Source organism: Saccopteryx leptura, chromosome 1, assembly GCF_036850995.1.
Source record: "Saccopteryx leptura isolate mSacLep1 chromosome 1, mSacLep1_pri_phased_curated, whole genome shotgun sequence".
Classification (NCBI taxonomy): domain Eukaryota; kingdom Metazoa; phylum Chordata; class Mammalia; order Chiroptera; family Emballonuridae; genus Saccopteryx; species Saccopteryx leptura.
The window spans coordinates 107,448,291-107,520,379 of record NC_089503.1 but is presented as its reverse complement, the minus strand read 5'-3'; positions in this window follow the sequence as shown (position 1 = coordinate 107,520,379).

Below are 72,089 nucleotides of genomic sequence, written 5' to 3'. Positions count from 1 at the left end.
AAGACAGAAAACAATACTGCTGGCTTGACATTTATCTTGCCCATTCTGTTATTTAATAGGAGAGAATGTTCTTCATCTTCCACTAACCAAGCCAATGGAGAACACACCCCAGAATATGTTTATTGCCTCATAGCACAAATATGGACTGTAAGAAAAAGAGAGCTAGCTATGCACTCTTACCATCTCAACTTTCCCCAAATTAAAGAGACAAAGTTGTTCTTTCCAGTTTATGCACATATTTATATATTATTTGAAAGCTTTGAGATTTTTATAAAGAGAGCATTTAGTAAAAATAGAGCATGGCTTATAGAGGGTGTTCCCCTAAAATAAAAAAGTTAAAGAAAAAATGTGTTTGATTTATTCATTTAACACATTTTTTTATGTGAGAGGAGGGGAAATAGTGAGATAGACTCCTGCCTATGCCCTGATCAGGATTCACCTAGAAACCCTGTCTGAGGCCAATGGTCAAGTATCAAGCTATTTTTAGCACCTGAGGCTGACTCACTTAGACCGAGTTATCCTCAGCGCCCGAGGCCACACTCAATCTATTCAAGTAATTGGCTACAAGAGGAGAAGAGAGAGAGAAAGAAGAGAAAAATGAGGAAGAGAAGCAGATGGTTGCTTTTCCTGTGTGCCTTGACTGAGAATCAAACCCAGGATATCCATACACTGGGCTGATGCTCTATCCACTGAGCCAGCCGGCCAGGGCCATTTAACACAGTCTTAATGAACTATGTTGACTATGACAGAATAAGCCTCTACCCTCATGAAGTTTATATTCTAGTGGGAAAAGAGAAACAATCAACAAGAAAACAAAAATAAGGTAGTGACATTTGGACAGTGATGTGGATATGGTGATATACAAAGGTCTAGGGAAAGAATCAATAGGAGTAGAAATATTAAGTTCAGACCACTTCCACAAACCAGGAAGATATTCAGGATGTGAATTGAGGAGAGAGAGGCAGTGTGGCTGAAAGAACAGGAGAGAGCAATGAATAATAAAGTCATCAAACAGACCTGAGCCAGGCCAAGTTGACCTTTCTGGGCTGAGGTATAGAGTTTGACTTATATTTTAGGTATATTTAGAAGTCATTGGAAGGCTTTAAGCAAAAGAGTGATATTATTTGGTTTATGTTTTTATATGATCATTCTGGCAGTTTTGATATTCTGATTGCTATGTCCTAAATGAAGAACAACCTCCACAAAACAGGTCAAGGACAAAACAGGAGAGGCTAGAACAAGGCATAAAACCTCAAGAGAAATGACTCTGAGCTAGACGACAATGTCAGTCTATGGTGACATTACAAGAACAGTCTGTCCCTAGAAGAGGATCTTCCCTTACTTACTCCTTTCTCCCCCTCTAAATTCTTTAGGTACCTACTGCCCTTATCTGTCCTCTAAATGTCCAAATGCCCTCACTACTCATGCTTAATGTGTCAAATTAAACAACAGTTCTTCTATCAATCCCATTAGAAAAGGTTTATTCCATACAATCAAGAGTTCAAATGCTATCGAAATGTTCACCTGAAATCTGTGTATTCTTATTGATCTATGTCACCCCACTAAGTTAAATTAAATTTTCTAAATTAAAAAAAAAGTTTATTCCCTCAATGAGGTTCAGTTTAACTATATGTTCAAAGGGAAGCAGTCTGATTCTACTAACACCAGGATGACAGTGTTCTAACAACTCCAAGTATATATGCGTTTTTAAAAATTTGTTTAATAACATAATAACAACTGAGAAGGTGTATATAACTGTAATAAATTTTAGACAATATGGAAGAATAGCAGGAGTAGTCAGGAGTGTGATAAGAAACACCCTTCTTATATAATTTACTTCTGTATATTATAATACCTAGCATAGTGCCTGATATATAGATATTTAGAAAAGTATGAATTAATACATTTTATAAAATGGAGTACACTTTTGCTCTTCTTTGAAAAATAAGATCACATGTTCTCTCTATAGTGTGATCGTTTCTAGGTATTTTTAAATTTACTTTTAGTCCCAGAAAACAGATAGCAGAAAAGTATAATTTTAAAAATTAACTGTTTTACCAAAAAAGAAAGCTATCAATGTCTGAGTAGCTCACCTAAGATCAAGTTAGTTCCACCAACACTACTCTATGTCATTAGTAGCTAAGCCTAGTGACTCAATAAATCATAAGATTAAAACGTGAAGCAAGTTTTAATGCTACTACTTTTTAAGATATAAACAGAAAAATAAGGAGAGGGTGTCTGATTGTAAAAATATTTACTTAAATCAGCACAGTGAACTCTAATGTGCAAGGAACTGTGGAGAAAGAAGAGGATACTCCGAATTCATTTGGAGATTAACTGTATATTTAGACAGCCCTGATCATCTTGCAATGACCTAACCAGGCAGCACTTACAGTCTGAGAGACACATGGATTCACATAACTATTTATCAGCCAATTCCTTTCATAATTATAGACTCAGACCAGACACTTGTTATCCCTACCAAGATGCTTTAAGGTATCACATGGTGCAAATCAATAGGGGACATTGCCTCACATTTGGAAGTGTTTCCAAATATAACCACTCTTCATTTTTCAGTATCATCTGGGAATAAGGGAAGTCATATAAACAAATTTTGACATACCTGAAACTCATGTTTAAATGCTAAAACATGTTTTATTTATTTTCTAAGATACTGAAACACTTGACTGCTCTCCAGCAAAGGATATGGCCCTAATTGGAGCTGTCTTGATTCAAGTCATGATTAAGAGTATCACTGATTTTATTGCAATATCCTAGTGATGAAGTAAGAATTGCTCTTGACTCATTATCCTAAGAGTACTTTTTCCCTTCATTTAACAGTTGCTGTAAGAATAGATCTTTCTTTTTGCCACCATATAATTTGTTGCTCCTAGTCACCAATAAACTAAGAAATCATGCTGTCATGGATCATTTTTATGAGAAAATTCATAATAAATTCATAGCAGTATTTCCAATTTGAATATATAACTACAGAAATTTTATTCTTTGATTTTACATCTTTATCTCTTTCTCATACTGAAATATTTATTAGTAATGACATTAACATATTTGTTTAGTAGTGTTTTCTACTATATATTACACACACACACACACACACACACACACACACACACACAATAGGTTGGTTTAAAATAACAGTACTGGATGTTAGCCTCATGGTAGTGAGAAGAACTCTTTGTTTTTCCCCTTAAATCTACAGCTAGCTTCACATCTGTAACACAACCAAGGGTCCTGTGCTTTCCACACTAGCAGGCCTGAGATCCACCTAGAGGTGGAAGCGGCAGAACAGGAGGGAAAGGGACAGGGCTCACAGCTGCATTATCCCAGCTGAGCTGGTGCATTGAAGCTCATGACCCCAGCTAACATGGTGGTGGTAGAATAGGGATGCAGTCTTCATATTATGGCCCAATGGAAGGTAAGAGGGGTGGAAGCAACATCAGCAATCAAGAATCAAACTCCTTCCCTCAAATGGGTTTTGGAGAAGCCCAGGAGCAGCAGCAGAAAGGTGTTTACAGCACCAGTGACCACAGGGATCCAGATACCAGTGCAGCAGGCTTGCAAATATTTCCACCTGCCACATCCCACCCCCACAGTTGGAGTGCCCAGAGAGTGAGGCAACTTGGAAACAGGTGAAACACCTACTACCCCTGGTCACTCAGGTGGTAATCCCCATGACCATAGCAAACCCTCATTCCTCACCAACACTCTGGAGGTGAAAGTATTGCAGATAAGAAAAAACAAATATTTGCATTATAGCACCATCTACTGGAAAGAAAAAGACCTCTGATTAACCTACTAAATTGTTAAATTCAAAACGGTGCCTAAATGAGAAAGATGTTCACTACTACTTCAAATGCACTGGACCAGGGATAAGCCATCAAGCACTATGAACCACCAGAATAACATGATAACAAAAAAGAAAATCATAATTAAAATAAAAAAGAAAACAACCTTCAAAGTTATAGAAGATTATGATCTAAAAGGTAAATAATTCAAAATAGCAGCTGTGAAGAAACACATGGAGATAAAAGACAACTCAGAAAGACAGTTCAATGAGCTCAAGCATAAAATTAAAGCACAGAAGGAGTACTTTAACAAATGAAACTACAAAAGAGAATGAAACTTCTAGAGCTAAAAACTCAAATGAGACCAAGACTACATTAGAAAGCATTGAAAATACAGTATACTAAATGGAAGAGAAAATTAGCAATCTCAAAGATAAAAATCTAAAGATTCAGATGGAAGCAGGGAGTACTGAGATTTTATTTTAAATAAGAACTATCTGACTTCATTAGAAAGGGCAACATATATTAAAGAAATGCAAATCAAAACTACAATGAGATACCACCTCACCCCTGTTAGATTAGCTATTATCAACAAGACGGGTAATAGAAAATGTTGGAGAGGCTGCGGAGAAAAGGGAACTCTCATCCACTGTTGGTGGGACTGTAAAGTAATATAACCATTATGGAGGAAAGTATGGTGGTTCCTCAAAAAACTGAAAATAGAACTACCTTATGACCCAGCAATCCCTCTACTGGGTATATACCCCAAAAACTCAGAAACATTGATATGTAAAGACACATGTAGTCCCATGTTCATTGCAGCACTGTTCACAGTGGCCAAGACATAGAAACAACCAAAAAGCCCTTCAGTAGAAGACTGGATAAAGAAGATGTGGCACATATACACTATGGAATACTACTCAGCCATAAGAAATGATGACATCAGATCATTTACAGCAAAATGGTGGGATCTTGATAACATTATACGGAGTGAAATAAGTAAATCAGAAAAAAACAAGAACTATATGATTCCATACATTGGTGGAACATAAAAACAAGACTAAGAGACATGGACAAGAGTGTGGTGGTTACCAGGGGTGGGGGGAGGGAGGATGCAGGAGGGAGGGAGGGAGAGAGTTAGGGGGAGGGGGAGGGGCACCGAGAAAACTAGATAGAGGGTGACGGAGGACAATCTGACTCTGGCCGAGGGGTATGCAACATAATTTAATGACAAGATAACCTAGACATGTTTTCTTTGAATATATGTACCCTGATTTATTAATGTCATCCCATTAACATTAATAAAAATTTATTAAAAAAAGAAAGGGCAACATAAGGATAATTGGCATCCCAAAAGAAGAAGAGAGGGATAAAGAAACAGAGAGCCTATTCAGAGAAATACTGATGAGAACTTCCCAGGCCTAGGGAAAAAACTGGACTTCCAAGTACAAGAGGCTAATAGAACACCAAATTACCTCAATGTAAAAAGACCTTCTCTGACACTCATTACATTAAAATTGTCAGCATTTCATGATAGAGAATTCTCAAAACAGCCAGGTTAGAAAAGGCAATAAGCTATAAAAGAAACACTATCAGATTATCATCAGATTTCTCAGTCTAAATCCTACAGGTCAGGAGAGATGGACTAATATATTCAAAATATTATAAGATAGAAAACACCAACCAAGAATAAAATAACCAGCAAAGTTATCCTTTACATATGAAGGAGAAATAAAAGCTTTCCCAAACAAAAACTGAGGGAATTTATCATCCCAAGACTTCTATTACAAGAACTGATAGGAGCTCTTTACCGAAAACAAAAAGACAAAAGTTTGAGTAAGGTGACAAAAAGAAGCAGAAAAATTTTAACTCAAAATAAAATGTTAAACAATTATAACATAAAGGTTAAAGAGGGAAAATGTGTTAAGAATAATCAGAGTTACTGCAATTTGGTAATGAAAATACCACATTAAAAGGTACAAATTATAACAACAAAAGCATGAAAGTAGAAGAGAAAAAAGATAGAATTCATATAGGTACATATGAAGATGCTATCAGAAGAAAAAAGATGATTTCATTTATGAGACATTACATACAAACCTCATGGTAACCACAAAACAAAAGTTCAGAGCTGAGAGAGAAAACCTAAAAAAAATAAGAAACAGATAAAAATGTCATAGAAATCACCAAACTAAAATAGCAGACAGAAACACAAGGAAAACAATGAAGATACAGAGCAATTAGAAAACAAAAGATTAAATGGCTGCAGAAAGTCCTCATGTATCAATAATCACCCTTAATATAAATGAACTAAACTCACCAATCAAAGGCACAGAGTAACTGAATGGATTAAAAAATAAGACTGGCCTGACCAGGCAGTGGTGCAGTGGATAGAGCATCAGACTGGGATGCGGAGGACCCAGGTTTGAGACCCCGAGGTCGCCAGCTTGGGTGCGGGCTCATCTGGTTTGAGCAAAGCTCACCAGCTTGAGCCCAAGGTCACTGGCTCAAGCACGGGGTCACTCGGTCTGCTGAAGGCCTACAGTCAAGACACATATGAGAAAGCAATCAATGAACAACTAAGGTGTTGCAACAGAAAACTGATGATTGATGCTTCTCATCTCATTCCGTTCCTGTCTGTCTGTCCCTATCTATCCCTCTCTCTGACTCTCTCTCTGTCTCTGTAAAAATAATAATAATAATAATAATAATAAGACCTGACTATATGCTGCCTTTAAGGGACCCATCTCAATTCCAGAAACAAACAGGCTCAAATTGAAGGATGAAAAGTGATACTCCAAGCAAATAGAAAAAAGTGGGTGTAGCCATATATATATATATCAGACAAAGTTGATTTCAGGACAAAAAATGTTAAGATATAAAAATGATTTCATTCATTTTGTAAATGAAAAGGGATAATCCATCAAAAAGACATATTTATTAATATATATGTACCCAGCATAGGAGCCCCAGAATATATAAAGCAATTATTAACAGAGCTAAAGGGAGAAATAAACAGTAACACATTCGTAGTAGGAGACTTTAACACCTCATTTACATCAATGGATAGACCCTCCAGCAGAAAGTAAAAAGAAAATATTAGCCTTAAATTACATATTAGACCAGATGGACTTAATAGATGTTTGTAGAACTTTCCATCTCAAAGGTACTGAATATACATTTTTCTCAAGTGTACATGGAACAGTCTCAAAGATAATCAATATGTTGAGACACAAAACAAGTCTCAATAAATTTAAGAAGGTTAAAATCATATCAAGCATCTTCTCTGGTCACAATGATATGAAACAAAAATCAACTGCAAGAAGAAAGCTGGAAAAATCACAAATATGTAGAGATTAACAACAAGCTACTGAACAACTATTTGGTCCATGAAGAAATGAAAGAAGAAATCAAAAGATACATAGAGACAAATGAAAATGAGAAAACAACATACCATAATCTTTGGGATGCAATAGAAGTGGTAGGAAGAGACAAAGAAAACCAGATAGAAGGTGACAGAAGACAATTTAACTTTGGGGGAGGGGTATACAGCACAATCAAATGTCAAAACAATCTAGAGATGTTTTCTCTCAACATATGTACCCTGATTTATCAATGTCACTGCATTAAATTTAATAAATAAAAAATAAATAAATAAAAAATAAATTAAAAAAAAGAAGTGGTAGTAAGAGGAAAATTTATAGCAATATAGGCCTGCCTCAAGAAACAAGAAAAATCTCAAACAAGCTAACATTACAACTGAAGAAACTACAGAAAGAAAAACAAATAACCCCAAATCATCAGGAGAAAAGAAATAATAAAAATTAGAGTGGAAATAACTAAAATAGAGAACAAAAAGACAATAGAAAAAATAATAAAACAAAGAGCTGGTTCTTTAAAAATATAAACAAAATTGACAAACCTTTACCTAGATTCACTAAGGAAAAAAGATAGAGACACAAATAAAAATCATAAATGAAAGAGAAGTTACAACAAATACCACAGAAATACAAAGGACTATAAAAAGTATACTATGAAAGGCTATACACCACCAAATTGAACAACCTAGAAGAAATGGACAAATTCTTAGATACCTGTAACTTTCCTAGATGGAATAATGAAGAGATAGAAAACCTGAATGGACTGATCACTAGTAAGAAAATAGAAACAAATAAAAATACTCCCCTTCTCTCCCTTTACCTCAAAAAAAGTCCAGGACCAGAGAACTTCACTGGTAAATTCTCTCAAACATTTGAAAAAGGTTCAATGCCTATCCTTTTCAAATTTCTCCAAAAATTGAAGAGAAAGGAATGCTTCCTAACTCATTTTATGAAGCCATCATTATCATGATACCAAAACCAGGCAAGGACATCACACACGAGAAAGGAAATTACAGGCTAATATCTCTAATAAATATAGATGTAAAAATACTAGCAAATCAAATACGATAATACATTAGAAGGATCATACACCGTGATCAAGTGAGATTCACTTCAGGGAAGCAAGAATGGTTCAATATCTACAAATCAATCAATTAAAGTAATAAAATACATATAGAACAATAAGGTAGCTTTAAAGATATATCTCAGTAATCACTGCCATGTTTTAGTTGCATTGGTTACTAGGTTGTTCCTTACTGTTCTGTTAAGAGTAAGATTGTATATCTAGAGCTCAGAGATCCTAAATGGTGAAACTTGAAAAGCTTGCATTTATAAAAGACAGCAGTAATGCACAGTGAGTATTGGAATGCAGTAATGTGTTTAATCATGTGCACATCTGTTCTGGTTAGAGCTGATCCAGCACACATAGTCATATCTCAATTCACAGCTCATGTTCCAGAAGTGACTGCCTGATATGAACCTCTCACCTAAGCAATCCAGCTGGTGTAGCACTGGGTGGTAGAACACCAACTTTATCAAGAAATATCCACAATGTCCCCTTTAGACTAATACTGTTAATCCATTGGGCTTTAAGCACCAAAAAGAACTTATTTTGCAAAATCCCTCAGTCTTCCTTTTGCATTGCATACAACACTATTTGAGCAGCCAAAATGTTTGCATAATAGGTATTTTGCAGACAGCTTCATTTCATATTTGAATTTTTTGAAGTCCAATAGGTGCTTATCTTAAAAAAAAATCTTTTGTTCCAGGATGATTATGTACCCAAACTGATTATTTATTTTGACTTGACTAGTAGACAGAACTGGGCTTTTTTCCTCTTAGAGTTTTTTTTCTTCCTTATTGCAAGCAAAGCCTGTTTATTCTTTCTGGATCTCAACTTAGTTGTAAAATGCAAAAGTTGGCTTGTTCAGAAGATTGCTAAAATCCATGATTCAACAATCAACAAAGCACAGCTTGTAACTCTGTAGGTCTCTTCCCCCAATCTGTAGATGGAGTAAGGACAGAATCTTCTTAAATAAACACAACCTTCCTCATATAGTTTCAGTCCCTTGGGCAAGGCCTGTTCTCTGGGGTGCAAAGAGAGAACTCTGATGAAACTAGGGCAACTAAGACCCAAGGGATGATTACAATATAGTGATTCTATCCTCTGAGAAAGGATGGCTTTTGGTTTTCTCAAAGACTGGTTTATCAATGATGAATCTTCAATGAAAAGAACCATAGTGTTTCAAAGCAATGTAGCTACATTCCTTTTGATCTAAGAGTCACACCTTTTGGCCAAAGCTATCATGGAAGAAAAGAAGCACAACACATTCAGCATCAGCTGCAATTAAGTTCAAATTATTCAAGCAAATGTTAGAAGCGGTAGTGCCATCTAGCTGTTAGAATGGCAAGATGTTACTTATTTTATAAACTACTCTGAAAAAGCAGATATTGTGATCATTTTATGTAGGCAGTGAAAGGCATAATCTTTCTTATGTCATATCTCCACAGAAGCATTTTTTCCTAAAGTCAGTTAGATGATCACCAGCAGAGCTATGTTTAGAGCATGGTTCTTTTGATTCTTAGATCTTAGCTCTTTCCACAACCTCATCATTAATGAAAGAGAAGTCCCTAGACTTCAGAGAATGCTCCCCTTTCACTAGTTACCTTTATTCACACCAAATCATGACCAGATTAAAAAATTATTCTTCCCTCTTACACATGTGGGGAAATTGTCCACTAATCAACTCTCAGAGAATTTATTTCTATGAAGAGCCCACAGAAAAGAAGATCCCACAACTTTCAAAATGAGTGTCTATTAAGAAATATATCCCTGAAACCCAGTTCCAAACCACCAAAAGTCCTGTCTCTATCACACTGTTATTGAAGAGTTCCCTTTTCCTAATAATACTTGGGATGGTTATCTGCATGAAAGTGTGAGTAATCTTTACTTTTTTCTTCTAGTCATCGTAGTATTGCTGCCAACAATCAAAGCCATTGACAGAGGGAATGGAGGAAGATTTTGTTCATTGTCATAGTTCCTGAGGTCCTCTCCTTAGCCTCACATACATGAAGAAGCCATTCTTCTAGAATAGAGCAGAAATTCTAAGAGAGCCCCCCCCCCAACAAATAAACACATGAATTCATGTATAATTAGTGGACATTTTGTTCTGTTCAAAATATCTATTGAGACATTTGGTTCATGCCAAAAGATCCTTGAAATTTGGTCCTGTCAAGAATATCCATGAACATATTTGGACCAAACTAAATGGTCCTTGATATTTTGCCCTTTCAAAAATGTTTACTTTTAGAAAATATCTGTGGATTCAATAAGCCAGTCATGTTTATTTATCCTTTTGGTTTACAGGATCAATACACAAAAAATACTACCATGCTTTATTGGTCCAATAATTGTGTTGTGGCCTTGGTAGCCTAGCTAATAATGGCACATAGGGTTAGGTAGATGAATCAGGGCTTATATCTTGCAGAAAAGAAAATTTATATAATTATGTGTATCAAGGAAGAGTCCTACAGTTAGAGAAATGCTCAAAGGACAAGTCAAGGATGACATCATACTATGTGTGGTGCATTAACGTCACTGGGCATTTGGTTGGATTTGGCTGGGTCATTCAATAAAGGTAGACATTGAAAGGAGGAGTTTGGTCAACCTGACATGTTAAACAGGTGGCAAACATATCGACATAAATACTTTATAGTGCACCTAGCTTGTTTAGGAGGAGGCTGTCCCACACCTCTGTCAAGTATAATAAGCTACCACAAGGGCAATACTAGACATCTCATTAACCTCCTGTAACTATTCCATCACCCAGGATTAATGGCTGGTGTTTCCCTTGAATCCATGTCCTACAGAGGTATGATTGTGCTAGAACACAAGAAGCATCTTCTCCTACTTGGAGAAGTTCCAGTGATGTGACTCCCACACTTAACTGCCAATTGATGTGGATCACCATGCCCTTCATTGGTGCCTACCTTCTAGCTGATCCAGCCCAGCCAAACCAGGTGTTGAACCCATATAACATTAGTAAAGTTTCCCTTACCATAAACCAGCAACCATAGGTCTGATGATTACAAAAGAAAAAAAATTCCTTCTTCTGTTGCGTGGTAATATGGCATCTTTATTAGAAAATTCTCAGTGGAATATGGTGTGCACACACACACAAAGCTAATGCTATAGTATAATGGTTTTTGTTACCATTTCCATTGCTTTAACAGAGATAGGAATTAAAGGCACAGTGCCACGAAGAGAGGAGAATCTGCCACTTGAAGGAAGACATCCTGAAGTTTGCTGCCCAAAGGCTTAGGTATTGATAGTGAGGTGAGAGATGGGAAAACATGGTCCATATGGGCAATAGAGCAGAAAAGCTAACACTCATCTGCTTCCAAAATTTTTATTAGGATCACCCTAATGAAAATTTTGACTTTCAAAGTTAAAAATGACTGTTTTAATTAGTTTTATAATTCCGCAATAACAATTTTCCAAAGGAAATCTTCAGAACTCCCACATGCCTTCTTTACTCACAGTAAAAATCCTGCTCTTCTTGCTATGGTTAAATGTCTCTGAGCTTTACATAACAAACCTTTTTTTTTTTTTTTTTGCTAAACTCCAAAACTTAGAAAACATTTGCTTTGGGAAGAAAGTCTATAATAAAGGTCTTGGTCCAAAACCTCTGTCTAGTAGTTCTTCTAAATGAAATCCAATGAAAGTGTACTGGTGAGTTTCATAGTTTATCTTGCCCTCAGTTTTCAGGAAAATGGCATTCACATCCCTTAGTTGGTTCAACAAGTACTTCATTGTTTGGTAATATTTAGACTTCTTCAGACACCTGAAGTTGAAATCAATGTGCTTTAAACAAAATAGCATTTATTCAACTCATCAAGAGACAAGTAGCATTTTTCTCTAAAGAAAGGATCATCAATGGCCATTTTCCAAACTTTATGTTTAACATATTATAAACTGAAGCTCGTAGACCTTCTGACTAAATACCATAAAACGGAATTTTTAAATCAAGCCTTTATCAGGAGATTTCTCTGGGAATTTTTATAAATCAACAGCAAAGAAATTCCTACACCATCTCTATTTGTCATAAGAGAGTAAGAAATACATCTGATTTTCCTAATGAGAGGGCCACAGCCTGGAATTATAATAGGCGCTCACAGCAGCAGAATTTATGCAAACTATATGTCCCGTCCCAGGATCTTTTAATAAAATATTTATCTGAGCTCTAAATATGAGCCTACAAGTTTTAAATAGGATGTAACTCTCATCCCTACCCTGTGAGAGTGCACATGTACACACACATGCACACATACTGTGCGTGCATGTCTGGAAGAGCACTCATGAATGTTAAAATTCAATAATTAATGTTTTTGCCCTATTTATCATCTTTTATCAATAACTTGTTTAAAAACTTAGAAGGTATGTCAGTATCTATGGATGACAAGAGGGAAGGTTGATTAGAGAGTAAACATTTGGTGAACCATGAGCTACACCTCATAAGATAACTTGAAATATGGCTGAATGTAAAACCTAGATTTTCATCTAAAGAATCAACTGAAACTTCCAGTTTCTAGTTCTGTATGTAAGGAGTATGGAAGTTGACATTTTGTCCTAACAACAAGTAAAAAAACTGAACAGACTAAAAAATTAACAACTTTCCTTGGATCTATAAGCGAAAGGAGGACAAGGGGCGAACCATTGCCCCAAAGATTGAAGAGACCAACAGGTGAAAAGTCATGGTTCCCTGTGGTTGGTTCCCATAAGGGGAACCAGCACCAGGAAGACATGAATTATAATTGACAAATTGTTGGGGCTCAATGTGTACAACTCTGAGAATTTAAAACTCCACAAAACTTGATTCAAAATGGGTCACAGACCTAAATGCAAAATGAACAGCTATAAAACTCCTGGAAGGTAACACAGAAGAAAATCTAGATGACCTCTGTGTGATGATGCCCTTTTCAATACAATAACAAAGACAAGAGCCATGAAAAAAAGTAACTGATAACTTGGACTTCATTAAAAGCAAAAACTTCTCTGTGAAAGACAATATCAAGAGAATCAGAAGACAAGCCACAAACTGAGTGAAAACATTTTCAAGACACATTTGATAAAGGACTGTTATCCAAATATACAAAGAACTCTTAAAACTCAATAATAAGAAAGCAATCTGATTTTAAAATGGGCCAAAGACCTCAATAATTACTTCACCAAAGAAGATATACAGATGTCAAATAAATATATTTGCATTTTCTTGATGACATATGAAGTTCCACATCATACATATGTCATCAGGGAAATGCAAATTCAAGCACCACTAAGATACCATTACACACCTATTATAATACCCTAAATCCAAAACACTGACAACACCAAATGCTGGCAATGATGTGGAGCAATAGAAACTCTCATTGCTGGTGGGAATGCAAAGTGGTATGGCTACTTTGGAAGACAGTTTGGCAGTTTCTTACAAAACTAAATACATTCTTACCTAATTATGCTCCTTAGTATTTATCCAAAGAAGTTTTATATTCACTCAAAATCCTGCACAGGGATGTTTATAGTTTTATTTATAAACTTGGAAGCAACCAAGTTTTGGCAGTTATGAATACACTTTTCATTTTAGCCAAAAGGCTGAGAGAAAATCAGCAATTATGAATAGATGAATGAATAAAATATGGTACATCCAGATGATAAAATATTATTCAGCATAAAAAAATAATGAGTTATCAAACCATGAAAAGACATGGAGCAAACTTAAATGTCTATTACTATGTGAAAGAAGCCAATCTGAGAAGGCTACATACTGTATGATTTCAACTATATGACATTTTGGAAAAGCCAAAACTATGGAGACAATAAAAAGATCAGGTTTCTGGGGAGAGCTGGTGAGGGAAAGACTAACAGGCAGAGCTGAAAGGTTTTTTGGGCAGTGAAAATACTCCGATGATACCATAATGATTATACATTTGTCAATATTCAGAGAATATACAACACCAAGAGTGAATGCTAATGTGAACCATGGGTTTTGAGTGATTATTATATATTAATGTAGGTTCATTCTTGTGCTGATAAAAAGTGGATCATTCTGGTGAGTGATGTTGACAATGGAGGAGGCTACGAAGGGAGGGGGGCAAGAGTTATATGGAAAACCTCCATACCTCTCTCTCTTTTCCTGTGTACTTAAAGCTGCTCTAAACAAACAAAGAAACAAAAAGGTCTTTAAAATATCAACTGCAAATGTGGGGAAGAGGGGAGACCTGTTTAGTATAGTTCTTTTAAAAGAATCATGAAATTTGAAAATTTGAAACTCAGGACAACTTCTTGTGTTCATTCATATTCTCCTTCTTTCTCTTATTCTCACTCTCAGTGTCTTTTCTTTCTGCCCTTCTGTCTTCCTGTCTTTTTTCTTGTCTTTCCTTTCTTTTCTTTTCCTCTTTCTCCCTCCCTCTCCCTCTTCCTGCTTTCTTCCTTAAGACCCACTCTCCAAGTATCCCTGAATCACCACAGCCTAAATAGGCTCCTCAATTCTAGGTCTGCTTTACTTTCACTCAGTCTCCCTTTACCCGCTGCCGGGGTATCTGACTAAAAAGCAAGCGTTACTAAGTTGCTTCCCTGCTTAAAATACTTCAGTGACTATCTATAGTGCTCAGTATAAAGTTCCAATACCATTAAGCACATAAGGGTCTTTTGGGTCTGGGTCCTGTCTATAAACTACAGGCCCTTCTCTAGTCTGCTCTTCCATTATCCCACCAGGTACTGTTTTCTCTTTTCTTATATTTCATCTTAAAGTGTCACACTTTTATATTTCTATGCTTCTCCTATTGCTCAATGCAAATATCTCTTCTCCTTCAACCACCAAATTAGGTGATCCTTTAGAAAAACAAAAATCTTTAATGCATCCACTATGTATTCTACAACGTGTAGTATATACTTTTGTTTAGCGTTAATTGCACCAAACACTTTCTTCATTACACTATAAATTTTTTGAGTTTAGTGTCTGATTAGTACTTGCCTTTGCAAATTCAAAGGGTAACATAATACCAGCACAGAATAACTCCTCAAAAATTTTTGTGAATTGAAGAAGTAAATGAACAATGATCGTCCCGAAAACTATGTTGTATGAATTGACAAAGGATGTTTGTGCTGTAAGAAAGAAGGCTTTGTGAGCCATAGTAACCAATTTTGAATGTGCACAATAAAGAGACATTCCATTTGGTTACAAAGGACTGCATGGGATAAACGAGTAGAAACTACAGGAAGTGTATTTCTGCTCAGTGTATAATTAGAACTTTTACCAATGGGATGGTTCCCCTGAGGTAGGATGTTCACTTTCGATAGAACTGTTCAAGAAAATCTTGAATGTGTTTCTTCAGCAAATGGATGGTAGATAAAGAATTTGTAAGATTTCTTCCAACTCTGAGGTTTTTTAAATTTCAAAATGAACATTTAGTAGACAAATTATAAAACATTTGCTTTAATTGGAGGAACTATTGTCCAAGAGGAAAGAAGGCTTAGCCTTCTTTCATGGCCCACAAAGGAGTGGGCCATGAAAAAAAACACAGTTTATTATATATCTAGCATTAAGATAAGGGCACCAACGTACTTAGATAAAAGCTATTCTAAGCTGTTACTGAGGTTCCATAATATGGTACAATTCTGAGAGCAAGTGGTTCAGAAAAACAAGTAACTGCTATTTGCACAGATCTCCTATCCTAACCCTAAAAGTTTTATGCATTGACAATGACTAAGAGGTTTGAAATATAAAATCAAATACATTATATTCTAGTTCTTTTACTGTCCAAGAATAGCCAGGTCTTCCAATAAAGGAAAACTCAATAAATTACAGTTACAAAGAGCAACTGAATCACACAAGCAGCTCCTGGCTGCCACCAGAAAGATCAGAGGAAGTTACTATTAGAAACTTGGGAAAGACATATGAGAAACCACAGCAAAGACCTTGGGTATTTAAGAACTGAAATAGCTTCCATGTGGGTTTAAAGTCGTAGCCAAATTTGTCCAAATGTAGACTACACTGAACGCACAGAGTTAGACTGATGCAAAATTCGTAAATAAGAGATGCAGGGAAAAGGAAACCCTTAGAAAATACAGATGTAGGTACTGAGGAACTAAAGGAGGGGGCACAGAGGGCATTTTTGCCAGAGAAAACTGCACACTTCACTTTTCCTGAGCTATAATATAAGGTCTGCATTTCACACAAAATTAAAGAACTCTTCTAGCACATAAAGGTTACAGGAAAATGCTTTATTTCACCATAAATGTTTCTATTTTAAGACACACTCCAAACAACAAAAAGATTTTTAAGAAGCCAGGCTCGAATAATATCTGTGTTTAGCGTCTCCTTAAAATTCAAAAGGGTCAAAAAAAACAATTCAAAAGGGTCATTTCAAATAAGCATCTTGAGGAAACATTTCCAAAGGGCCACAGAACATTTGTCAGAAGCCTAGATGATCCTATATCTCACCTTGCTCTCACTTTACATGGCCCAAGCCCAGTAGTGGGATTGAAATAATTTAACAGTTGGTCCTCTGCCCTAATGACCATTTAAAGTATAAAAAATATAAACTGAAAGGTAGTTTATTATTTCATGTGTTTAATACTTAAATAAGAACAATAAAAGAGGTACACAAAACTAGATTATATTATAAGAGTTTAAAAATATTAATGAAAAAAAGCCCTGGCCGGTTGGCTCAGCGATAGAGAGTCGGCCTAGCGTGCGGAGGACCCGGGTTCGATTCCCGGCCAGGGCACATAGGAGAAGCACCCATTTGCTTCTCCACCCCTCCGCCGCGCTTTCCTCTCTGTCTCTCTCTTCCCCTCCCGCTGCCAAGGCTCCATTGGAGCAAAGATGGCCCGGGCGCTGGGCATGGCTCTGTGGCCTCTGCCTCAGGCGCTAGAGTGGCTCTGGTCGCAACATGGCGACGCCCAGGATGGGCAGAGCACCGCCCCCTGGTGGGCAGAGCGTCGCCCCTGGTGGGTGTGCCGGGTGGATCCCGGTTGGGCGCATGCGGGAGTCTGTCTGACTATCTCTCCCTGTTTCCAGCTTCAGAAAAATGAAAAAATATATATATATATATTAATGAAAAAATATTAACTAATACCTGACAAAAAACAATAAAACTGTTATTTAAAATATTCCCATATTGCTTCTTGACTGGTGTCTTCACTTGCAATTTTGTCACCTGTGGACGGAATGAACATTATACTATGGATGCTTAGAATACGCTGCTATGCAGATGAACATTCAAAAAGAATAAGGCGCCCTGGCCGGTTGGCTCAGTGGTAGAGCGTTGGCCTAGTGTGCAGGAGTCCCGGGTTTGATTCCCAGCCAGGGCACACAGAAGAAGCGCCCATCTGCTTCTCCACCTCTCCCCCTCTCCTTCCTCTCTGTTTCTCTCTTCCCCTCCCGCAGCCAAGGCTCCATTGGCGCAAAGATGGCCCGGGCGCTGAGGATGGCTCTGTGGCCTCTGCCTCAGGCACTAGAATGGCTCTGGTTGCAACAGAGTGATGCCCCAGATGGGCAGAGCATCACCCCCTGGTGGGCGTGCCAGGTGGATCCTAGTTGGGTGCAGCAGGAGTCTGTCTGACTGCCTCCCATTTCCAACTTCAGGAAAAAAAATACAAAAAAAAAAAAAGAATAAGAAATACAAATTTGATTTCCACATTGGGCAGCTGCCCAGGAGCCCACCTTAGAGAGAACCCTGGTTACAAGTGCCATTTTAACAACCGGTTCGCCAAACTCAACAAAAAATTAGGTCTCTGTTCTGCCGAACTGGTGCAAACCAGCTGAATCCCACCACTGCATGAGCCCCAGAAGCTCTCTTCCAGGAAGGCTTCTCCCTGAAAGGGCAGAATCCCCACCTTCTTCTGGGACTCAGTAGGCACATACTATAAGCACATTCACTGAAAAGTGCCTATGTGCAGCCTAGTACTCAGTTGGTTCTCAACAAAAGCTCATAGAATGAACAAACATACCTGAGGTAAGTGGAGGCAGTCTGGCTCAATGCCCTTTCCTTTTGAACAAATTTAGAAATCTTCAGATATAATATTTTGGAATCCAAATTAGGTTCTCTAGCACAGTACAATTTGAAACAGCCCCTAGAATATTTAGATTAGCACATCTTTGAACATTACCTTGTGAAATGATTCAGACTAGAAATTATTCAAATACAGAAACTTTCCTATTTCCTCAAATTTATTCCTGAATATTGTTTCCAATGCACTAATCTCCTAACAAGTTCCCTATCCCTTAACCCAGGGGTTCTCAAACATTCTGAAGTTGGGGCTCATTTAAAATCCTACAAATAATTGTAGGTGTACTATATACAAATTTCTGAGAAATATGTTATAATAATTAAGTCAAATATTAAAGAAAAAATATAAAGTCCAAGCGGGCTTTTATGGTAATTAAACAAAATAAATATGACAAAATTAAATTTATTCTGACATAAAAAAACATTTTTATGTTACATTTTTGGAGTTAAGCTTTTTAGAATTTGTAAAAAAGAAGGGTTAAAAAATTTAAAAATGACAAAAAAGTTATCTTTTTATATATATATATATATATATATATATATATATATATATATATACATTCTTAGTAAGATTTAGTAAATTCGGCAGGTCCCAGTGCGAATGTGTTAAGTTTTTCATTCTTGTGTTTATGAGAAACATGAGCCTGATGTGTCCTAGTGATTTCTTCAATGTTTGGGCACATATTTGAAAGGCAAACTCTCATTTCCTCGTCAATACATTGAAGGATTCCTCTCTTTTTTTTTTTTTTTTTTTTTACAGAGGCAGAGATAGATAAGGACAGACAGAGAGGAACGAAGAGAGATGAGAAGCATCAATCATCAGTTTCTCGTTGAGCGTTGCGGCTTCTTAGTTGTTCATTGATTGCTTTCTCACATGTGCCTTGACTGTGAGCCTTCAGCAGACCGAGTAACCCCCTGCTGGAGCCAGCGACCTTGGGTCCAAGCTGGTGAGCTCTTTGCTCAAGCCAGATGAACCCTCGCTCAAGCTGGCGACCTCGGGGTCTCGAACCTGGGTCCTTCCGCATCCCAGTCCGATGCTCTATCCACTGCACCACCACCTGGTCAGGCGGATTCCTCTCTTTTTACTCTTAATTGTGTTGAGGGTAGAAAATCCTAATTCACATACATAGGATTTATGTGAATAAATCAGGCAGTGAAAATTGTAGTGAAATGTTCAAAGCTTTTTAAGATATTTCCACATATTCTTCTTTTATATAAATCAAAAAGCTTCAAGAGACAATTTCTTATGTTTAATCATCAATCCACGATCAGTGAATATAGCTGCCAGTTCTTCCTCTTCTGTTAATGTTAAACTAAAATCACTTGAAGCTTCCATGAATGGGTTTCTAATCCAATTGTATTGTTCAGTGTTAAGTGATGGAAAATGCTAAAAATTAAATTCTGCCCGTTAGCCTTCAAGTCCTCTTTTATTTACATTTAACTTTTGCTCACTTCCAAAATTAGATTTTTCAATATCATGCTTCTCTTTAAGAAATCTATTCATTTTATTTGGGTATATTTATCTAAAAATAATATAATGATGTGTTAATAATAAATATAATAATGATGTGTTAACAAAAAGAGTGGTATTTCCGTAATGAAATGGTATAATAGAGTAACTATATTTATTTTTATATCTGGGCACATGCTACGAACCAGTGCAGCTAGTAATTCCAGGTCCCAAGTGGGAATGGTGTGGAATTAAGAAAATACATGGAATTAAGAAAATATGGGGTCAGAAGGGCCCTGTAATTGGTGCTGGCAAGAACAAAGCTTGCCCAAAAACCGCATTTTGCTTTATTTATGGGGCAAAGTGAGGCCATTAGCAAATCTTAACTTTACACCAAACAAAGGATAGAAGAAACTTGCCTCCAGTCCTTCCGGGGAACAAGGAGGGTAGTGTAAATAATCCAGAACCACAGCTTAACATCCTTTTGCAACCTAATCAGGCAAGTGAGGTGGGGGGTTGGGCAAACTGTCAGCTTACAGCCAATTCCCCATACCTCTGTCCCCCAAAACTCCAAAAATCCTACTGATTTTTTGGTCCCCAATAGGCACATATTTCTCTGGAATACCATAGGGCACACCTGGAAATCTAGGGTGCACCAGTGCACCCTGGTGCACACTTTGAGAACCACTGCCTTAACCTAATGCTAGTGTACCTGTGAACAGCTGCGCAGGCCCACTTTTTCAAGTTATCTTTCCCTTACAGCAATGATGAATTTTCACAAACTTACCCAAACACTTCTCCCCATCTAGGCTCCTTTTGGGATCAGTAAGAGAACTGTTTAATGTATCTGGTCCTTAATTAAGGTTGTGGTTATGGCCACAAATGCACTTTCCCTCTAACCAATATAATTGCCTTTATAGAGTGTCTAATATTTTCATTAAATAAACAGATAGGTTCCCAAGCCTCAGTCCCTCCTGAGGTAACAGCACATGGTTAGATAGAAGGTTCTCTGTACCGAGTCTCCCCTCTCTCCTATCTCAACCACACATACACTGTAGTGGACCAACATCGCATCCCGGGCTACAAGGAAAGATGAGCTAGCAGAGCGCATGAATTTCTTTTTTTTACACTAACAGCCTGGTTTCCATTATCTTCATACAGATTTCTTTTAGGGCCTGGCAATTTTCAAATGTTTTGTTATGAAGTTTGGAATGTGTCTTAAAATATAAATATTTATGATGAAGAAAAACAAAGTCATACTGTTTTATAGTCACAACTCCTCCCTGGACATCATAAGTGCATTTATTGCAAACAGAGTTCTCCCAGTGTGAAGAAAGAAGCAAGCGCACAAGGCATAGCTCTGAAAGCTCCGAGGAGAAAGAGCCCAGCTCTACATTCTCTTTACAGGAACTAGCGTTGCTGCTCAAGGACACTTAATACCCCAAGGCAGTTTACTAATGATCTTCCTATCTTAACTTTTTCAAAACATTTTTTTTTTTAATTTTTCAATTTGAGGGCGGGGGAGGGAGAGAGAGAGAAACATCGATTTGTTGTTCCACTTACTTATGCATTCATTGGCTGATTCTTGTATGTGCCCTGACTGAGGATTAAACCCATAATCTTGGCATATCAGGATGATGCTCTAACCAACTGAGCTATTTGGCCAGGACCTCAAAACTCTTTCAATCCACAAATTACAATAGGATCCCACATTAGTTGAGAAGATGGAAATTGTGAATAACCAAATTACAGCTGAATTCCAGGATAGCAGCCCCTTTACTCAGTCTCTCTATAAGACATTCTTTAACCACTGCCTTCAGCCACAGCCAAATCTATTTAGTTAATCTCACAGACCATCCAGCCTACCTTGTTCACCAAGGAACTAGTCTGGACAATTGTGGCCAGTATAACTTGCTAACTATTAATCTATTCTAATATCTCTTCAGAGGCCAAGTCTAGGCTGCAAGCAATGTGAAGCCAGTCTACTAGAAAGAGTTATATACAACAGGAAGCAAACTGGCTTGAGGTCAATTTGATACAACCCCCAAAATAACAGAAAACAAGGGCTAAAAAGACAGTGTGAGTACATTCATGTATCATTTTTGCAGTTCTTTTTAGCCTTTGTTTTCAAAATTGTAAAAAAATAAAAAAGAAAGAAAAGAAAACATTTTAAAACCATCCAGGCCATAGTTCTCTTTACTCTTTCATTTAGAATCCTAGCTCCATACACTCAGAAATTACAACATGGTTATGCAATGCAAGGTGTGTATAGTCTACACATTAAAATTTCAAACACATTTTAGGAGATCCCAGAGGCAAATGACACACTGCTCTGTGTGTGTTAAGCAAAAATGTCTCTAGTATGGAGTATGTCAATTAAGGACATGATTGACTTACCCTGCGCCAAAGCTGAATACAAGTTGCAATATGTTGGGAAACATTAGAGTGTTTTCCTCTTGTCAGAAAGAGTGATGCAATCCAGCCACAGACCTGAAACGCCAAAGATGAAATCCTGCTTGGAGAAGGGAGAGAACTAAAAGTCCCAGGTACCTGATAGAAACATTTAGATTATTACCTGAATTTCTACTCTATCCTTTCCTCTCATTCATTATTTTTGCCCATCACCAGGAAAACTCTCCTCTGGAAAGCAATTATTATGTTTGACTAGCTTGTGTGGTCCCAAGTTTATACTACAAACTTTTCAGATGTTTTCTCTAAGAGAAGAATTTTTCTTTGTGGACCATCTGTTTGTCTACCATCTGAGTTAGAGACTATTTATTTATTTATATTAAAAGAGCTCGAGTAAAATGTTAACAATGAGGAAAACTGGGTGAGGAATATATAAGAGTTCATTGTACTATCTTTACAACTTTTCTGTAAGTTTAAAATTATTCCAAAGTAAAAAGTGTATTAAAAATCAAAGACTGGCCTTCTCGGTCAAGCAGACGTGGGATCAAATGCTGTGACAAGAGGCACATTGCTTTTATTTTCTTTGTTTTTATCTTCTTTTGACATTGAGGAATACCAGTTTTGAAAAGAATTGTGAAACATTATCATTGTTTTGTTGTTGTAAAACATTTTGTAATAACAAGTTATTACAAGCATGTATTACTTAATAATTTTTAAAATCCACTGACATTCATGTAAATTTTACACGACATAGTAAAGTGTGTTATAAGTACATTTAGTGGTCTTAACTAATCTCCCTAGGCTGTCAAGCCAAACCGGAACAACAAGTAACGACAAAGAAATAGATTAACCCGAAAAGCCTCATGTCCTATGAAGAACGCTAGAATTAATATTTCCGTTATCAAAGCACTCATCATTTCATCCAGACACAGTTCCCACCCTGCAAAGCCTGAGAAGCTGATGGAAAGCAGATGCCTCTCTTCTTAGCGTTTAGCTGACACCACACTACTTCTCCATACCATGGTGGCAGCTCTCTAGTTTCCTCCCCTGTCACACTGGAGTTGGATCGGATTATCTCTAAAGTCTCTGTGGGCAGTAACATCCTATGGCAATGCCTGTGTTTCCTGGGCTTTCTCTGTTAGAGTCCTAGGTTGCTAGGGCTTTCAGCTTTAGTTGCCTTATGTTTTCAGGGTTAGAATTCATCTTACACAATCTCCTTTATAACTGGTCATCTCAGTAACTGAAGAAAAGCAATGAAGTGAGTCAGGCCACTATATGGAACAAAATTTTCTTAATGTTGAGAAATAGCAGTTTTGCTCACTAACATTTTTAGCTTCTATTTGGGAAACCGATACCCCACTCAATGCTTATTCATTCTTCAAATCTTAGTTGAAGCATCACTAGAGGAAGTCTCCTTATTTTCTACGACTAGTTTCAAGTCCTCTGACATCAGTTTTCATGGTCCAGTACTTCTCCTAAATAGCATTTATCAATGATAGTCCTAGTTTTACATTTATTTGCATGACTATTGATGTTTCTCTCTCACTTTCCAACCTCTAAGCTCCATGAAAGCAAATAACATGCCTATTTTTTAAATTATTTTTATTAAACTATTTAATTATAAACTAAGTTATAATTAAATTCAAAGCATTAAAATCTTTAAAATAATATTTACCCTTTCCATGTTAAAAAGATAAAACAACAACTTTGTAATTTTTTTTCCTCAAGGCAATAAACAAACCAAGAAGCAGATCTAACAATGGAGTGATAAGTATATATAACACCTTTAATGGAATTTGGTATAAAGAAACCTGGGGAGGAATTCTATCTTGGGTTTGGATTGACGTTCCACCATTAACTAGCGGTATCCATTTGCTAATTATTTGAGCTCACAATTTAAAACCACACTAGATAGTGATTTCTTATGAAATATATATATTTTAAAGTAAGAGAGACAGAGACAGAGAGAGGGACAGATAGGGACAGACAGACACAAAGGGAGAGAGAGATGAGAGGCATCAACTCACAGCTGTGGTATTTTAGTTGTTCATTGACTGGGGGGCTCCAGCGAAGCCAGTGACCTCTTGCTCAAGCCAGCGACCTTGGAATCAAGCCAGCAATCTTGGGCTCATGCCAGTGATCTTGTGTTTCAAGCTAGCAAACTTTGGGGCTCAAACCAGTGACCATGAAATCATATAGATGAGCCCGAGCTCAAGCCAGAGACCTGGGTGTTTCCAACTTGGGGCCTACATATCCCAGGTCAATGCTCTATCCACTGTGCCACCACTGGTCAGGCTAATTTATTTTATTTATAACACACACACACACACACACACACACACACACACACACACACACACACACACACACCAAAACCTTCACACCCAAATGTGTATTGTTCTGTTTAAGGTCTTTGCCTTTGGTAGCTACACACATAGTCTTATCAAGTTACCGTGACTTAGGAGTTGTCCGAGCTTTGTTGTGTTATAGACATCAGATAAAATTCTTCTGAATAGTCTCAGTTAGCAAAAATTCATCCTCTGAAAATAGATTTGATTTTATTAAATGACCCAAAATCACTCAAAGTAAGGGATGGCAAGAAAAGTGAATAAGCAGCGTGGGTGACACTTTGGGTCAAATAGTAAGGATGACTCTGAAGTAATAGAGCTCAATTATTCAGAAGCTAGATCTGAAAATAATTACCTACAAACAGGAGCTACAAACGTTCTTTACACAGTGGCCATTTCATCAGGATCAAAGCACCATCCTTTAAAGGAAGCACTCAGAAGGAAAACTATCATTTTAATGCAAACATTTTAATTATGATTTCAAAAATCATCTCCTTGCCCATCCCCTTATACACAAGTCTCGGATTTTCTTCTCTGAAGAGTTAAAGGACAGTTTAAAATAAACAGTTCCCATAAATTTCACTCCCCTTGAATTCTTAGAGAACATATTTTAAAGTACACATCCTCACATTGTTTTCAATTTATGGGACATTATTTTCCTTCTCCCTAGAAATCTGAAGTTGTGTCAGGGGACTCATGATTAGGTACTGCAGTGAGAACAATCAGAGGAGTATGTCCAATAAAATGATCTCTTATGTTTATAGCAATTCACAGTTTATGCAGGAACTTGTAAAATGAATCAAAAAATATGTTTCCTGACTCTATGAGGTTTCTGAGAAATATCAACACTTGGTATGAATCAAGCCCAAATAGGGCATCTCAGCTGGTCACAAACACAGGCTATGTTTAACCACAAAGCTGAGACAAGGCCTTGAATGGCCCCCAACTTAAAAAGTCCAATAGCTAATGATATAAAAAATTATTTGCTTGGTTATTAAATACAGCATAGATATACAATGTTTATGGCTAGTAGACCCATGAGATTAAGTTTTCACTTGGCCTTTCTTCCTAAAACTTACTCTTATATGTAAACAATTTATGGTAGGTGTGGTCCTCAAAGATAACAGGAAATGCTTTTAAAAAATCAATCTTTTGAGTTTTATGAATCCAGTGACCTATGGAGCTCTTCAATTTAGCATTTCATTTTGCTTAGAAACACTAGAAAATCCAGGGACATAGCTCTGGTTTTCATTTTATCCACGAAATAAAAAGGTTGAAAAGGCACTGTGAAAGCATGTGTTCTTTTGCTTCATCTCAAACAAAACCTGATGTAACAAAGCAGTTTCCATGGTAATGACACTTTTTATTCAACATCAAGAGAAAAAAGTATAAAAATGCATAGTTAGGTAATGAAGAAAGCATACATGCCAAGACTTAAACCAGGCCTCTGGAAAATGACTGACCACTTACAAAATATATTCCTTTGTTTTTCAAAGAACAAAGTTGGTCCCTCGATCTTGCTTGCACCTTCCCCATGTGAGAATCTGAAGGCCTTTCTCTGCCTTTCAACTGCCCCTGATAATACAATGGAAAGGAGAGAGATCATACAAAACATCTGCTGGGAAAGGAGTCCCACTATCTCTGTCTGAGCATTTCTTGTATATGTCTGTTTAAGAGAGAAGGGATAAAGATGTACAGTTAATGGTTAATGGGTAATAAGTACTGTTCTATTTGCCTTTAAGAGATTGCGAAATAGTCACATAATCAAAGGACTCAGCCTTGGAGAGGATCTTTGAGATCATTTCATTCAATTTCTTGTTTCAGAGATGAAAAAGATATGGCCCAGTCTGGGATCACACTGCTGAGTGGTGGCAGAGCCAGAACTAAAACCCCAATATTCTGACCCCCTTTATTCCCCAGTACTCTACTCAAGGACAATATTCTTACCCCTTTAACCCCAATGTCTTACCCAAGGACAATATTCTGATCCCCTTTAACCCCAATGCCCTACCCAAGGACAATACTCTGACCCCCTTTAACCCGTTAAGTAGTAAGTTTTTTTTTATGTTCACTGACCCCAAGGAGTGAGGTTTTTTAAAAAAAATGAAACTAGTTCCAGTTACAGTTTTATTAACTTAAAATCATGTTTGTTTGATAACCAATTTATGGAACAAGAAGAACATACATTTGCCTTTTTAAATGTTGTCTTACACATGTACGATCATACTCTGGATGGTCAGGAGGCTCAAGGACATACATGAACGTTTGTACTACTCAAAGGTTAACCCCAATACCCTACCCAAGGACAATATTCTGACCCTCTTTTAACTCCGATATTCTATCCACTGCTAGCTTCGTGGGCATGTGACCTGTGAAATCTCACATGTCCTCATACTGAGAGAACCCCATTCTTGGTTTAATGTTCTGCTGTTCTTATCTTGAGACATTTAGAAATTTTTGAATAAAGGGCCCTATATTTTTATTTTACACTGAACCCCAATAATTATGCAGCTGATTCTGAGCCCAACTTCCCTTCTCAAAGATTATCTCAGAATAAATACTTCATATTGCAATAGAAAGAGGAAAAATTCAACAGAAAAGGAAATTTAAAGCAACAAAAACAAAAATAGGCAAAGCTCAAAGAGAAAAACTTCTTATGCATCCAAGAGAACATCAGCCAGCAAGGGACTGAAAACAAGGCTTCATGGGATGTAAAGAAGACACGACTTAGAGCTCAGTAATGGTAATAATATTTCCATATGATTGGCTCCTCAATAATAATTCCTGGTGAGTTACTGATAACAATGATTAAGTACAAATGTGGTGGGGTGCACAGTCTAGGTACGTAATTCACCTGAATATGCTCTTACCAACCAGGCCTTAATACACCAAGCCTGTCTTCCCATGTTGTAATCACAGGAAACAACTCATCATATGGGAAAAAAAAACACAGTCTCTAGAAAGGAGGCAATAAGGACAATGGGAAGGCCTAACCTTTTAATCCATTACTGGTCCAGTTAGTCAATGGTATTTGCATATGACAGGAGGTGAAGTTTCTCTGATCATTAATTCCTTCTCCCTTTCTTTCAGAAAAAAACAAAGTAACAAAAAAAAAACTATACTTTTAGTGAAGAGGTATTGCATAGAAAGATTTGGAGCTTTAAAAACACCAACTTAACTTTAAATCCCAGTATAATCACTCACAATGTTATTATGGACAAGTTACGTAAATCTTCTAAGCTTCAATTTCTTTATCGGCAAAATAACATCCCATCTTGCGTAATTCATTAGATATGTTAGCTTGCAAGGATTTACTGTACTCAAAGTGTGTCCCACAGAAGATAAACTCTGGAGAATAGTAAATGAGATGTGTGGGTCAAATAAATGTAAGAAACACTGGGCTAAAACCAATCACGTTGATTTATTTCATGTACAACTTCTCAAAGTTTTTGATACAATAATTTTCCTAGTGAATCAACAAAAGGAAGATACCATATATAGCAGTGGTCCCCAACCCCCAGGCCGCGAACCAGTACTGGTCCGTGGGCCATTTGGTACCAGTCCGCAGAGAAAGAATAAATAACTTACATTATTTCCGTTTTATTTATATTTAAGTCTGAATGATGTTTTATTGAGAGGGGGAGAGAGAGAGAGAGAGAGAGAGAGAAAGAGAGAGAGAGAGGGGTGGGAGACAGAGAGAGAGAAGGGGGGGAGGAGCTGGAAGCATCAACTCCCATATGTGCCTTGACCAGGCAAGCCCAGGGTTTCGAACCGGTGACCTCAGCATTTCCAGGTCGACGCTTTATCCACTGCGCCACCACAGGTCAGGCCTGAAAATATTTTTTGACATTAAACCAGTCTGTGGCCCAAAAAAGATTGGGGACCACTGATATATAGCACTTCCCAAATTTATTTGATCAGAAAAACACCGTGGGTTTTTTTTTAACTAGTGTTGCACAGGACACATTTTTACGAATGTTAAGCTATCTACAATAAAGCAAATAACTGTTACTTTCATTTATGTTAGTTTCAAGAGCTACAAAAATACAAAGATTCTTGTTATCACGATATGGTATGATCTGAAAAAAAATATATGCTTCTATGTTTTTCTCACTTTGTTTCAAACTATTCTCTCTCTCTCTTTTTTAGAACATCAACTTTGCTTCCTATTTAATCATAGGCTTATTGTTCCATTCTTCCCTGGATTTTCATTTGAGAAAAATCTACATTATCACTCTGTTCACTCCATCTAGGGTAAACAGCTATGGACTAGTCTAAATCATCAGGTCTAATACTAGGTCTGCTACTAAGTGTGTGACTAAATTTTGCTTTAAAAAAAAAATTTTTTTTAGACTCCTATAAAATGAGTGAAATTGAGTTGTTCTGAGATATAATAAAATTTTATAGCATACTAAAACTGGGAAAGTTAAAAAAAAAGGACCTTAGAAACTTTTTCCAGCCCAGCATATAAGGAACTTGGAAGTCATCATTCCCAACCACACAAGAAAAAGGCTGAACAAACTGAAAATCAACAATTTCATTTGGATCCATCAGAGAGTCAAGATCCCGCCACAAATTCTGCGAAGGAGACAGGCAGGTACAGGGCATCACAACTTACTGGAGCAGAAACCCCCGTGAGAACCAGCACCAGAGTAGGGAAGTCTGGACTGTAATTGATGAATTGCTGGAAACTCAGTAGGAATGAGTTTGAGAGTTAAAGATTCCAGAAGGGAAGATTTTTGTGGGTGGGGGGGCTCCTACATTTTTGTATAATATCACCTCCAGGAGTCCTATGAGGCTTTCAAAGAGATGACTGGGAAAATCCCTCATGCTTCCATCAGGGGTTGGGGCAAAATGGCCATTTTGAGATAAGCCTAGAGTATTTTGATCTTCTTAACAAAATAAACTATTCCTCCAGAGCCTATTGGATCTGGGAGAAGGGAAACAACCAGCTCCAGGCCCCTCTAGCCTTTGATGTGGAAGAAGGGGAATATGCACCTAACGCTTCTTCTAGTCTTCCTAGTGTGTGTGTGTGTGTGTGTGTGTGTGTGTGTGTGTGTGTGTGTGTGTGTTTGGGGAGAGACCACGAAAACACTTTCAAATGTCACAACTCAGGGTCACAGGCTGACTAAAAGCTTGAGACCTAACCATATCACTGTAGAACACTCTCCCTCCCTCCACACCTTACCACCAACCCATCAACAAGGTCTATAAACTAAAGTTCTTCTTATGCAGTATATCATATCTAATTTTAACAAAAATATTACAAGACAAGCATCAGAACCAGACTTAGATATGACAGAGATATTAGAACTATCAGGTTAGAAATTTAAAATAACTGTGCTTAATATGCTAAGGGATCAAGAAAATGAGAAAACAAGCCACAGATTTAGAGAATATATTTGCATAACATATAGTTGATAAAGGATTGCTATTTAAAATATAAAAACAGCCTAACCAAGCAGTGGTGTAGTGAATAGAGTATTAGCCTGGAACGCAGAGGGCTCAGGTTTGAAACCCCGAGGTCGCCAGCTTGAGTGTAGTCTCATCTGGCTTGAGTGAGGGTTTACCAGCTTGAGTGCAGGGTCACTATCTTGAGCGTGGGATCATAGATATGACCCCATGGTTGCTGGCTTGAAGTCCAGGGTCGCTGGTTTGAACCCAAGGTTGCTGGCTTGAAGCCCAAGGTTGTTGGCTTGAGCAAGGGGTCACTGGCTTGTCTGGAGCTCCCTGATCAAGGCACATATGAGAAAGCAATTAATGAACAATAAAGTGTTGCAATGAAGAACTGATGCTTCTTCTCTCTCTCCCTTCCTGTCTGTCCCTATCTGTCCCTCTCTCTGTCTCTCCCACCAAAAATAAATAAATAAATAAATAAATAAATAAATAAATAAAATATATAAATAACTCTAACACCATGACTAAGTGGGATTTATCCCTGAGATGCAAAGTTAACATATGTAAATCAATCAGTGATATGTGTACCACATTAACAAAATATAAGATAAAAACCACGATTGTTTATTTAAATAGAAACAGAAAAAGCATTTGATGAAATTCAGCATGCATTCATGATAAAATAAATACTCAACTAAATAGGTATAAAAATACATTTTCTCAATACAATAAAGGCCATTTATGAAAAGCTCACAGCTAAGGTTATAATCAGTGGAGGAGAAATAAAAATTTTTCCTTTAAGATCTAGTACAAGGCAGGGAGGCCCACTCTTACCCTTGCATTCAACATAGCACTGGAAGTACTAGTGAGAGCAATCAGACAAGAAAAAGAAATAAAAGGCATCTAAACCAGAAATGAAGAGGTAAAATTTCTATATACAGATGATATGATCTTATATACAGAAAACCCTACGTGACATGATCTTATATATAGAAAACCCTACAGACTCTACAATAAAAACTGTTAGAACCAATAAATGAATTGAGTAAATTATAAAAAGATTATAAAGTTAAAATGTTGTAATGTGTTTATATATGCATCCAAGACACACACACACATGCCATGAAAGAAAGATTGCTAAATTTGATTGTATTGGAAGAGAATAAAAACAGGTACAAAGTGGGAGAAGATATTAGCAATAGAAGCCTTTTTTATATTTTTAGGAACTCCAATAAATAAAAAAAAGGACAAACTACAAATAAATAGAAAAAATGAGGGGTTGAAACTTGAGCAAGAATATTGTGAAAGAAGAAAACCAAATGATCAATGAATATATGTTAATGTTTTCAACTTCCTATTCACTCAGACAAGTAATCAAGTCAAAACTAGAATGAAATACCATTGTACTCCAAACCAGATAAGAAAATTCAAAAAGTCTGAAAATAACATGTACTGGGTGATGAGATAGAACAGATGTAAACTTTCATACTGTGCTGCAGGAAGTAGAGATCAGTATGAACACTTTGGAAAAGCAAGTGGGCATTATCTACTAAAATTGAATATATGCATATCCCATAATCCAGCAATTCAGCTCCTGGTTACTTCCCAGAGAGGAACTCGTGCATATCTGTATCAAGATACACATAAAAGTACTTTCCTAGCAGTCTGGTCCTGAACATTCCCAAACTGAACTTCTGGAAACAACGAAGTGTCCACCAACAGTAGAATGAATAAATATTAGTATATATCTCTATTGGAATACTACACAGCAACAAAAATGAATAAATAAAAACTATATACAAAATATGGTTGGCTCTTAAAGAATATCAAGCAAAAGAAGCACGCATGACAAGATAAATATAATATGAATCCATTTTATAAAATTTAAAAATGGGCAATATTAAAATTATTACTATTCAAGTTTTCAGATGATTTACTTGTAAGCAGGTATTAAAGGGTTTTGTTTGTTTGTTTGCTTTTTTTACATTTTGTACACAAGGGAAAAGATGCCTTAGAGGCTTATTCAAAATTTTATTCTTTGTAGGTACACTTTATAGGCATGGAGCGTGGTTGGTAGTCATTTTTAGTCTAGATTTATAAAAATGAGAGTTTGGTTAAAGGTAGTAAATTTTTGGCTAATAGTCAACTGAGAACAAAATTGACAGGTGAGTAATTAATTTCCAAAATAAACTTTAATTTCATTATATTTCAATATATTTCATTATATTTCAAAATTGTTCAGCCACTCTAACAGGAATACTCATCTTCTCCAAGTGGTTATAACTTACATCACACAGAAAGTGTCCACTTGAGATGGGGCTGGGACAGGTTTTCTTTCACAGTACATAGTGTTCCAAACTAAGAAGAAAAGTAAGGAACTCACTGCTATAAAATGCAGGACAGTGGTGACCTTGCGGACAAGGAAGGGTGCTTGGGAGCAGACACATACCGCTGCCAGAGCACTGTGCACGTTCTTTCGTGGAATTACAGTTACACGTGTGGCCTTATTTTACATTTTCATTCATTACACTGTTTCCCCTTAAACTATTTTAGGTACTTTTCTACATCCGTGAAGGAAGGTGATAAAAGAAAGCATAGATGAACATCTGCAGCACAGAGTGACTCGGTGAGTGTATATTTCACAGCCGCCTGAAATCTGCTTCGTGAGTACAAACCAAATGTGATAGTCTTAGTTCCTATAAAGCTGGCTTCGCCAGCACTCTGAAAAGCCTTCACATTCCTCCCCATCCCACTGTGAGTGCTGCCTCCCCTGTTCTCCCAGACCTCATGGTTTAGACCCCTCCCTGGTAGTTAACTATCAAGTGCCTCACAACTGTTCCTGTCCTGCTATTCCGCCTCCCACATACGCATGCTTCATCTTCCAGTTTATGGCTTGGAACACAGTATCCCCTTGATATACATTTGCTCATAAGACTCGGCACAGAGTCTAAGTGTGAATCCCACATCAGAACAGGTTATGTTAAAACCATGTTCCAGTGTTCAGGCTCATTGCTGCTAAAACACTTTTCTCTTGTCCAGCTGTGACAGTTCGACACAAAAGCTCATGCCCTTCTTCCCTCTGTCAGAAAACTCTCTCCTCTTTCTACAAATCCAAAGACTGAGGGCAATGTGCTAGCACTGGCCATCCTACTACTAGGCAGCTAGCTCCTCTAGGGCTCATAAGGACTTGAGGCTTTAAAATCACTGACCAGCTCCTCATAGGAAAAAGAGAGCAATACCTTTGGTGGTAGTCTGCTGCTGAGAGGGGACACAGTGATCTTATTTGCGCTATCCCAGTGAAGGCTGGACTTGATTCTGACCATGAACTGCTTTCCCAGTATGGCTTTACCTCGCGGTTTTCATTGAAATCAGAAAGATCAATCCTTTCAACAAATATTCCAGTATCTACTACATAATGATATGACAACCTGTGTTTTCTTTTTTCTCTCTGCCAAATAAATTCTCACTTACTGATCATCATTATCAAGGCAGAAATCTACAATTCCTTAATTAGCAGATAGCCCTTCCCTTTGTAACAGGATGTTACAGCCAAGGCACCAAAATATAATTGCTATGGCATTCCAGGGTGATATACCAGGCTGAGATGCAAATTTTCAAAGGTGGTAGTCAAAAAAAAGACAATGCATACAAAACTCTCGAATCCCTCCCTTACATCCAGAGCACAAAAGATGGGGGAAGAATAAGCTCAGGAAAAAGATTTTCTCAGAGAATGTACTTTCTCCTGCCCACTTTTCCCATAAAAGACGTAATACGAAGTCTGATGAGAGGGTTTCAAGGACATTACTCAGGGAGAATTTCTAAAGATTTCTGTGGAGAAAATTCTTGGCATTCTATGAGTCACCCTTTTCCAGGGGAAGTCAGCTTTTCCTGCTCGACTCCAGTAAAGAGGGACAGACGACGAAGAGCACTGAGAGAAAGGCCCACTCATTTCGCTGTCAGAGAGGAGCCCAGGGACCTAAAGAGTCCATGGGGGCAGGCGAGAGGTGGCAGGTACCGCCTAGGAGGCGGGGAGGAGCTGCTGCGCATGCGCTGGGCTTCCTGGGTCTGTGATGAAGGCAGGTCCCAAGGCCTGAATGCCCGGCCTGTGCTGGGGACCCCGCGATGCGGGTCTGCTCAAGGAGAGCCACCTGGAAGAAACTGAAGACACACCCTCAGATTTCCAGGTAGTTCACAGAGTTGTCTCCCTGCTCCCATCTTAGCTTGCTGCAGTGCATTTCACTTTGGGAGTCCAGTGTTTCAGTTAAAACCCAAGTCAGATCATGGCAGTCTGCCGCCAAACCCTCCACCGCTTCCCCAGGTCCCTGGGGTAGAAGCACCAGGTTGACAGCCGCACAGGCTCCAGGCCCCAGGGCCTTAGCCTTCCCCTCCCCTCAGCTCTCTGCAACGCGGGCACCCTGGCACCTTGTTCCGCACACTCCCCAGGGCCACAGCACTTGCCAGGCCTTCTGCCTGGAACACTTCCAACACTTCGATGCCTTGGAGTCCTTATTCCAGTCACCAGAAACACAGTTTCCACAAAAGCTGAGATTTTTGTCTGTTTTGTTCACTGTGGCACACTCAGAACCTAGACCAGTATCTGGAACAGAGGAGTTGCTCAATAAATATTTGTTGACTAAATGAATGCACTTTAATAACATTTTTGTGAATGACAATAATACCTAGGTGGTTGTTTCAAGAGGCCAGTTCAGGGAGAAACTTCCTTCTCCCCAGGGGAGAAAGTCATCAAATCCACATCAAGCCCGCTTGGCTGGCAGCAGGAGGCTTCAGCCTAAGCCGTTCCTTCCTCAGTCACATGCCCAGTGCTGAGTTCAGTCAGCAGTGGTTCTGATCGATGTTGTTTCCCCCTTTGTTTCCCTTTTGTTCTTGGTGTTTAATAAAGAAATACGCAACTCCATCACCAGGACATCGTAAATCACCCTTGTTACGTAGTCTGCTCAGGCAGCTCTGAGAGGAACCTCCTGGGCTGAATGAGAACTCAAGCAATCCAGGAAATGTTTTTACAGCCATAAAACAGAGGGGAAAATCCTGAGGCATGAATCATGTGGGACATCAATATCCCTGACGCTAAATATGATAACTATCATGATTTCCAAGTAGTGTTGAGAACACATGCCTTTTTTTTTTTTTTGTATTTTTCTGAAGCTGGAAATGGGGAAGAGACAGTCAGACAGACTCCCGCATGCGCCCGACCGGGATTCACCCGGCACGCCCACCAGGGGGCGACGCTCTGCCCACCAGGGGGTGATGCTCTGCCCCTCCAGGGCGTTGCTCCGCTGTGACCAGAGCCACTCCAGCGCCTGGGGCAGAGGCCAAGGAGCTATCCCCAGCGCCCGGGCCATCTTTGCTCCAATGGAGCCTCGGCTGCGGGAGGGGAAGAGAGAGACAGAGAGGAAGGAGAGGGGGAGGGGTGGAGAAGCAGATGGGCGCTTCTCCTGTGTGCCCTGGCCAGGAATCGAACCTGGGACTTCTGCACGCCAGGCCGACGCTCTACCACTGAGCAAACCGGCCAGAGCCCACATGCCTTTTTTTTACTCCAAATTTTCCAGAAATTTGTTCCTGCCTTCAAAACTCCTGAAGCCAGAATTCAAGTGTTACAGGAGGCACAGTTAGCAGGTGGAAAAGGAGCCAAGAGCAGCAGGGGTGTAATGATAAAGTGGCCTTCTCACCTCCCCCTCAGTTTGACTTCCACAGCTTCTTTCAAGATAACCAAGGAAGTTCCAGGTTTTAAGATAAAAGAAACAAGGATATTAAAATTAGCTGAATAATATAAAAGCAGTAAATCAGATCCAAATAAACTGCTTAAAACACACACACACGAACACACATATGCACATGCTCACGAGCACGCACACAAGCATATTTTGAGGGCTCTTCATTCCAATAGGTCACCAGAAAACCACAGCCTTAAACCTCTCAGAGTTTCCCAAACATCATGGCCTATTATACACAGGAGTTCATTCGCTTTACTTTGTGCCCCCTCCCAACCCCATGTCTGCACAGTGAGGCCAGCAGAAAATTGACTTATGAACATGCTGGAGTATTAAAGAAAGCCAGAGGAAGTCTCAAGTACAACTATAGTGATGATAATTAGGAGTAGTAAAGTAGTTCTCTCTCTCTCTCTTTTGAATACGCCCACACCTTTCCCCACTCCCTTCTTTCCTCAGGGTGTGCTCTCTCTCTCTCTTTCTCCCTTTCTCTCTCTCTCTGGTGCTCTCTCTCTCTCTCTCTCTCTCTCTCTCTCTCTCTCTCTCTCTCGTTCTGCAGCACCCCCACACCTTTCCCCCTCTTCTTTCCTGAAGGAGCATGGCTTTGCTTTCTCTCCCTCCTAAGCTTCAGGGGTCCTTCTTTAGTCTCTGCAACTTGTTTCCTGAGCCCTCGCAGCCCAGTTGGCTCATTTTTTCTACCCCTGTTACTTTCTAAATAAACTTTTGCTTGTAAATGAAATTTTTTAAAAAGAGTAACAAAGTAGTAAATGATCAATATTGAGCATCAATGTACATAAGTCTTTCTACTGCATTATGTCATTTAGCTATTCACATGCCCTTAGAGTAGATTATGGGGCTTAAAATATTTATTTCATAAGAAATCACTATCTAGTGTGGTTTTAAATTGTGAGTTCTAATAATCAGCAAATTAGAGGAATGAAAGAAAACAGAATTCCTTAAAAATTCAATTATAAAATTTTGTTATTATTTTAATGAAGTCATAAACCATCCCTGGATATCAGAATGAATTGCAAGAATATACAAGGACCTCACTGCAAATTGGTAGCAGTAAATTAGGAAAAAGGCTACATTGTCTGTTGGACAGATAAAATATATTATGCTTACTTTGTTAAAAATGGCGCTGCCCACATGGAAGCCTTTTGCCCAGGTGATATTAATGTGTGTTGGGGGCGGGCTGTGGGCAGGCAGGATCCTTGTAGCCTGGGGCTTGGTTTTAGGACTAAGCCTTTCCCACCCTTTTTGATGTGGGGTGGTACAATCCCATCATGCCCCAGATAAGTGACTTTGTATTAGAGACTTCCCTATTTTGTATAATATATTGGGTTAAAGGTTTTGAATCTACACTATAAAGTGGAGCAGACTAGGACCTTGCTCTCTCTTTGTACCTGAGATTATTATTAGAGGAGAGAGCAGAGAGGAGAGCAGAGAAAGGCCACATGGAGGAGGCCAGGAGAAGCAGCCAAGATGGCGGAGTGTTGAGTGAGAAGCCAGTTTGTGCAGAGTTTGTGCAGGGAGAAGGAAGGAGATTGGGCAACAGAGGTGAATAAGTCTGGTGAGCTAGAAACCTTTGATTCTAGGAAACTCAGATAAGTCAGTAGCTTTGTGAGCACTGAATGAGTGGGTTTTGGAGCCCAGTGTGTGTTTTTATTTACTTGCCCGCTGGGTGCAAGCTAGGATTAAAGATGATGGCTCATCAGTTTTTGGCTCCATTGTTTCTTTACCGACTGTCCAAATCCAGTGCGAACCTGCATGGGCCAGGCAGCTGTGATGATGGTGGCCGTGGCTACTGGCTTTACACTGTCCCTGGACGTATATTTACCTACACAGCATAGGCCATCATAAATGCCTGATGAATGCACAAATGTGTGAACAAATAAATGAGTGGATGAACAAACAAGCCAAACAACCAGCACTCCTCTCTGTATTCTTGGTTCCCTGAGAAACATTAAGACTCTTTACTGCTCTTGCCTGACCTGTGGTGGCTCAGTGGATAAAGCGTCAACCTGGAAATGCTGAGGTCGCTGGTTCAAAACCCTGGGCTTGCCTGGTCAAGGCACATATGGGAGTTGATGCTTCCAGCTCCTCCCCCACTTCTCTCTCTCTGTCTCCTCTCTTTCTCTCTCTCTCTCTTTCTCTTTCCCCCTCTCCTCTATAAAATGAATAAATAAATAAAAATTTTTTTAAAAAAGTCTCTTTACTGCTCTTGAGAAACTTCTCTAACCAGATCTCTGTCTCTTTCCGTATGCAGCAACATCTCCAGTGTTATCTGGATAAGAACAAACACTCTGGAGTCTTCCAATACCCAGAAACAGGCAGATTCTATCCTTTCCATTCCATTCCCAAAGCCACCATCCTCATTCAAATTCAAATCCCTACACAAAATGATCTGCTTCCACACCACACCCTAACGTATTTTCCTTGTTGTCCCAGGTTAAGCTGACTTTTGTATCACTTTGCTTACATCATTCTTTTTCTCAAATGGTTCTACATTGTCCATGCAAAGCACAGCCTCTCTGCTATGACATTCAAGGCTTTCGACAATCTGACACCAACTCATGTTTTCCCTGCCATTTCTCAATGTATATGTTAGATCCAATCACTTTTGACACCCAAATCCTACTGTACTTTGGTGTTATAACACCCAAATCCTACTGTACTTTCCTTCTATTCATGCCTTTATTTATGCTAGTCCTTTTATCCATAAATGTCTCCACTCACCTTCAGCAATGAAAATTCTATCCATTTATCAAAGTTTAGTTCTGATTTCCCACCTTCTGTTTGCATTCCACGACTGACTTAAGTTAGAGAGATACCGCCTACCTGTTATCTCCCAAAAAGTCTCTGAGCTCAAAGAACACATTCCTTTTGCATAATTATAGAGTCAAATGTTATCCAGGTCAACATTTCAGTACCTGTGCTGCAAAGGACCATGCCTCCTGATTCTTTGAAAAATCATAACCCAAACCAAGCCAATATAAAACACACATAAGAAATAGATACTTGATCAAAAGCATTAGAAAACCCAGTGTCCCTCAGAGACTTACAGAGCACATTAGCATATCAAAGGCTCTGAGAACCCACAGTGAAGAAATGTGACTAACTTGGTTTAACCCAGTATTTCCCGAATATATGTAACTAAAATTTCCACTTCTTATTTTTTAACAAATTTTTCTCAAAAAGAGAGCTTTTCATGGAACACAGTCTAAGAAATACTAATGTAATATAATACAATTCTCGCAAGGGAAGAGATGATGAAATTGAAGCCTAGAGAAGTGAAGTAACTGAATAAGGACCATAAGCTAGTCTGCAGAAGAGCCAGGCGGTTTCCTTCATAGAACTCCCCAGGTCTAACGCTCCTTTGTTGTATTCAGTATGATCAAATTATATTATAGCGTGAAATTGTAGGCTGAGGATTTTTATTTTATACCTTGCCAAACGCCTTAGCCATTGAAATTCTTTGGGCAATAATTTACTTTGGGAAGACTATATTATAGGCAGAAAATAAAGCCATTTTTTAAGCCCAAGAAAGGATCTTTATATACACAAGAAATGAAATTAATCAGGGGAGCTAATGTCTGCATAATCTCCAAGGATTAGAATTCATGTTAACAAGTTGATTTTCCAGGAATCCCAAATTGTGATATCCTATGGGCAAGGTGGCTAAGAAAGACAAATTCAGTACCATACTACACGAGTTGGTACAAACATAAAATAAAGAAATGAGTAAGTCCTTCCCAACACTCACTATATAGTATTTGTTTCCTTATCACACGCTTTTGAGTAAAAACAAAAGCAAAAGTATATTTTTGTCTAGTGAGACCTCCAGCTGGTGTTAACATTTGTGACAGATACTATTGATTGCCTATTAAATAACTTCCCCTCTGGTTTGTTTTCCTTCCTGATTTAGTCAAAGTGGTCAATGTGCTTCAGGAAAGATACACTCCTCCCCATTTCCAAAAGAAAAACCATGATTGGTTCATGCCAATTTTGATCATACTCTATTTGTCAATTGATTTAAAGCAAGGATATGACCAATATATAAGGAAAGCACACTGGGGTTTCTGGAGTAAATGTTTACTCCCAATAAGAGGGCGTGGGTGGGTTAGGGCCACGTTTTATACCTTTCTGTATTCCTGTATTTGTATGCAGTCGTAATGGGGAAGCGATGTCTGAAACAACTTGACACCAGAAGAAATAAGCCTAGAACAAAAGGTAATACAGGGAGGCGGGCAGGACATAGGGTTCTCAGAACAGAAAGACGTGCTGCCCCTACACAGTACTCTCTGTTTGCTCTTTTTTCTTTTTCTTCTATTCTTTCAGTTCACGCACTCCAAACCAACCTCTCCTGGCCTCTCTCTGTTTCTGCCTTTACTTCTAGAAACCAAAAATTCCCCACAAGTGCCCACATTGTCACCTCAGTGCAAATATTTTAACAGTTAAGATCTCACATTTGCCACTTTAGATACATGATCTCAAATTATATACTATTAATCAACCAACAGTAATTGACTACGTTACTGTGTAATAATAATATGTGATGTTCCTTTATGTCAAATGCTGTACAGAGAGCTAAAAAATAGGTGGAAATGGTCACTGCTCTCATGTTGTTTGTATTTCATTTAAAAATCAATAAAACTATTTTGTAATTTATTTTTAATCTTACATTTGCTACATATACTAGCATCTACTACTTTTTTCCATTCTCCTAGGCTGGACTTCTCTCTCCTTCGCACACATCAGTACCTTCAGGAAAGAATATTTTAATGAAAGTAACAAAGACAAATTCACAGTTTTACCCAAGGCCACCCTGCCTCCATAAGACTCTTTGGTGGTTGAGTATCTTAGATCTCTTTGTAGTCACTGAAGTGTGTAGCAGCACATTTAATAGTGCTCAATAAATACCTTCTGAATTATTTACATAAAGTAGGTCTAATTAACTTATTCTGAGAAAAAGAGACAGAAGTCATCAAAAGACATTTGATTAATTGAAAAGGAGTTGCTTACATAAGATGACATAGAAATAAGTTCTGCAGATCTAAGTGTATTTCAACAATGATTTCGGAGCTGACACAGTCTGAACACGAAGCCCTTAGTTACAGCTCATATTTGTATATGTGTTTTATGACTTACAAACAGCTTTGCCTCATCTGAGCATTCCTCAGAGAATATGTCATTTTTAGGTATAACAATTCTGTACAATGATATTGGCAAACAATTTGAGAGACAGCCCGTGTTCAGAGGTCACTCACACACATTTCAATTAGAAGTTGATTTGAAGCTTTAAAGAAAGAAAGAAAGAAAATGAGAATGTTAGAATAAATTCTCCAGAATTGAATCCAATGCATTAGTCAGGCCAGATCTGGGACACTGTGTTATTTCTGAATGATGTAGTGTGAAAGCGACACTGTTAAAACAATCCATCCAGACAAAGGCAACCAAGGTGATGTCTGGAAATTATCTATCTCAAATGAAGAATGACAGAACTGGGAATGTTTAGCCTATAAAAAAAAAAACAAACACTTTGGGGATGACATCACAAACATCTTTAAATTCAAAAGTTGTCAAGTAATAGGTGGCAAAATTCCTTCTCTCATGCTTTTGATGGCAGAATGAGTGCCAATGAGAACACATTAAAAAGACAAAGTGAAATGCATGAGACATAGAAGGTTTTCTAATACCCTTCTCTACCACTGTTCTCCAACTTTCCAGTCTGTTCAACATAAAGAAGAAACTTCTAAAATATAAAATTGTCAGCCTGACTTGAGGTGGCACAGTAGATCAAGTGTCAACCTGGAACACTGAAGTCGTGAGTTTGAAACCCTGGGTTTGCCTAGTCAGGGCATATATAGGAGTTGATGCTTCCTGCTCTCCCCCCCTTTTCTCTCTCTCTCTTCTCTAAAATAAATAGATAAAATCTTTAAAAATATTTTAAAAATAAAATAAAACATAGAATTGTCTGGACTGGACTCTGTAAATTAGAGAGTTTCTGGTGCCCATCATCAGAAATTCTGTGAGCGAGATTCCTGTATTGACAGGATGGACCAGACAACTTCTAGAAACCCTTCCAGCTTAAAGACTCAATGATTTCATGTTCTAAGAGAAGGAGAAGTTATAACTGTTAAACCCCACTCAACTCATCTGTGTAATCAGTCTTATCTTTCAAAGTAATAATATAACTATGGTAAATATATAATTTATAAAAGATGGGTAGATAAATAAAATCTAACCAACAAAGGTTAGCACTGAGCATTCCTAGCACATAGAACAATACCAAGCACAGAGCAGGGGTCATAAATATGTATGATTTGACAAATGATATAACTATCGAAATGTTAGCTAATTCTGGTAGGTTTCCAAACATTTTAACACACTTTAGCTCTTCAAGCTCAGGCAACAACCCTAGGAGGTAGGCTGGGCAGGTTGATATGCTCATTTTACACATTTTATTTTGTGGCCCTACTCCCCACCCCGAATCTCTTCAATTAACATTATGGCTTTATGTTCCATTAAAGGTTGTTAATAGAAAAATCCATCCCAAGAACATCTTAGGCAAAACCATGGTTGAAACCATCACTGTCCATCACGCCCTCATATGAGAAACATCTTGATAAATGCTTTCTGCAATTAATGCAGGAACAAGCTTGACTTGCTACACAAGGCATTTGGGTTTGTCTGCTCTGCTTGCCCTCCTCCCTCCCTCCCTCCCTCCCTCCCTCCCTCCCTTCCTTCCTTCCTTCCTTCCTTCCTTCCTTCCTTCCTTCCTTCCTTCCTTCCTCCCTTCCTTCCTTCCTTCTTTCCTTTCTTCCTCTCACCCTCCTTCCCTTTTTATCCTAAATAAGATAATAGAGACTCCATAAACAAACACAGTTCTCTTTTCCTCAGAAGTTGCCCAGAAGTTCAGTCAACCTTGTGCTTTAACTTTGAAAGATGAAATTCATAACATAAATCTCTCCAACATTATAGCAAATCAGGACTCAGAAGCTTTTTTTCAGGGTGGCAAGAGGTAAAGCAATGGGCTCTGGTTTGAAAAAATATATATTACTTGGAAAACTGATGCATAAAACAGATAAAAGTTCAGCCATTGAGAACAAAGCTCAGAGCTTTCCCAACTAAGTCCTCCCTCAAAAAGCCCCCCCCCCCCACTGGCCCTAGATCCCTCATGTTCCGGTGACCATATATGATCATCATTTGAAAACTACTGCTTTATAGTATTTTTACAATGATCACATCTACCTTGTTTTGTGTCTGCCTTTTTATCATTGACCACATGAAAATGTCACAGTATTAGGTACATGATAAATGTTTGTATTTCTATATATGATTACACATGAAAAAAATGGAAACGTAAGACATTAACTATATGTATGTAACAAGCAAATAGAGCCCAGATTATAACTCAAAACTGATTTGAGGCTCAAGCAATACAGGTTTGAATCTCTGCTAAGGTAAGAAAGTTACTTAACCTCTCTTAGCTATAATTTACATACATAAAAAATGGTTACAGTATTGTTTATCTTAGTACACTGCTTTAAGAATTAAATGAAAAAAAAAGAAAAAAAAAGAATTAAATGAAATAAAGTCTGTAAAGAATCCTGTGCAGTGCTTGATTCAGTAGGTATTTATTATTATCTTCATTATTTTTTGGCTCTCACTCAGGTCAATATATTATGACAACATATGTATACTATGTGCATATACAAGGCGGAGAGAGTATGTATATAAATTTCACGCAAACTCAACCCCTGTAAGTTTTTTAAAATAGCTAGGTTGTTTACCTTCTAGGTCATACAACATACAAATGTTTCCGTTATCATACGTTGGCTGGCCACAGAGAGATGCTGCCTCATTAGTTAAGGATGTTTTCTGCACTACCAACTCCTTTCCAGTAAGACTCTCCCAGACTGGTGTCCTTAGGCAGCCAGGTGAATTCAGAGAAGAGCTTCTTACATTCCAATGAAGACAGTTCATAATAAGGCCGAGCTGACAGAAACAGCAGGGCACAGCCCACACCTCCCACCCTTTTCTTTATCCTGAAGTAGGTAGGATGCTCCCAAGGCACGGACACAGGCCGCATACTCCAGGGATAATTTCAACATTGACAACAAGTTCACATTATTATTATTAATTTTTTAAGCGAGAAAGACAGACAAGCGGGAAGGGAGAGAGAGATGAGAAGCATCAATTCTTAGTTGTGGCACTTTAGTTGTTCATTGATTGTTTTGCCACATGTGCCCCATGAGGGGGCCCCAGCAGAGCAAGCAACCCCTTGCTCAAGCCAGTGACCTTTGGGATCAAGCTGGTGAGCCCGCGCCCAAGCCAGCGACCTCACAGCCTCGAACCTGGGTCCTCCTCATCCCAGTCCAACGATCCATCCACTGCCCCACTGCCTGGTCAGGTGCAAGTTGGCATTATTTAAATCAAAGTAATCGCCTGGCTATGGAAAGACATGGGATGGGATGGAGAATTGGGAGGAACAAAGGGAGAACATGAAGAGGAAAGTGTATCGGGCACTTTAAAGACCAGAAAAGTAAACATGGAGTTCTAATTCTTCGTATGCAACTCTCACAAAAAAAGGTGACAGTGCGTATTTCCTAAAAGTTTTAAAGTGGAGCCTCTCAGGCCAAAACATCTGCAGAATTGAAAGGGAAGGTAATGATTCCGAGCCTCACGATTGCGGGCAACCACATTCCATTCCCTCTCTCCTCAGCATCAGCAAAGAGCAAAACAATAAAAAGGTGTTTAGACTGTCAAGACATATGATTGATTTTTTTCTTTTCTTTTCTTTCTTTTTTTTTTTTTTTTTTTTTTAACTCTGCTGTAAGACCTGTTATGCACTGGAACAAAAAGCAAATGCTTTCCTCCTAAGCAGATCTGGGTGGAACTTTTACATTATTTAACACTCATGAAGGGATAACCTTGTCTCTCTCTCCATGAAAAAAATGGAAAGCAGTTTATGTCTACAAAAAGTTTGCTAGCTTTTTAGTGTGTCCCTGTCCCTCCAGAACCCATTGGAATCACATTGAAGTCCCTAGAAAACCTCACAGTGGAAAATTAATACAAATGACCTATCTATTCACAGGACCAAGACAGGATGAAGAACCATGAAAGCTTGGACTGTCTGAGAACAGAGCTCTGCGGAATGGGAACAAAGCTGGGTGGAGCTCATTGGTTCAGAATAAATGGGGCTGCACTTGGTGCTCTGTTTTTCCATCCATCAAATTGACAGTCACAGTCACCAGGACAGAAATGATCATTCATTACTGAACTCAGAAAAGAAAGACAGAGCTTGGAGCCACATGCCAGAATTGAGGACCAGGTGCCTTTTAATTTACTGTGGACTGCAGATGGTAAAATGATTACTGTTAAGTAGTCATATAACTTCTGACTTAAAGTAAAAGGTCACACCTCAGTCTGTTACTTCGCCAGGAACAGAACTGTCAGAAAATGCCATTTCTCTTAGAAAAGACAAAAGGACCAGATGTAATTATAAATAGTTGTATGGTGTAAATTCTGAATTCAGATTTTACATTATACAACTCTATAGTATCCTCCAAGTTTACTATAAAACTGATATTTTTTTGAAGGACAAAAGTTTAAAGGATCAGTAATTAAATCTAAGTAACATATCCCAAAGGGTTTTTGCAAACATGAAAGTCATTATTTTCAATTCATATGGTACCATTTATAGTTAATTTAATGGTAATTTTTTTGTTGTTTTTCAGAATTCCTGTGAGGTTAAATATAATTAGATAAAAAGTGACGGAAGAGTTACATTGGTTTGCTATAATTTGGTTTATTACTTTACTCTTAGAATGGAAATTGTATATTAAAAAGCTCTTACTTGGAGATTTTCTGGAGCAAGCAAAATTTATGATTGTGATACCTTTTTAGTGATGGTTTTGTGTTTTGAGGAACCAAGAAACATCTGGAAGAAATGTGAATTATGGGGGAAAATACTCTCATGGGATATGTGTGCCCTATGAGCCGAATGATTATTAGGACTTAGGTTTATTTCCCAAAAAGCAGCTGTTAGAATTTGTTCTATTAGAGGCTATGGTTGCTTTCTTATATCGGTTGGTGGCACCTGATCAGGACTTCTGCTACCTCCATTTTGTTGTTGTTTTTAAGAAAAAATAAAATTATTAACCATCAGTTCTGGAGTAGTTTAATAATTGAAGAGGAAAAAGTACCTGAAGGGTCAAGAAACAGGTATGTTTGTTCTAACTTTTTATTTATTCAGTCAGTAAGAGATAAATGTTTTATTATCTCTGTGGGCAAAAAAAGAGAAAAGCCAAGACTATTACTGCTGATATTCTGGGAATAATTACCATTTTATTCATTCTAATTAGCTGATGTTCACCCTGTTGCACTTATTAAAGCAGGAAAAACCTTAAACTTTCTTTGATAAACCCAGGCCACAGTAACCTCTTTTTCTTCCTTACTTCTATAATATCTACTATTCTCTGTCCCATTCATCTGCACAAAGACAGCATAAGACATACCTGTTAGACCACTACTTTCAGTTTCCAAAAGGGAAGGTAGACCACAATTCTCCTCTACCCTTGGATGCCTGAAAATCTCAAAGGGAATGCTCTGTGTCTTCTGCCAAGCCTCACCCCAACTAGGATAGGGAGACAGCACAGGGCTACAATGTTACTTCTAATTCTACCTGACCTTGCCAAACTTCCTTCCCTTGGCCAGTTCAAAGGGTCTTTCATTCCGTCTGGACATAGGATGAGAAACCTGGTTAGTCTGTTGGCATCTCCTTCTCAAATGTCTCTTCTCACTGCAGTGGGGACTTTTTAAAGTTAGAAACTATAAATTTGGCATATGAGGTTTACAACACTAAAGTAATAGACGATGAAGGTATGGCTGCCAAATGGGGTCTGATTGTCAGCTGACCTGGAGGATGGAAACAGAGCCCATTCATCACACTTCACGTTCCATCACATTGACCTTTACATGTCATCATGACACAGACATTTGTATTTTCACTGTCAACTGCAGTGCCCTGAACACGGTAAATGCCCAAGAAAGGTCTGGGACTCATGATTAATCAAAGTATTTTAGACTTATTTTATATTAAAACTGATACTAGAGAGTTGTGATAACCAATCTTGGCCAACAAAATACTGACAGCAGAGGTGCATGACTGGTTTCCACAACAAGGGAAATAGTACTTCAAAGACATGTTTTATTTTAAGAATTCAGACATTCCTATGGCTATTTTATAACTACCAATTTGTACTTCTTAAGTCAATAATATTGTAATAACTCTCTATGGTGCCAGGTAGGTAGTTGAAATATCAGGAGGAACACTTTGTAAAGTATATGATTGACTATTATACTGTACATGTGAAACTAATACAAAATATTTATAATATCAAATCTAAACTATAATGGGAAATTTAAAGAATTAAGTAAAAATGCATGCATACCCCAGTTTTACCTTTTATAATAGGTTTGCTATAGATTAGATTATTATACCAGAGATATCAGTGGCCCAAAGTAGCCACTCTACCAAGCATCCTAGCTGAGATTTGACTGTATTTCCAAACTGAATCTCTATCTTTGTATGCAAAAGCCACTAAATATCTAGGGCCTGAAAGGGAAATTCTCCCCTCTATCAGTAGTACCACAGCAAGACAAGCAATCTGGTGGTAGCTTTAATATATCAAGTTCCAATGCTCTAACCAGCAATTTTCAACTGGTGTGCCACAAGAATTTTTAAGACATGCAATACCTGACTATTTAGTCAGGGACACTGACCTCTTTTCCCTTACATTGTCAAATAAAAAAGTAACAACAGTCAACACAACAATAGCCATTTGTGTGAATAAATCAAAATCATACCTATTTTTGGTCAGATTGGCAAAAAATATAATATATTTTTATTAGTACCAAGAAGACGCATATTTCTTCCACTGAGATGACACAACAACCAATATTTTGCCATATTGAAAATATATGGGCCCTGGCCAGTTGGCTCAGTGGTAGAGCATCGGCCTGGCGTGCAGGAGTCCCGGGTTAATTCCCGGCCAGGGCACACAGGAGAAGCGCCCATCTGCTTCTCCACCCCTCCCCCTCTCCTTCTTCTCTGTCTCTCTCTTCCCCTCCCGCAAGCGAGGTTCCATTGGAGTAAAGATGGCCCGGGCGCTGGGGATGGCTCTGTGGCGTCTGCCTCAGGCGCTAGAATGGCTCTGGTCGCAACAGAGCAACGCCCCAGATGGGCAGAGCATTGCCCCCTGGTGGGCGTGCCGGGTGGATCCCGGTCGGGCGCATGCGGGAGTCTGTCTGACTGCCTCCCCGTTTCTGGCTTCGGAAAAATACAAAACAAAAACCAAAAAACAACAAAAATATGTGTAATTTTCTGTATCATTTGATAGAAAGTTACAGAATAAATATTTTATTTTTAAATCACTTTTCCTAATCATGTTAGTAATACATGCTCATTGTATAAGCTTGTAACACATAGAAAATAAAAAAAGATTAAAAAATTCATCCCCCCCAAATTTGTATATATATAAATATATATTCTTTTTGGTGTGCTGCAAAATTTTAGTGATTAGTTTATACGTGCCATAAAATGAGAACAGTTGAAAATCACTGCTCTAACACGTCGTTCCTAGTTCCCACAATCTAATAGACACTGAACCACATGCGTAATTATTTAATCACTTCTTCATATGGGCAAAAACCATTCACCAGCCTCCCTTCATAAATCAGCTTATCCTTCATAAACATAAAAATGATTGAAAACAACTGTGATTTTATGCAAGCCAGAGGGAAAATATCTGTCAAAGATCAGGCTATATTCTATAGAAGTTGAATCAACTTTCTAAGTCTAAATGCAGCTCACCAATATAAAAATTCCTTTCTGCATCCATAGAAATTGACATTCATTACTCACCTAAGGCCAATGGATAACATGTGGTAAAAGGATGAAAAAAAACTGACAATTTCTTACCAGCCACATGGTAGACACTCATAATATTTTGTTGCTGTTGTTAATGCATTGTTTTATTTTTAGGCATACTGTTCTGGAATGATATATGCTACAGAGGACAAAATTTTTCTCTTTTAAGTTAAAAAAGACCCACGAACCATAAAATTTTGGTGCTTTATAAAGATGTTTGCATAAAAAAAAAATTTGTACAGACCCTTTGCAGTTATTTATAATATTTTCTGATTTAATCACAGGTGGCTTACAACACATTATGAAGCATCTAAATTTATTATGCTTTATCATCTTGGTGATCATTATGTCCTAGTAGGACCCTTTAGTGGGGTTCAGACAAAGAGAGTAAAAAAAATTAAATATGCACTAGTTTTTGTCATTTTTATCTTTAATTAGAACCAAAAATATGCATAATGAATTATTTTTATGGAAAAAAACACCACCAAAATTCTCACTAAATGACTCAGAATGGTAAATAGAACACATTTTTTTCATTTTTTAAACTGACAAAGTTTCCTCACATATGCAGTACTCCTATTCAAATATATGAAGATGAGATTGCCTCAATAGAGGACACACTAAAAAAGCTCTACTTTCACCCACGGAGACACACCACTCTCTCTTTCACATGCAAATACACACAAGCACACACACACATTCTTATACACATGCTATTAAAGAGATGAACTGAATAATAATTTTTAAGAAAAGCTTTACTTTCACTAAATAGCTATTTTCTACTATGGATTTTCTTAAATAACAGACAGGTGAAACTAGTATTTTGTGTGTGTGTGTGTGTGTGTGTGTGTGTGTGTGTGTGTGTGTGTGCATATGTATGTGGAGGGGGTGGTATAATATTTGACATTTAAAAATTGTCTCTCCTGACCTGTGGTGGCACAGTAGATAAAGCATCAACCTAGAACACTGAAGTCACCGGTTCAAATCCCTGGGCTTACCCGGTCAAGGCACACAAGGGAAGCAACTACTACTAACAGTTGATGCTTCTGGCTCCTCCCCTCCCCACTTTCTCTCTCTAAAAATCAATAAATAAAGTCTTTAAAAATGGTCCCTTTACTCAGAAAGATTCCAAATTAATGCTATGTGATTTGTAGCATAACTTCGGACACAACTTCTATTGTGTAATGTGGCATCATGCTCAATGTCAGCTATTTGCATTATGATTGCCACCCAGCACATGAACAAGATAGTCAACAGAATATGAACATGCTTCAGCCCAAGCAAATATCAAAAAATAATTTACATTTATAAGAATGCTTCTCGCTTCTTTTTCTAAATATGACATGAATTGTAAGATGCTGGCACAGACTAGTAAAGGAGACTGTGACACAATCTCTTCCACTGGAGATTTAATAAGAGAGCAAGGGAGAGGCCATACTAGGTGGAGCACTGGGCAGTCATGCTTGGTGACTTTGAATATGCTACATGGTGTTTTAAGGTCACTTACAGCCAAAGGTTAATAACATCAATCAATCATCCCTTAATCTTAATGGACTATTAGTTTCACACTTAACTCAGAAATTTTATTAAACTGCATGAGAAGTTCAAGTCAAGATTTTTAATGAGAAATTTTTGATTTATGAAAAAATGACATGTTATATTCACTAAAATAGTTCCAGAGTGAAGAAGATATTGGCATAAAAGTTGTAAGAGCTTCTTTGCACTGATTAGTCAAAGCAAGAAGAGCCATCAGAGACCTTCTGAAGAAATGGTTCAATTTTTGATGGAGTATAATTTATTTTAAGGAAATAACTTCATGGGGAAGAGTTTCTAGTAGTTAAAAAGCTATAACAAGCAAAATTTAAAAATAGATTCTCCTCCTTCATACCTGTGCACATATAAAGATGTCCACTGATGATGAGGCAGGGGGCAGGTAATAGATCTGGAAGAAAATGCCCATGTTTTTGTATTTGAATCTGTGTATTTCACTAGATCAATTCTTTATCATTTACAAAAGTGCCAACAACAGCCCATCATACAACTAGTGCTATAGTTAATATTACCCTTTAAATTCACTGTCTCTTACTCTCACTCTGGTGAGGTCAGAGCCCAGTCTTCTTTGGATAGAGACAGAAGCCTTCAGGTTAAAAAAGAGTTGTCCACAGGTAAACTTTCTCTCCAAAAGTAATTGGGAACAATCTTTTGCTATAAATTGAGCTTAGTGACATGGCTATAATCAAAAGACTTAAACAGAACTCTTAAAAGACTTAAATCAGCGGTTCTCAAACTGTGGGTCGTGACCCCAGCGGAGGCGACCCCTGTGTTTTGGTCATTCGACCCCCGCCGGGGTCGCGACCCACAGGTTGAGAACCGCTGACTTAAATGGACATAAAATGTGAAACAGAAGTCATTGTGTTTAGACAAGTTACCAAACCAGCCAGCAGAATGTTTGCTACCCTCTGTCAGCACAAAAGCAAATTAATGGTTAACAACACTCTGTTCTACCAACTATTTTTTCCTGAGCAGTAAAATACTTAGAGAAGTTAGAAAAATGAATAAGAGAGACATGCATGTTATTCCAGTGCTAAGAGATTCATAAGAGTACAAATATAATTGGATATTAATACCTAATATTTATTAAAAGCCTACTATGTTCCAGGCACTGTACTAAACTATCATGCATTATTTCATTTAATTCTCACACTAATACTATCATATAGTACCACTGTTATCTAAATTTTACAGATAAAGAACTTGAGATTTATAGAGAACTTGCTCAAGGTCCCACCGCAAAGATAGCATAACTACTTCTAAAATCTGTGCATTTCAGCATTGCTCAAAACTGCTTCTGGGTAGCTCATCAGTCTTTTTGTTGGCAGTATTACATGAGCTTAAACATCATTCTCAGGTCCAATCTAATACAATGGTCAGTTTTAAGGACACAAAATATAAAATGCATAGCTAAACAGAATGTGTGAAATGAGCAAAAACATTAAGTATATAATCAACACTCTTTCTTTAGCGTCCCTTATTCCTATATGAAGGTCAAGAAAACATGAGTTTTTATATTTCTTTGCCATGTATTTTTTGCCAACAGACTCTTTCAGTTATAATGCTTGCCATCATCATCCTGACTTTAAAATTTAACAGTGTCTGGCATGTTAAATGAGTAACGGTCACCCATCTGTTTGAGCTAAAATCAAGCCCTGTCTTACAGACACTTGAAAACTTTCTGAATGATAGGCACCATATATTATCACAGTTTCAATGAAAAGCCAGTCACCATCAGATCAACCCTTGCACCATACTGCTTTTTTCCCATATTTCTCACCAAATATATAACAGGATAGGTTCTACACCTTGAGCCAGCAGTAATAAGCTCTTTTTCTTCCATCCAGATGCCCTTTATGTAAAATTTGTGAAAAGCAAAGATGAGCCGCTTGTCTAACTTTTATTGTCATGTTTTCCTGATGTGACATTGAACCTGAGTATCCCTAGCCACCTGGGAAGTGAATATCAAGCTTGCCATTGAACTAAAGAGCATTCTAAGGTTTTATTGTGCCTATGACAGGCCCTTGCTGCAGTTAAACTTCTGCTAATGTGCATTAAACAACAGCTTAACTTTTTAGTGGCTTGTATCATAAGCTAAGTTTATTATTATTATTATTATTATTATTACTATTATTATTTTGGCCCTAGTTAAAAAGAAGGAAAAGAAATCCCTTAAAATATAAAATCTGGGAAGGTTCACGTTATTTGAAGACTGGACGCCAAGATACAAGAGTGACTTGATTATGAAAAACAGTTTAAACCAGTGAATTTATCCACATATAAACAAAAAAGTGGGCAAAGTACAGCGTAAGCATGCCCTCATTTCGAACTGCTGGTGCACATGACCGTGAGCAGGAGGAGGGTGGTGGGAATATTAAAATTAGGTGTTTCTACTAATGTAAATAGTGTTTATGACCCTATTCATAAGCCTTTAAAGACAGTTGTTAGCACTGGGCACCATGTCAGGTTCTAGCCAGGGCCTGGCAGTAGAATAAGTCTAACAGTTAATAAAGTACATAGTGAGAACAGGATATGAATTTATGCCTCCTAAGAATTACTGTATTCACAAATGACCATTTCAGCACAGCAGTTTTGGGCCACCACTTGGGAAAGAGACTAGCTTTAAACAGCAAGTAGGGCAACATGCCACCTTCTGGGTAACTGACAGAGATGAAGTTCTCTATTAGGAGAGCAGAAGGACCTTTAAAAACCCTGTAGTGTTAGGTTGCCGCATAAAATACATAAAGAGGCCCAAAAGAACAATATGGATGAGAAAATCTTATTAATCATGAATGAGAAAAATCATAAACTCTTACCTGTCTTCTTTAGAGTGACCAGAGGTGAGAGAGAAGCCAAGAGCCGCAAACTCTTAGATTTCCTCGAAGTGTGTTTACTTCTGGGTGGATTCTCTCAGGTATAATCCAGAACAATTCTTAAAATCCAGGGCTGTTCACTAAAAGGCAAAAATTACAAATGTTGCTGATACCAGTTAGGATTGCAAAATATAGAACTGCTCTTACCTGATGCCTTGAAGAGTTAAAAGCAGATCACCTGACAAGCATCCCCTAACCCCTAGCATTAGGTATTGCCCAATCACCTGATGAGCACAGACTGGATTCCCCTTGAGTCTAGTGCTGTGCTGGGTACCATGAGATCTAGAGAAGCAATCACATGACTTCTATGTGGTCTCTGTCCTCAAATAATATACAAGAGCTGGAAACATACCCATAATGCACACAAAATAACTTGGTATCAAAGTAAAATAGTGACTAATTAAGTCCTAAAAGAAATAGTGCTGAAAAGGGAATGTGAAATTTCAGAGGAAGCTGATTAGGGCCTGGGCCAATGGAATATTTTGTTAAAATAAAAATAACAAAAATCATAGCTATATTTTAAGTATTTGTGAGATGCCATGCCCTATTTTGAGCACATTTGTATAAATTCACTTGATTATCACAATACAAGCACAGGAATACACTTATTCCTAGTCTGCAAATGGAGAGATCGAGATGCACAGAGGCTTTTGCAGTATGACTTTTTTCACGATCATTTACATGAGTCTGTTTTGAAATCTCTTCTGTTCCACCTGTCTACTCTTTGTCCACATTTATGCTACTACCACACTTTTGTAATTTTTATAATTTTGTTCAAGTTTATGCACCTAGAAAGCATCAGAGTCAAGATTCATAAAAAGACAGACAGGCTCTAGAATTTCTTCTCTGAATAGCTTTAATATGTGGAATTTGAGAAAAAGGAGAATTAGAAAGATAAAGGAAAAAAGAGAAAAAACCTGATGAGCAGCACCTGTTTCTCCCAAGAATCTTAGGATTAGTCTTCCCTGCCTCCTTTCATGTTTATAGCCATCACTTGTAACTTCTGACCAATTTCTTTCTCCTCCGGTCCAGTAAGAAATACAAAAGTATCCTAGTTTTTGGAATTTTTCCTGAATATAGGTTATTGTGTTCGAATGATGAGGGACATTATCTCAAATCTAGATTTGTATACCTAAATATATAAGCCTAGAATATATTTGCAGACATACATAATTTCAAAATTTTTACTTTGTATGTACCTTCTCAGAAGGCTACTGGAGGATGCAACCCAGCAAAACAAAACGTAAATAAAGAAAAACGACAGCATGGATTGAGGAAGTAGGAGAACAAACGCAGCAGAGAAGTCCTGGGAGGACAGTGTATAGCAGTGCTAGAGGGCATTCAAGTCCAGGTGGGAGCAGTGGGATCTAGGAAGAATAGCTCCAAGAAACAGAGTTCAGGAATGAACTTGGATGATAATGAATATAAGGATAAATTAGCCTGACCAGGCGGTGCTGCACTGGATAGAGCATCGAACTGGGACGTGGAGGACCCAAGTTCAAAACCCCAACATCACCAGCTTGAACGTGGGCTAACCAACTTGAGTGCGGGGTCACTGGCGTGAGCCCAAAGGTCACTGGTTTGAAGCCCAAGGTTGTGTGTGGCTCAAGCAAGGGGTCACTTGGTCAGCTGTAGACCCCTGGTCAAGGCACATATGAGAAAGCAATCAATGAGCAACTTAAGGTGCTGCAACAAAGAATTGATGCTTCTCATCTCTCTCCCTTCCTGTCTGTCTTTCCCTATCTGTCTTTCTCTTTGTCTCTGTCACAAAATTTTAATAAAGGATAAATTCAAAATTTAGTCATAAAAATAACTAAACAGAAAAGTGGGATTTATTAATTCAAGGAAAAACAAAAACTTGTAAAATGAGGCAAGAGAAACACTACTAGACTCAGGAATAAATAATCTCTACATAGACATAGTAATCACTAAACAGTGTGTTATTGGACAGATGGAAGGAATAAGAAAATAGAATCTTCACCTTCTTATATTTCATAGAAGGCTGCATAGGATATATACAGTTAAGAAATAGCAATATAAATGTGTTATTTAGAAATATGAATGTAAATAATAGAAACATCTAAAAGAGTATAAAGAGGGACAAATATAAGGTGACAGAGGATGATTTGACTTTGGACGATGAGTATACAACATAATAGACAGTTCAAAAGATGTGGAGATGTCTACCTGAAATCTATGTACTCTTGTTGATCAATGTCAAACTGTTAAATTTAATTTCCTAAATAAAAAAAGAAAGAAAACCCACCACTGAGAGCATACTGTGAAGGAAAAAACTATTATAAAACAAACTTTGTTTTTAATGTTTAAAAAAGAAAAAAAGAAAGAAATCTCACTCTTGACCACACATTAGTTGTATGATCTTGAACAAATTCCTGTTAATTCTCTGGGAGCTTTAGTTTCTTCACCTAAAGTGTGGAAAGCAATACACCTCCTGTTTCACAAGCTGAGGAGGATTGAATACATGCCCACTTGCAATGCCCACAGGCACTGGGTTAAATGCTTGGTGCACAATCTCTTTGAAAATTCATGACTCTGTGGTGATGGAACATAACTTGACTTTGGGTGATGGGCACCGATGCAGTCAACAGTTCAAATGCTGTAGAGATGTTCACCTGAAACCTATGAGCTCTTATTGATCAATGACACCCCTTTAAATTTAATTTCTAAATAAAATAAAAAGAAATTCACAACTCTGTATATTCATTTCATTTTATAAATGAGGAAGTAGAGGCCTGATGCTTTAAGTAACTTGCATATAAAAGTTTCTAGTATTAAGTTACTTGAATTTCTCTTTCTAGTAATTCACTCTTGCATATGTGAGTGCCTACAGAGACTGAGAAATTCAAATGTCTTAATATTTTCCCCCATTCAAAAAATTGGGGTAAGTCAGGTATGAAAATGAGCATGGTGACCTCAAGCATAAAAGGAAAATTAAGATTAGCCTTAAAAAATAGTCCATCTGCAAAAAATGTGAAAAAAACAAAAACAAAAACTGAAAACACGCTTTCTACATCACATTAACACCAGTTAGTCAGAGGGTGCTGATGAATACAGGCGCGTGGGAGGCTGTGTGCAAGTGTCCTTTTAGGGCTGTTTGGTGGGGAAAAACAAACCCTGAACATTTATGGAAATGTTTGCTCAGTTTGGTAATAAATGTCTGAAGCTCTGGAGTGTTTGCCAGCATAACTCTCCTCATACAATGGTTGTGGGAGTCGTTTTTAAAACGGATTTACAATCAAACTGGCACTAGGGAAGAGCAATAACCATGAACCGAATTCTCAATAATAAATACCTTTTCAGGCGAAGGGCTACATGACTATTTCCAGATTTGATTGCTGTGATTCATAAATTCCAAAGACCTTGTGCTTCTCCATATCACAATGCAGTTAGGTTTAACTAGTCCCTGTGGAGATATAGAGAATTAATTGCTTATAAACCTTAGAAATAAAGCCAGCAGCTTGAACTCAATGAGAAATAAAGACAAGTTGGCACCTAAGCAGGACAGGTGAGAAAGAGCTGGAAGCAAGCCAGCCATCCATATGCAAAAATAAACCTTTATACATTGCTTTTTGCAACAGAGCATTACAAAACAGTGCATGCATACAATATAGCTATTCAACATTTTAACCTAATGGCAAAGCTTTTAAAGCCAAGACCTTCCAGTAGACTAAATGCAGCATAACAATTCTTTTGGTCAATATTAAGGGTAAAATGAGTCAATAAAAAGCACAAATTTTAACGCTGGCAAATGTCATTGTTTCTAAAGTTGTTTCCTCCAAAAGAAGTTTAGGTGGGATTTCTTGGAGTTTTCTGTGGCGTACTGGAAAGACCAAGTTAATAGGATTATCTGAGCCTCAATCTAGATAATTGCCAAAGAAAAAGTAAGAAATCTTCAAATGTGAGGGAAAGCTTGTGTTAAGAAGGGGCACATGCACATGAGTAAGCCTAAGACCCCCAAATCTGGAGAACGCATGAAGCATGAGGACCAGTTGTTCAAAGTCCAATTGGACAGTTGGATGCTGCAGTAGGATGGGTTTTACTATGTGGAGAACAAGTTAGGGCAGCTGCAGAGGTCGTTGGAAAAGCTGACTCTACATCATTTGAAGATGAGCAAAGTGAATGAATGGAGGAGTTTTAACATCAATGATATTTTTTTACTTGACCCTGAAACCTGAAAATAACTCAAGAGAAACAGTGAAAAGAAGCTGGTACTAAGACTCTAAAAGCCTTTGCTAAGCACCATTAACTTTAATGAAACAAGACAAAGAAAGGGTTAATAACAAGGACAGCCTCCGTGGTCTGGGTGCCTACACTGTGCCCAGAATATTGAGAAACTCTCTATTTGCATTAGCTCATTTAATTTGAGCCTCTTTAAAAAAATGGTTTTTCATTATTATACTTCTGGGGGGTAACATGGTTAATAACATTACATAAATTTCACTTGTACAGCTTTATAATTTGACATGGTATATCTGTACTCTATTATCTGCTCACCACCCAAAGTCTAGTCTCCTTTCACCATCTTGTATTTGATCCCTTTTACCTTCTTCATCCCCACCCCATATACCATCCCCTCTGGTAACCACTATTCTGTCACCTGTATGTGTGAGAGTTGATGGTTGGTTTATTTTGTTTGTGGCTTTTAGTTTTATATTCCACAGATGAGAGAAAATGCAGAATGTGCCAGCTTGATTAATGAAATCCTCACTTTGAGGCCACACTGTGATAAGCATCATATGAAACACAAATATCTTTGTATGTTTTGCCTTTGAGTGAGAACTATCCATAAACCTCTTTCCAAATTTCACTGTAAAGAATTTTCCAATCTTTTTTCTTTCATGCTTCTGACTATTGATACAAAATATTGGCCAGAGCCATGCAACATTCTTAATTCCATTTTATTTTATTTTATTATTTTATTTTATTTTATTTTATTTTATTTTATTTTGTATTTTTCTGAAGCTGGAAACGGGAAGAGACAGTCAGACAGACTCCCGCATGCGCCCAACCGGGATCCACCTGGCACGCCCACCAGGGGCGAAGCTCTGCCCATTCTGGGCGTTGCTATGCTGCGACCAGAGCCACTCTAGCGCCTGAGGCAGAGGCCACAGAGCCATCCCCAGCGCCCGGGCCATCTTTGCTCCAGTGGAGCCTTAGCTGCGGGAGGGGAAGAGAGACAGAGAGGAAGGAGAGGGGGAGGGGCGGAGAAGCAGATGGGTGCCTCTCCTGTGTGCCCTGGCCGGGAATCGAACCCGGGACTTCCGCACGCCAGGCCGACGTTCTACCACTGAGCCAACCGGCCAGGGCCCTTAATTCCATTTTACAGAGGCACATATTTAGGCTCAGAGAGATTAAGCACCTAAATTTCCAAGGTCAGCAGCTGGGAGATGAACACAAGTCAGGCTGACTCCATTATGTCATTTAACAATATCTGAAAGGATATTTCAAAAATTCATTTGATTTATAACAAGAAAAAGAAAATAATCATTTTATTTATCAAAGAAACATTTTCAAAGACCAACCATCAATCTTAAAAATTCCTAATAAGATTCAAATAGCTTCCTACATGTATGAAATAGAAATGCAGCCAACTATACAGGAATAAAATTCAATCAGAGGTGAGATGAGATTATACTCTGTAACAAATAATGCTCAATCAGAACCTCTCACAGAGATGAGAACTGCACCCTATAGTCTGTGCTACTGTTGGACAGTTCTAATTACTATATATACTAACTTCTCAATACTGAGTTGAAATTCCTCCCTTTAATATTCATGGGTCCAATTCTACCTTGTTATACAAAGAAATACCCTGAACCCCTTCTCCACATTCTTCTCTTACCCAGGTAAAAGAGCCTTAGTTCCTTGACTATTCCTCATTAAAGTTTTTGTGACCCTTGATCCTCTTGTTTTCATCTAGACTTATTTCCCTTTATGAATATCTCTCTCCAAGTATGATACCAAATCTGCAGAGATACTTCTGGAATGGCCTAAACAGTAGAGGATATAGTGAACCATTAGGGACCAATTTTGTGATGGATGTAGTTACTCCAACCTGAAATCATCATTGCTCTTTTGCTGTCATAAAACAATATTGGCTTGTTTATATTGAGCCCTCAGTCCTTTTTGCACACACCCTTATTCTAGGCAAATGAATTTGAAGTCCTAAATGTAAGATTTCATATTTATCTCAATAGAGTTTTATTTTCTTGTAAAACTTGATTAAATCCTAGACTAGCAAGAATGACTTGTGTTACTTCCAAGCCAAATACTGATCATGTAGGTGCCAAATCCTACCTACAGAGTTGCTTTTTCTCTCTCTGCCACTTTGACCAGCAATGTTCCAGATGGTGGCTGTTTTGTCAACCTGGGTCCTAAAATGCAGACAGTAGTGCTGTGTTACAAAGCCTTCTCTACAAGAAATACTTCTTTGTATTTAAGTCATGCAGGTTTTGGTGTGGCTTGTTTCTCCAATCTGGTCCAGCCTGGTAAATAAGACTTTAATTTTTGTAACATAGCAGCTTATTCTTTAGGAACCAGATACTAGTTTCAGCAGTCTCTCTTCTATAATTCAAAAAACTAAAAGACAAAGACTTCCTCCCTAACTCAATGTTATTAAGAAAGAGCTCTCCAGCCCTGGCCGGTTGGCTCAGTGGTAGAGCATGAGCCTGGCATGCGGGAGTCCTGGGTTCGGTTCCCAGCCAGGGCACACGGGAGAAGCACCCATCTGTTTCTCCACCCCTCCCCTCTCCTTCCTCTCTGTCTCTCTCTTCCCCTCCCGCAGCCAAGGCTCCATTGGAGCAAAGTTGGCCTGGGCGCTGAGGATGGCTCTATGGCCTCTGCCTCAGGTGCTAGAATGTTTCTGGTCACAACAGAGCAATGCCCCAGATGGGCAGAGCATCGCCCCCTGGTGGGTATGCCGGGTGGATCCCAGTAGGGCGCTTGCGGGAGTCTGTCTGACTGCCTCCCTGTTTCCAACTTCAGAAAAATACAAAAAAAAAAAAGAAAGAAAGAAAGAAAGAGCTCTCCAGAACTGTTGTCCTGTCTGTTAAACTCACCGCTATCACCACTGCATGTACACACACAGACACACACACCATTTGCATTTTTCCCACTTAGAAAAACAGAACTCTGCCAAGAGGAATGGTTTGAAAGTCCAAAGATTCCTTCACACTTGGACTGGCATTGTGACACACAAGTTCGTTGCATGCACTTCTCATCCAAAGGACCACAATTTATAGCATCATGCAGACATCTAGATATTCAGCTTACTTGTGTATGTCATGTTCTTTTGTTCTCAAAATTGTATTACCACACAAAAAAAAATCCTGTGTTGATTCCTCTGGTGGGTGGTTAGGGTAGGATTACATTAATGGAAAAGGGAGGGAAATCTTAAATAGAAATTACAGATGGAATTTCTAATATGTGGCAGCAGGAAAGTGACCTTTAACCAAATAGCTAGTGCAGGAAGATACTGGGATAGTAAAATAATAACTCTATCAGGAACCACAAGATGGACTAACTTCAGCTTATATTAATCAATTCCATATCCAAGTAGTGATTGTAGGACACAATATGTCACCTAATCACCACTCACTGTTTTCTCATAATTTCATATGTATTTTTCTTGTTTTCATGATTAGAATATAAATAACTAAAGAGCAAAAATATCTTAGATTTTATTTACATTTTCTAGCTATATAGAGTCTATATAAAGAGTTCTCAATAAATACCCTTTTAACAAATTTTAAGGATAATTTTGACACTAATAATTAATATATATCATAATTGACTAAAAATATAACCAAACCTCAAATAAAGCAGATAGCTTGCATTTAGAAAGCAAATCAAATTTTAACACGAATCCTTAAGTTGGTTATAATCTTTTCAAAGTAGCTATAGATGGCCCCTTGTATTTTTCCCTACTAGCTATTATTTAGTTTAGAATCTCTTCAAAAAATTATCTTATGAGTATCAACAATTACACACTTAATTTTTCATTATTAAGAAAAATGAAAGTTGTGATGCAATTAAATTATTCACATATATCCAGAGAATTTTCAAAAATATATCCACAGAACCTTTGGATGCCACCAAATCAGTGTACCTGGCATCTCTTGCGCATAGAATAATTTGACTGAATGTAAAATATGTGTTATTTCTCTTTGTCACTTAAGTAATATTAATGCCATTGCCTTAATTTTCCCAACTATCTAATTATAATTCATTCTAAGAAAAGTCAAAATAAAAAATCTTATGATGCATTATAGAATCATACACTTAAAACCTATATAATTTTCTTAACCAGTGTCACTCCAACAAATTTAATTTGATAATTACCTTCAAAAAATACTAAAATTTGTATAGAACAGCAAAAAAACCCAAATAGTCAAAATAATCTTGAGAAAGAAGAATGAAGCTGGAGGCACCATACCTCTTGATTTCAAACTATATTACAAAGCTATAGTAGCCAAAAACAGTATGGTATTGGCATAAAAACAGACACATAGATGAATAAAATGGAATTGAGAGCCCAGAAATAAACCCATTCATATATTATTAATTAAGTTATGACAAAGGAACCAATAATATACAATGGGGAAAGGATAGTCTCTTCAAAAAACTGTGTTGGGAAAACTGGGCAGACACATGCAAAAGAATGAAACTGAACCACTATCTTACATTATACTTAAAACTCAACTCAACTTGACTAAAGACTTGAATGTAAGACCTAAAACCATAAAACTCCTGGAAGAAAACATAGGGATAAGCTCTTTAACATTGATGTAGGTAATATTTTTTTGGATTTGACACCACTGGCAAAGGGAACAAAAGCAAAAACAAACAAGTGGGACTAAATCAAACTAAGCTTCTTCAAACAGCCAAGAAAACCACCAATAAAATGAAAAGGCAACCTACTAAATGAGAGAACAAACTTGCAAATTATATATCTGATAAGGGGTTAATATTCAAGATACATAAAAATTTGTATAATTCAATAGCAATAAAAAAAATTCAACTAAAAATGGGCAGAGGATATGAATAGACATTTTTCCCAAGAAGACATACATACGGCCAATGGCTACATAAAAATGTGCTCAACATTACTAATCATCAGGGAAATGCATATAGCACCTCATACCCATTAGAACGGGTATCATCACAAAGACAGGAGTTAAGTATCAGCAAGGACATGGAGAAAAGGGAGCCTTTGTGCACTGTTAGGAAGAATATAAATTTGTGTAGCCATTATGTAAAACAGTATGGAGGGTCCTTAAAAAATTATGACTAGAACAATTGTATGATTCCTCTTCTGGGTGTATATCCAAAAGAAAGTAAAACCAGATCTCAAAGATATTTGCACTCCCATGTTTATTGTGGTATAATTCACAATAGCGAAGATATGGAAATAATACAACTACCCAACAAAATAAATGAATAATGTCTGACCTGTGGTGGTGCAGTGGATAAATCTTCAACCTGGAATGCTGAGGTTGCTGGTTTGAAACCCCAGGCTTGCCCAGTCAAGGCACATATGAGAAGCAACTACTACAAGTTGATGCTTCCCCCTTCTTTCTTTTTCTTTCTTTCTTTCTTTCTTTCTTTCTTTCTTTCTTTCTTTCTTTCTTTCTTTCTTTCTTTCTTTCTTTCTTTCTTTCATTCTTTCTTTCTCTTTCTTTCTTTCTCTCTCTCTTTCCCTCTCTCCCTCCCCTCCCTCTCTCTCCTTTCTCTAAAATCAATAAATAAAATCTTAAAATATATGTATATAAGCAAGCCCTGACCACATAGCTCAGCTGGTTAAAGCACTGACCTGAAGTACAGAGGTTGCCACTTTGATCCCTGGTCAAGGCACATACAGGAATGGATTGATGTTCCTGTCTCTCTCTCTCTCTCCCTTCCTTTCTGGCTAAAATCAATAAGTAAATTTAAAAAGTTAAAATAAAATAAAATGAATAGATAAAGATGAGGCACATGTACAAATATTATTCAGCCATGAGAAAGAAGGCATTCCTGCCATTGTGACAACATGGATGAACATTGAGAGTATTACGCCAAATGAAATACGCCATACTTATCTGTGAAATCTAAAAACAGTAGAAAAGAGATTGCCAGGGGGACTGAGGGTGGGGAAAATAAGAAGAAGAAGGTAAAAGGGTACAAACTTTTAGCTGTAAGATGAACAAGCATCTAATGTAATTAGATGCTTTTATACAATATAATTATACACTGCATTGTATAATTGAAACCTGTTAAGACAGCAGAACTTAAGTGTTCTCACCAAAAAATAAATGATAAATATGTGAGTTGTAGATGTGTTAATTAACGATATGAGAGGGATATTTTCATAATGCATATGTATATTAAATCACCACTATATATATTTAAAATCTTATAATTTTATGTCAATTATATTAAGATAAAGCTGAAGTTTAAAGAGTCAAAAATATTTAAATTTATAAAAAAATTCAAAGTTTATAATTTACTTTGCAAAATAGATTTTATTTCTTTGTATATTGAGCCCTTTTAAAAATTTTAAAATAATTCAATATATTAAGAAAGAACAGATTACTAAGCAATGGGAGATAAAAACAAGTAACAACTTGGCAAAGTAACTAGCTAGGAATCCTACTACACATGTTCCTTCCTAGTTTACACTAATGATTCTTAATATTTAATGGGTTGCAGATTTACCAGGGAATCCAATGGACACAATGAACAAACCTCTACCCTCAGGAAAATATACATATACATACTAACTTTTACAAGGATTTTATAGAAAACAGTAACGCTGAGTTGTGAGTAGAATAAAAAATCTAGAAATTCATGTAGTGGGGTAGTAGTTTGTACTTAATATGGGATATCCTATAGGAACAATTTAATAAAATGTCACTTAGAATCCCAAGATAAGTCACAAAGTCAATAAATCATGTGGGTAAAAGACTGCACACACAAAATTTTTAAATAACAGGAAAAAAACACAAAACCCTGCTAGCTGAAATCAATTGATAATTCCCTGTTAGGTACCTATTGTATATTCAACTAGTGTAGGCATGTCCAGAACACGGAAAAATGTTACATGACTTGGTCATTCCTCTTTAGACAGAGATTGCTGATAGCTCATCCTGTCTTCTGTAGTAAAGAACCCTTGATTTTTGCCCTGTCTTAGGCATCCAGAATAAGGACTATGCTTCCCAGCACTGCCTTAAAGCCAAATTCTAAGTTCTGGCTCATCAGATGAGTGGAAATGAATTGTGCTACTTTAAGAAGTGTCCTTAATGGGAAGGATCCTTCCTTGCCTGACATCCTTCCTACTGCTGCGATGTGGACAATCATGAATGAAGCTCTTGCATTTCCTATAGAATACATAATAACCATGAAAATGGAAGACTCGCCTGGAAGAGCAGCAAACTAGAAGGAGCCCAGGCCTTGAACATCATGGAGCATCATGCCAGCCCTGAACGGCCTACCTCCAATTTATATGTAGGAGAGAAATAAACTTCATTCTTGTTTAAGCAACTGTTATTTTGGGTGTTTAATCACTTGCACCCAAACCTGATCTTCATCAAAGAGCTTACATTGTTGTTGAATATCATAAAAATTAGTCTGTGTGAAACTCAGTAAAACAACACAGCTAGGGCCAAATGAAAAACCAGCTAGGTTCTAGTTGAATAAAAGTTTTCAGTTTGAAATGGGATGTATTTTCCCATAGGACCAATCTAATAAAATGATGCTTAGAGTTTCAACACAGTCCACTAAAAGCAACAGCATAGTGTGGCTAAAACACGGTGTGCTTAGAAAATTTTAAACAGTAAAATGAGTAGATAAATAATATATTAGAGCTTACAGAACCCCTAAAAGATCTTGAAAGAGGAACAACATAGGATTTCCCAATAAATTACAGTATTAAAACTGGGGAAAATAGTGAAATAAGAACTATAAAAATTCATCATGACCTGACCAGGTGGTGGCGCAGTGGATAAAGCGTTGGACTGGGATGCAGAGGACCCAGGTTCGAGACCCTGAGGTCCCCAGCTTGAGCACGGGCTCATCTGGTTTGAGCAAAGCTCACCAGCTTAGACCCAGGGTCGCTGGCTTGAGTAAGGGGTTACTCGGTCTGCTGCAGTCCCATGGTCAAGGCACATATGAGAAAGCAATCAATGAACAACTAAGGTGTTGCAACAGAAAACTAATGATTGATGCTTCTCATCTCTCTCCCTTCCTGTCTGTCTGTCCCTGTCTATCCCTCTCTCTTACTCTCTCTCGGCCTCTGTAAAAAAAAAAAAAAAAATTATCATGAATGCGGGCACCCTTAGAGTCATCTGGTAAGCTTTTTTTTGTTGTTTTGTTTTTTGTTTGTTTGTTTTTATTTTTATTTTTTATTTAATTAATTGTGTTTATATAGATTCTAGGGTCACCTCGAATGCATCCCCCCCATATTCCCCTCAACATCTTCCTTGCCCCTTCCCTACAGCGCCCTCCCCCTTTCCCTTCAGCTTTATCCCATCCTATCATCCCCTTTCCCCTCTGTCCTCTTTTCCTCTGGTCCCTTTGATCTCTCCTCTGTCTTAATTCCATTCCTCAGTTCTCATTATTCCTTGGATTTCTCAAATGAGTGAGGTCATATGATATTTTTCTTTCTCTGCCTGGTTTATTTCACTCAACATAATAGTTTCCAGGTCCCTCCATATTGTTGCAAAAAGTAATATTTCCTTCTATTACATGGCCCCATAGTATTCCATTGTATATATGTACCACTGCTTTTTAATCCACTCGTCCACTGAGGGACACTTGGGCTGTTTCCAGATCTTCGCTATTGTGAACAATGCTGCCATAAACATGGGGGTGCATTCCTTTTTTTCAGTTGGCGATATGGTGTCCTTGGGATATATTCCTATAAGTGGGATGGCTGGGTCAAAGGGCAGTTCCATTTCTAATTTTTTGAGGAATCTCCATACTGTTTTCCACAGTGGTTGCACCAGTCTGCATTCCCACCAGCAGTGCAGGAGGGTTCCCTTTTCTCCACATCCTCTCCAGCACTTATTCTGTGTTGTTTTGTTGATGAGCGCCATTCTGACTGGTGTAAGGTGTATAAATGGACTGAAGACCCTCTCTACTTTAGATCTGAATACAGCAAACACCAAAGCTAAATGTCCCACATAATCAGCTTTTCTCTTAACTTAGTTCTGCAGGCTCCAATCTCTCAGGGTTTCTGTCTCTGACTTTCTCTGTGTTTCTCTCTCCACTGGCTTCATGTTCTCCCATCGTTTCAACCCAGGAGAGACAAGATGCTCCCCTCATCCTCTTCATTGTTCAGGTTCATAGGGAAGGCCAAGTCTATGGGGCTGGTGGGTAACCGGTAAGCATGCCAAAGGCAGAGACTGAAATCCAGAGAATAGGAAAGCATTCTCAGCTGGCGTCAGTGAGAACAGAGTGGGGGTCTTCAGAAATAAAGGGAGTTTTCCTGGTGAGAGAGATACTTACTATTAGGTAAAATAACAGGTGTCTTTTTATAGTAAACAACAGAGGGTCCCAACTTTAGATTTCAGGACAAAACTCCCTAAGCCACTGTATTATTTAAAAAGCCGAATGGAAATATGCCTTGAGATAAAGATGCAGAAACTAACTAAAATAGCAAATGTCTTTGCCTTCAGGTGGACTGATGTCAGTTTAGCATGTCAATTCTAGTTATCTCATATTAACCAGACCCTCCTGACTGACAGACAGGTATTGGTTATTAAATAGGGAAATGACTTCTTTATTATAAATGCAGTCTGGTTTGTTTTTCTCTTTAGGTTTTGAGATTTTAGAAAATATTTTAAAAAGTAAGAGAAGAGGAATTGTAATCAATTAAAAGAGAATTATGAGATACAGCAACCAAGTTACATGGGTAGGCTTTGTATGAATTTTGATTCAAACAAACCAGTTGTTAAAAAATATTTTTAAGGCAATCAAAGAAATGTGAATATAGATTAGATGTTAAATGATAAAATAAATGATCATTAATGTTGTTAGATTGATGGTACAGTCATTATAAAAAAATCCTTATCAATTGGACTTATATAATGAAATATTTAAATATGAAATTTTATGACATCTGGGGATTTTCTTGAAATACTCTGGCCAAAATAAAAGGGGAACAGGAGAGATGAGTGAATGAGATTGACAAAATGTTGATAAACCTGTTGAAGATAAGTAACAGAGCCCATCATACTATTTTCACTACTTTCCTGTATGTTTGAAATTTCTCGAATAATAAAATTAGCTTAAAAATATGTGTTAAACCATAACCTTCATAGGGAAATAATTAAAAAAACAAGGTTCAGAGTAAAGGTAGTATGAGAGATACGCTTCATCTCTCCCCTTCAAATTTCAACAAATTGAACAGCTATGACTCAATGAAGGAACCCCAGCTGGGCTCACAGGCTTGCCTAAAGATCCACATATCAATTGACTAAAGGTGGGAAGGGTTAAGAAAGGGGGAGGAAGATAAGATGCACTTGCAGTCAGCTCTGGAAAGGGTAGAAACCCAGACTGAATAGGTCGCTCTCCTTCTGCCCAGAGGAGCAGGGAGATTGGGGGGAATTTGAGAGATACTGATTCAAAGCCACAGCAGAATGAGGGTTCACCTCCAGTGTTCCCACATTCTGCCAGCAGCCTGCTCTTGGACAGAGATGCAAACATACTAAATGCAGCCTCTCCAGCCCCCAACCTCCCAGATACCACCTCCTCCTCTCCCGTAGGTACGGACAGTGGCAGAGACTTAGTCCACAGCTAGTTCTCCAGAGCTACTCCTTCCCCTGAAGAACAGAGGTGCTCTGTGCCTGGTCCCCTGGTCTGTTGAGATGTGGGGAGGAGCACTCCAAGGCCTGAGCTCACCATTGCTAATACTGTAAACCTTACAGTACATCCCACCCATCGGAGTGACTGCAGCTGGGTCTCCATCTAGGCAACAGCCTCTCTGTGGAGGTCAGCCTGGGAATTTCACAGAGCTAAAACTTGTGCCCAATGCCATCTACTGGAAAAAAATAGAAAAACTTCCTTTTGCTTGGAAGTTTGGGGGGATTTTTCTTTTCTTTTAATTTTTTTTCTTTGTTGTTCCTTTGTTTTTAATTTTTTAGTGTTTTTTTGTTTATTTTGTGTTTTTCTTTTTCTTTTATTTTCAGTTTTATCTTTTTAATAAATTTTTTTTCATTGTATTTTGCTTGATTTTTTAACAATACCACTCTCAAATGTCCTCAAGGCAGAAGAAAGAGAATAACATGGCTACCTAATTAAGAGACACTTATCTTTTTTTGTTGTTGTTGAAACTTATATATATATTTTTTATTTTATGGTGGTAATAGAGCTATCTCTATTACCAAAAAAAAGTAAATAAATAAAAGTCTATATAAACCCAAATTGTTGATTGAGAGAGATTTTCTTTAATGCAGATAGGTGTAATACTAACTCCTAGACCATGGTGTAGGAGACCTAAATGAGTTAGTTTTTATGGATAAATAATAATAAAATCATCAATAACAATAATAATAATGATGATAGTACAACTAGCATAACTGAGTGCCAGCCAGCTACCAACCACTATGCAAAGCACTTTATAGACATTTCTCATTCGAGCTTCACAGCAATCCTATGAAATATGGGCCATTATTGGCATCTAATCCTTATCCCTTTCATATTTGAAGAAACTGAGCTCAGAGAGGTAAAAATAACTGTATGGAGTCACTTGCTAGTAAAAGTCATAGCTAGGACTTTAATCCAGATCTGTCTAAATCCAAATCCCAGGTCCTGAAACTTTTTATTACTCTATTTCCTTAAGACATTATAAATTTCTCTATATTTATATATGTACAAGAGTACTATAGGGTTATGATTCCTGGCATTTGTGATTCCCTATTGTTTCCTGGAGTGTTTGAGGAATGAACTAATAGAGAACGGTAGAGAATCCCACAAGAAAAGTGTTATAAACAAGTACACGATACAAGAACAGAAGTACTGTACCTCAGCCAAATGCCCATCTAAGAAGGAGAAAGAAAAAAAAGGGAATTGTACATCTCACACACCCAGAAGTGATGGCATACCAAAGGACCAGCTAAAAGGAAAATAGAAGTATATATGCCAAGTCACACCATATTCTTGGAATCATTTCCCCCCTAAAGGCAACCCATCCAATAGGCTTCCAGATTCTTCTGTGTTCTCCTCCGTGAACCATTTTTCTCAGACAACAAACTCCTAGCTAGATTTACCTAATAGGATGAAATAGGATAGCTGTCTAGCCTCCCTCAAGTATTTACCTTTTAAGCCTTAATACATTCCCACCACCCCTAGCAACAATCAAATACAAGCTCCAACCCAGGGCACTGAAAAGCCACGAAATTCTTTCCTGGCCCCTAAAATGTGCACAGTCCTTGTATTATGGCGCTAGGGACATGGTGCACCTGAATAAAAAACACCCTCTGGGAATTGGAGGACCTGGGCTCATATTTCCTCATTTCTCCTATGAACCTGTTACATTATCTTTGGCAAGACATTTCACTTCTCTGGGCTTCGGCTTCCTTATTTGTATTGAGCTGGGGCTATGATAAAGACTTTTGTGTGTGTGTGTGTGACAGAGACAAAGAGACAGAGAGAGTGAAAGATAGGGACAGACAGACAGGAGGGGAGAGAGATGAGAAGTATCAGTTCTTCATTGTGGCACCTTAGTTGTTCATTGATTGCTTTCTTATATGTGGATTGCGAAGGGGCAGGGGAGACTACAGCTGAGCCAGTGACACCTTGCTCAGGCCAGTGAACTTAGTCTCAAACTAGCAACCATGGGGTCATGTTTATGATCCCATACTCAAGCTGGCGACCTCTGGGTTTTGAACCTGGGTCCTCAGCATCCCAGGCCGACTCTCTATCCTCTGCGCCACCGCCTGGTCAGGCTATGATAAAGACTTTTATAACTTACTTCTAGCTGCAAAGTCTTTTCATCAAAGGATAGCTCTCAGGGAACCTAACAATGTACAGCAGACAAAAAGTAAAAGTATTCTGGGAGGGTCAGGGGCCAAGGGTACCCTTTCCCCCGTCCCATTATGATCATGTTAAGGTGCTTTTCAGCCCAGGCATTCCGTGATGATAGTAAACTCCCTGCAGCCTGAGGAGGAGGCAGGGTCCACAGGGGCCACTGCACGGGAGGTCCTCCAGCCCCCAGATGGCTGCCCTCCTTTATCAGGGAGCCTCTTCCTAAAGCAAATAAGCAAAGAAAGAAATCCCACAGAAATCGAGTCTGACGTGAGGACTCAGGGAGCCAACAGAACACTCAGCTCCATCCAGGCGAACTAAAACACACTCCCAGGAAGAGATAAGGTTTACAAAAAGGAAACTAACACAATCACTTAAAAGAATTTCCACATGAAACCTCTCAGGCCAGGCTACCAAGCCACCAGGGAGGCTGCAAAATCTCTCAGTCTGGCCCTGAAGAAAAAGATTTCAGGAGACCCAGGCCTTGATTGTCCTCTTTTGTTTCTCACTGCCCTGGGGTCAACCTTCTCAGGTCTGCATGTGTGGGAAGTGGCCGAGCAGGGGACACCGCACAGGGTCCTCCAGCTCTGGGTCCTGCAGGGCGTCAGCACTTTGGGAATAGGGACTAGAGGGGGAGTGACTACAAATTAATAAACCTGGAATTTTACATCTATCAAAACAAAGTAGCCAACTTGATAAGGCCACCAGATTTAAAACTCATCTTATTTTTAAATTTTAGATAAGCAACAAATTCCTGATACGTGTGAGAGTTTTGGATAAGCAACAAGTAAATTTTTGTTTTGTTTTGTTTTGTTTTAAGCATGCTTTTAAAAAAGTACTTGTTATTTATCTAAAATGAAAATTTTAAAAATTTAACTGAACATCCTGTATTTTCATTTGTTAAATCTGGCAACCTTCACCCTCAAAATAAAAATATATTCCAGACATAATCCCATATCCAAATTATTTTTTAAAACTCTTGCTGAGGAATGATCTTTACAAGATGAGGAATATTTCTTCCACTAACTTTTATGGAGTTATAGCTTCAGCGTCAGAGACTGAATTACATTTCTGAAAACTGACAAATGCTATTCGTAAAGTCTGTTGAATGGCAGTGATCAAGCAAGGAAGGAGACTCCATTTGGGGACAAAATGTGAGGTGTTGTTCTACGTTAAAGAAATTAGTTGCCTTATGATGCTCGTTAGCCTTACCCACTCCTACTGCCTACAGAATATCTTCTCAATTGTATAAAATACTTACAAGGTATCCAGCCAAATCTACCTCTCCAGCCTCTGCTGTCACCCTCTTCTGGGGCACACAAGGCTACTTGTTGATGGATCCTTTCATACTACTCATGTTGTTGCCTCAACCAAGAAAGCCCTTTCTGTCCCTGCCTAAGTGATTAACATTTACATGTCCTTTAAGACTCAATTCAAAGGTTACTTTTCCAAAAACCACCTTAAATCATTTCTGAGATATGTGAAAGGAAGGATGTTTGAATGATGGATGGATTAATGAAATAATAAAACTTTGGAATTAGGCAGACCTCAAATCAAATCCCAGTTCCGTCACTAAGTAGATAACATGATTTTATATAAGACATTACACATCAATGAAATGCAATCCCATTATTTGTAAAACTGGGATTAAGAAACTCATCCCACAAGGGTTTGTGGGCATAATTAAAAAGATAAAGTACAAAAAGCACTTAGAATCCCAGTTCCGTTATTGAGTAGAAACATGATTCTAGATAAGACATTAAACGTAAATGAACTGCAAACCCCTATTTGTGAAGCTGGGATAATGCAGCCCTTTGTGGGATGATTAAATAAGATAAACTACAAAAAGCACTTAGCATAGCAGCTAATTCAGAGTAAACATTTAATAAATTGTAGCTGTTATATTTCAGTAGTATTATCTTCTCTTTGTGTCCCCTCATAGCACAGAACTCAAACCATTTTACTGCATTTAACTATTTACATAACTCCTAGACAAGGATCACTTCTTACCTTTTTTTTTTTTAAGATCATCAGCTTTTACCACTCTTCCTGGTGGTATAGAAGAACCAGAGTTTTTTTTACCAAGGTATGCAAAAAGGAAGCAACTTTTTGAAAGT